The 72,089-nt window shown below is 41.6% G+C and overlaps 2 non-coding genes across 2 annotated transcripts; both read left to right on the top strand.

Annotated features, from left to right (window-relative positions):
- Nucleotides 1-17,725: 17,725 nt before the first annotated feature.
- LOC136769205 (small nucleolar RNA SNORD66) lies at nt 17,726-17,802 on the top strand. Its single transcript, XR_010822163.1, has one exon. It is a non-coding gene; the product is annotated as a small nucleolar RNA SNORD66 (small nucleolar RNA).
- Nucleotides 17,803-39,324: 21,522 nt separating this feature from the next.
- Nucleotides 39,325-39,439, top strand: LOC136769183 (U5 spliceosomal RNA). Its single transcript, XR_010822141.1, has one exon. It is a non-coding gene; the product is annotated as a U5 spliceosomal RNA (small nuclear RNA).
- The last annotated feature ends 32,650 nt before the right edge of the window (nt 39,440-72,089 follow it).

Genomic DNA, 72,089 nt, shown 5'->3' with positions numbered 1-72,089 from the left:
TGCTGAAGTCCACTTTCCAATGTGGGAGGTCTCTGCGGCTCGTATCAGACGCTCCCTCCTCTCCTCTCCCAGGGCAGGGTGATTAAGTGGGGACGCGTGTGAAGAGTGCAGGTGGACCCAGGTGAGTTGTGCGGTGGTGATTGGCTCAAAGAAACACAAATAATAAGGCACGCGTGCAAACAATCAAAATAATACTAAGTGAAGAACAAATTAAACAATAAAGTGAAAGATAATCAACACACAAAATAATGGCAATATAGAACCAAACAAAATACACAAGCCATATTGCATAAAGTGAAGTGAAATATAAATATAATAAGTAATGGTGATTAAGGAGCTAATTAACACCGTCCGTGACATTTACATTGGTTGGGTGTGTGGATACCAGTAATTATTTTTGTTTTATTGAAATACAAAATAATTCTATTTTTCCGAAGTGCTGAACTTTAATACAGTCTAGAAAGATTAATATTTTTTGTCTTGGGCTATGTTATTATTACCATAGTTTTTCTATTGTATAAGTATCTTGGAGTAGAGGCATCTCACCTGTCCTGTAAGATTTGGAAGGGTAGGAATAGTGTAGTTATTTTCTCTGTTTACTTGTTGTGTGCCCCATTACTGTTAGTTCAGGTAGCCACTGTGAATTTAAATCCTGAACCCTACTTTGCCAAATAAGGTCACAGCTTTACTTTGGTATGTAAAAAAAAAAGAAATAAGAAAGAAAAGAAAACGCAGGATAGGCACATACCTCAAATTTGGCACATACCCCCTGTGGCCCCCCTAACTGGCACCGTGGACAAAACACTGTCAGCACCCCCCCCACCACTAACATCATGGACAATACACCCCCCCGATGATGGCCCCGCTACGATTACAACTGGCCCCAGCCATGCCCCCCGAGATGAAAGGGGCTAGAACCACCGCTGAATGGCTTGTTAGTGAGTTTGACTTAGGATCATGTTTTTAGTTGTTTAATATCTGCAATATGAATAGCCTACAATCATTACACATAAGTTTGATTTAAAATAACTAATTAAAGGTTAGATATACTGTATAACTTTGAATACTATTCTATACGGAGACATTATGTATTCTTACCATGGCAACTTCGATATTCTTGTTTCTATTAACTTTTGCATGTAAAGATTACATATTGTGGTTATGGGATACTTCGTTGCATTTTTTGGCATGTTGTCTTCTTTCATGTGTGACTTTTAACTTCATACCCTATAGGATCCAATAACTTTAAACAGTATAACAATAATAATATTATAAGAGAAGAACAGCTAATGTATTGTTTACATGCAAAACCTTGGAAAAACATACTATAGTAAGCAAATGTAAACTATGAGGAAATATAATATTTGCACCCACAGTATAATGGACTGGGGGATAATCAGTATTTAAAAACTTTAAACTTTCAATATTTCCTTAAGTGACATTACGTGTACATCTAGATTGGTGATTGTTTCGTTACTCTGTAGTATTTCCTTCTTTGTGTCATCCTGCCGAGCTCATGAATTCTTGCCAAGGATGTTTTTCCTTGACTCCTTTGTCTCCGCAGTGAGGCTGACTGGGACGAAGTATGGCTGTGGAGATGGGGGTGTGGGGCCTGCACGGTCATGGTCTCGCAATACCAGCCCCAGTCCAAGAGGATACTGTATATTTTCTGTGACATCTTCCGAGGAACAGTGCCTTCATTGAAACTGTGGCGACATAGAAACTAAAGCAATCTTCTGTCCTGTCTCGAAGCAGTACAAGGAGAAGCTGACATGGGAGACGTCAAACAGCAGCTAGATTATTTATTATTATTTGTAAACCTAATAAACTGCCTGGCTTGAAATGTCTCTATGGTGACATAGTGAAAAAAGGTGTTACGAGTTGGACGCCATGGCGTAACAAACTGAAAAAAACAGTTTTCGGCTAGAGAACATTTGACAGTACCTGATATTATGGCAACTGCCCTGTTTTGGAAATTACAACATTTAATATCTTTGGTTTATATTTACAATAGGGCTATTTTGAAACATTAAGGCAGATTGCATGCTTCTCCTGAAACCTCCGAAGTTTGCTTACTAATTACAGACTATAAAACATTTTTCACGACTTCAAAATCAATCAACAACTTTCTTTCAACAAACACAATACATTTTATTTAGCTTCATTGAGAGATTGACTAAAGTTAATCAAAGTAAAAACATTTCTGTGTGAATCTCAATTGTCAGATATAAGAGTAAAGTGGGTTACAGATAATCATATCATTATGTTATCTTTCACGTCGATCATCTGATCATCATCATCAATCAATCATCATCATCAATGATCAGTCTATAATTTTAATGGTAGGTGTATTTTAACAGTGAGAGACAGAATAACAACAAAAAAATCCAGAAAAGCGCATTTCTAAAAAGTTATAAATTGATTTGCATGTTAATGAGGGATATAAGTATTTGATCCCCTATCAATCAGCAAGATTTCTGGCTCCCAGGTGTCTTTTATACAGGTAATGAGCTGAGGTTAGGAGCACTCTCTTAAAGGGAGCACTCTCTTAAATGTACAAAATCAGCAGGGAATCAAATACTTTTTTCCCTCACTGTAACCCATTATCAATACAAATAAGGGGAATGTTTTTTTTTCTTTCTCTCATTGTTCTAACACTCCTCAAACAACAAAAATGCAGTAGAAGAAAAGACATTTGTGCTAGGAAAAAGAACAGAAAAAATTAGGCTACATCTCACCTTCTTTGTGGGTCTGGCCATAAGACTTCATCCACATCACATGCGATGTTGTCTTGAGCCAGGCAGCATGGAAAGTATCACTTGGAGTGCCATATCCAGGCCTGGCATGACCCCTGATCGATGTCTCCACAAGCCTCCTCCATAGCCTGTAGAAGGGGTATGCGTTGGTGGGGCTGGCGATCATACACCTTCCAACGTCATACAGAGAAGAATTCTTCAATAGGATTCAAGAACGCAGATTATGGGGGCGATTGAGTTTGATGAAAAGTGGGTGACCTGTGAACCAATTGCGGACCACAGCAGCCCGGTGGAAACTAACATTGTCCCAGATGATAACGTACCTGGGCTGTTCTGGCACCCAGTCATTAGGGATTAGTCTGTTTGTGGAGGGTGTCCAGAAATGTGATGATGTGTGCAGTGTTGTATGGGCCAAGGATTGCATGATGGTGAGGACCGCACACATTGTTACGTTGCCACCACGTTGTCCTGGGACGTTGATGATTGCACGATTTCTGATGATATTTCTGCCGTGGCCGCTTGTTTTTGCAAGGTTGAAACCTGCCTCGTCCACATATATTAGCTCACGATGCACTGAATCTGCTTCTAGCTCCATGACAAAACAATGTAGCACAGTATGAAAAGACAGGGATCAGTCAATATGATGTAGCACCGTGCACTTCCAGATCCAGTACCAATGATAGGATAGTATAGCTTACGTGCAGATATTCATATCTCAGTTGTTTTACACGGTTTGAGTTTTGTTCGAAAGGAACTCTGTATAGCTGCTTCATCCCAATTCTATTAAGTTTCAGTAGACGAGAGAGTGCCGAGAGACTCACTCTGTTGATGTTGTGGAATGTGTGTTATCTGCCATTATGTGGTCCTGCAGTTCTCTGAGTGTGATGCAGTTATTTTATATTTACAATGTGCGTCTCCTGCTCTGGGGTGAACAGTCGACCAGATACTGGTTTTCTTGCAGTTCTCTAAAAACATTTGAATGGTTTCATAGTTTTTCCCAATTGCATACACACTATTATACCACAATACTCCTAAACTGTTAACACAATGCCCATAATAAAAATTCACATCTGCTAAACACACACAGGGGAAAATTCTGGCCTAAAAACTATATACACAGCCCTCAAAATCAAAGAATTGGGTCAGAATCACACACACATACATCATATCTGTTTCTCACACTGAGCATTAAGAATACACTGTGTTTAGAAAAATAAAACTCTCTCCTCAAAATGGAAGATTCATGTAGGAAAACAAAAAGAATCCATCAACACAGACAGTAAAGAACATTATATTATACAATGTTTGATCCTGGCCAGGCGTGGCACAGTGGTGTGTTGCCTTACAGCTGTAGGGGTCCCAGGTTCAAGACCCAGCTTGGGTTGCCTGTCTGTATGGAGTTTGCATGTTTTCCCCGGGTACATGTGGGTTTCCTCCCACCGTCCAAAGACATGTGGGTTAGCTTAATTGGCCATACTAAATTGCCCTATAGGTATGTGTGTGTGTGTGTTGCCCAGTGCTGGCCTGGCATCCTGCCCTGGGTGTGTTCCTGCCTTGCACCCTATGCCTGCTAGGATCAGCTCCAGCTTCCCTGCGACCCTAAGTGGTTTTGAAAATGGATGGATGCATGGATGATCCTGCCTACCCAAAAATTATCAATGTATTTATATATAACAAGCATCAAAATGCAATGACTGATAGCAGCCCACATGGTTATGTTTCCACCCCTTTGGCCAGGGACCTGCTCGCTGGCCAATGATGTTCCTTCCCCAGCACCGCCTCTTGAATCCTACCTCGTCCACATAGATGAACTCAATGTGGTCATCGCTGGCATCAAGCTTGAGTATTCTCTGACCATGTAGGAACAGTGATTAGAACATGGTGCATTAGTGCACTTCCTGGACCTCTGTCTCTTCCAAGTGCACAATAGTACTGTAAACAGATTCATACTCACTTGCATGTAAAAGTAGCACATCTCTTTCACATGATCAGAGTTCCTCTCAAATGGTACACGATATATTTGCTTCATGCTCATCCTGTGCCTTCTCAGCAAACGATCAATAGTGGATATTGAAACATGGTCTATGTTCTGAAACATCCCATTGTCCTCTATTATACACGTTTGGATTTCTCTGAGTCTAATCGCATTATTTGCCAACACCATGTTGACTATTTCAGCCTCGTTTCTCTCACCAGCAGCTGGTCTTCTCAGCCCTGTATGCAAACAATACAATGTGATATACAGACTTGCAGTACTCTTGTTGATATATGAAATCCAAATATTGTGCATGGTAAATTTATACCCACTCACCGGTTCGTAGTCCTGAATGTCCTGATGATTCCAGCCACAGTAAAGAGGCTCAAATTGGGCTGCACTCACTGCCCAGCTTTTCGCATACTCATCCCATGGTTGATTACACTATCAACCAGTGTGGCTCTTATTTCATTCAATATATTCCGTCGCCTTCATCGTCCTCTGTGTCTTCCCCTCCCTCTTCCCCTTTCTGCTCTTTGTGGCTCCATTTTTCTTGTACAATCATGAGTCCTCGTGTGACCTTTTTATATACTTGAGAGAACAAGGACAACTGAGTGAACAATTTGGTTAATTGGGTTTGCACAGGGTGGTGCGGTGGTTAGTGCTGCTACCTCACAACTCCATGGGTCATGGGTTCTAGTCTGTTTGGAGTTTACATGTTCTCCCCGTGTCCGTGTTGGTTTTCTCCAGGCTCTGCAGTTTCCTCCCACTGTCCAAAGACATGCAGTTTAGGTTAATTGGCCATGTTAAATTGCTGTGTATGTGTTGCCCAGCGATGGCCTGGCATCCTGTCCTGGTTGTATTCCTGCCTTGTGCCCTATCACTGCCGGGATCGGCTCTGGCTGCCCCGCGACCCTCACAGGAATTGTGTGTTTTGAAAATGGATGGATGGGTTTGCAGACGTGAAGTGTGTTGTAGTACATTAGCACTTTGAGTTTTGTCTGATGACTCATGTATTGCACAAAAGGTACAGGTGTTTTCTCAATGACAATTGTGCCAACACATTGAGAGTTGCGTGTAATGTTTTGCAACATGAGTGAACTGGACTCACCAGTTGAGTTGAAGCAAGGTGAAGGTATGCATAGTCCTGCAGAAGTGGTTCTGGGATGATAGCTTGAACCTCGGATCACTCTGTGCATGCTGTCGGTCACAGTGTATAAACGACTGAGAAACTGTAGTGAGAGATCCTTCTCATTATGAAAGTACAGTACATATTACTGTACCAGTAAGACTACAGCACTTACCGGTTTCCATCTCAAAATATCCCAATTATACCTGCAACAGTATAACAGCTCATATTTGATTGAACCCATTGCTCACTTGTTAAATACATTGCCTAAAAGTGTTAATTATTTCAGAGATAGTACTTCAAGAATCACTGTTAGTGTTTAAGCATTCAGAAAAACCTGAAAATTGTCACGAGTGGCAGTGAACAGTGGGTCCAGGGGTGTCGCAAATGGGAAACCCCCCCATGCTCTCCCTGGCTTCACCATCAGGATTTATTTTGCCTGGGGCCCCCACATACCCTAGAATCACCTCTGACTGGGTCGCATGAAGTCTCGCTACGCCATCCCAACTGAGTTACGCGAGGTGGGGACTCGCTCCCACTCACTTATTTCCCCCTGCAGGTAAGATACCAGGACAGACGCCACCAGTAAATAAGAAAGGTCTTATTCTAGTCCATTAAATAAAATTCACCATGTACAATACAACAGGGGCAACTAGCAGGGCACCAAGTCTGACCGTTCCCTCGATGTTTTTTTTACAATTAAAATTGCCTTTAATCACCTGGGCAAAAATAAAAATACAGAAACCTATACAAAAGCTGAAAATATAATAAACTATACTAAATTCCCAAATAAAACTAAGCCCAGACAATACTCCCTATATTCACAATCAAAAAACGTATGTATGAAACGATGGAGAATGGCGAGAGAATGGTCTCAATTACACAGTCCCAACCCGGCTCGGCCTCCGGTTCCGTCCCAGGCTAGAGATCCTCACAAACGAGCAGCTCGTCCGCACAAGCAGCCCCAATCCAGGACAAAGAGCAGTCTCAGGAGGAGGACACGCTCGCTCACTGGCAAGTGCTGCGATCACAAGCTCACAGGGATATTGAGCGCGTCCCTCTCACCCGTCCGCTATGTGCTTCTCCCTCCGGCTGCTGGTCCGGAGCCCCAAAGTGCCGTCTATCGCCGAGAAGCTGGAAACCGCAGAGCCAAGAAGGCAAGTCCAAGAATACAGTCTTGTAGAAGCCAAGTCAATGTCTCTGGCCAGTAATAGTCCCTTAGATCCTCTTGTCGCTGTCGAGTCACTGCGTCCAGTGGCTAATGTTTCTCCAGGCAGCTCCCGATCTGCAGGGACCCGCTCCGACCCTGCGAGGAGTTAGTGCCTACCGGCTGGCACCCTCACAGCCAATATCCTCTCCTCTGTAACCTGTCCCGCAGTCACTGTCCCTGCTGGTGCTCCGCCGTGCCCCTTTGTTCTGGCAGGGCAGCCTTTATCTCCAGCTGAGTGTCCACAGGTGTAGTGGCCGTGAGGGAAGGCGGCCGCTGCTCAGTGATACAGGTGCGCCGCATCGGGGATCAAAGCTTCCGCATGTTTAATAATAGTGAATATCAATAAAAGTCAATCAATCAGTGAATACAATCAATGAAAACAAACAATTTGAGAACACGACTCAATCAGTGAATAATTAAAATTAAATCAAATAAATAATAATAACAGGATAAGTGCAATAAAGAATCACATGGAGCCTTGGTACAGTCTGTGATTAATGCAACACTGTGGAGTAGTGCTTAGGGCTCTGGACTCATATTGTGGGTTTTGGGTTCAAATCCCAGGTGGGGCAGTGCTGTTGTACCCTTGAGCAAGGTACTTCACTTAGATTGCTCCAGTAAAATACCCAGTTGTATAGACCAACTCTGCCTCCTCCAGAACCGCTCCTTCTCATCCCTGGCACCTAAATGGTGGAACGACCTGCCCACCAAAGTCAAAACAGCAGAGTCCTTGACCTCATTCCGGCACTTACTCAAGACGCATCTCTTCCGACAGTACTTGTAATATTAGTCCTCTATCCCTGCTAGATAGCACTTCACAGTTGTATTATGCGTCTCGTGTTCTTGATTGTTTTCCTCCTTGCTCCCTTTCCCGTAGCCCTTGACTGTGACCCTACATCTTGACAGCACTTAGCTTTCACTGTCAAGCATGTAGGATGTCACTTACTGTACTTGTGTAAATTGAAATTTGTAAAATGTATTATTTTGAATTGCTGTTTTAGCTAAATTTAATTTGTAATGATTGATTGCCTTGTAGGAGGAGTAGAATTAGACACACGGAGAGGAACATAGAAACTCGCTGCCTAAATCCCACTGCTATTCATAAATTCACTACCCTGTTGCCAAATGCTAGCTTTATCAAAAGAAGGATCTGCAGATGAATTATTAAATAATTTCAACAATACACTAAGCACTGCTTTAGTAGCCCCATTAAGGACACGACAAATAAAAACCAACAAAACACTCACCGTGGTTTGACGAACACACTCGCTCACTTAAAACAGAATGCCGTAGATGTGAGCGTAAATGGAGAGAAACAAAACTAGAGGTCTTCACATGGCATGGAATGACAGTATAATAAGATACAAGCAGGCCCTGTCCTCTGCTAGGTCTGCCTACTACTCCAATTTAATAGAGACGCATAAGAATAACCCGCGTTTTCTTTTTAATACAATAGCGACACTTACTAACCAGAAGGTAAAGCCTTCAGAGGTCATCCCCCCCAATTTCACCTGTAGTGACTTCGTGGATCATTTCAATAGCAAAGTTAACAGCATTAGAAAACAGATAGAACAGGAAACATACACAGATACTATAGCTGACACATGCAGTCCTTCACAGCCCCTGCCTACCTTGGACTCGTTTAACGTAGTAAATTACCAGGAATTGGTCTCCTTAATTACTAAAATGAAAACAACAACCTGCACACTAGACCCTATACGCACTAAACTGCTAAAACAATCTCTGCCATGAATTATTCACAGAATACACAATATTATCAATGTCTCTTTATTCTCAGGATCTGTTCCTGAATCATTTAAAATAGCTGTAATTAAACCACTTCTTAAGAAACCCAGTGTCGACCCTAACCAACTTAAACACTATCGACCTATCTCAAACCTTCCCTTCCTTTCTAAGGTTCTAGAGAAAGTAGTTGAAAACCAACTGCAAGCTTTTTTAACCGATAATCACCTTTATGAAGAATTTCAATCAGGCTTCCGTTCCGGCCTTAGTACAGAAACGGCCCTGTTAAAAGTATTGAATGACGTGTTTCAGTCCTCCAATGTAGGGCACACCAGTGTTATTATTTTATTAGACTTAAGTGCGGCTTTTGACACAATCGACCACAAAATCTTGATACACCGCATAGAAAACCGTATTGGCCTATCTCGCAATGTGCTTTCATGGTTTAAATCATATCTGTCAAACAGACTCCAATATGCACAGATTAACGAGAACCACTCAAATTTAACTGAGGTTAAGTACGGAGTCCCACAGGGCTCAGTCCTCGGACCTATACTTTTTTCATTGTACATGCTCCCTTTAGGTGATATCATTCGACGACATAATATTAACTTTCACAGTTACGCAGACGACACACAATTATATCTGTCAGTAAATCCTAACAACACCATAGACCTAGAAAAACGAACCTGCTGTCTGTCTGAGATTAAAACATGGATGAGAAAAAAAATTCTTATGCTTAATTCTGACAAAACAGAAGTCATAATTTTAGGAGACAAAAATCGAACTGTTCATCATTCACTAACAAAACTGAGTAATGATAACTTTAATTTCTCCCCTAAGGGGATGGCATGAAACCTGGGTGTCATCTGTGATCATAATCTATCTTTTGAATCACACATTCAGAATGTGTCGAGATCTTCCTTCCTCCAGCTTAGAAACATTGCTAGACTAAGACAATTCCTCTCGTTACAGGACACTGAGAAATTGATACACGCATTTGTTACATCTAGATTGGATTACTGTAATGCCATTCTGTCAGGCAGCACAAACAGAGCTATTTGTGCACTTCAGTCCAAAATGCTGCTGCAAGAATCCTAACAAAAACATAAAAACATGAACACATCACTCCAGTATTGGCTTCTCTTCACTGGCTGCCCGTGCACTACAGGATAGACTTTAAAGTGCTCTTATTAACATTTAAAGCACTAAAGGGACTGGCACCTCCCTACCTGTCTGATGAGGCACAACCCATCCCAGAAGCACCTCACAATGGAGGGTCAACGGGGCATCCACACCCAAGGTTTGATGAGCCATTGCAACCCAAAGCCTGTTGATGGTCCAAACCCTCCACCCCCGATGGCCAGCGAGAGGCCTCCTCCACAGGGAAGACCACAGCCAGCAGCACCGATAAAGAACTTTCTGATCTCCTTGCTGCTGTAATAAGTATACTGCCTGGAGGGGAGGCAACCATTAGGCCTAGACCCTAAGCTGTGGACCCCCAGAGATTCATTTTCTCCTACATGCCATCCTTAGGAGTTTTCTTGTTTTTCTCTCCTCCGTTCCTAAATGCTTTAATTACTTAAATGTTCACTCACTTTATTCTAGATCATGTAAAATGTTTACAGGTCTATTTTCGATTTTATTGTATTTATGTTTTTTATTTTGCTGTACGTTTGTTGTATGTTTACCAGTCTGTAAAGCACTCTGTGGCTACCCTGCGAAGGGCGCTATACAAATAAAAATGGATTGATTGATTGATTGTACTTCACTGTATTTTTGCAGTTATGTTGTAAGTCGCCCTGGATAAGGGCATCTGCCAAGAAATAAAAATATTAATAATAATAATAATAATAATAATAATAATAATAATAATAATAATAATAATAATAAATGGGTACAAATGTAAGTCGCCCTGGATAAGAGCGTCTGCTAAATGACAAATAATGTAATGTAAACTCTGCCACCTACTGTTTGACATGTTAAATAGATAAATTCTGTGATCAAATTGCATTTCAACGATACAAACCAAGACCAGTTAGGGGAATTAAGAATTAAATATTTGAGACCCAAAGAAAGTAGAGATTAACTTTAAAGCTTTCCTTTTATACAAGTTAAAATGGTATTTCCACAACACAGTCCTAAATTCCTGTCATTTCTTTGGGGATTGTGTGCTGGAAATAAATCACATTTACCATTTATAATGTGCTCTTTTTAGGGGTTTTAACAACTGATACAGAAAACATTGTCAATAATGTATAATATCCTTACAAAAATGAATTATCTATAGCTGTACTTAAGATTTACTTGCTTATTTATTTGGTGATCCTATTTTTGAACCCAGAAACATTGTGGAAATATCTCAGGTTCATGTTTAACTTACAGTTTCTCTGCTGTTCCTATGGATGTTTTACACCATCCCCCTTAAAGTATTCTTTATTTATTAATATGCTGTAAATGCATTGTTTGCTAGGGCTGTTAAGAGGGACATGAAGTCTTTGAAAATTGATATGTTTCACTGACTATTCAAAATGTATCAACACTATTTTCCTGGAAATTACACAAAATTAAAGGTGAAAAATGCACGTTACTGAGACTAATGTGTTAATATATTTCTATATTGGATAATAATAATCATAGTAATGCAGTAAACTAGGTATTTTGAATAGATGAGTAATGCATTACATGCATTTGCTGGCAGTTTGTAATAGCAGGACTTTCTTTATGTTTGTACACTTATGTCCTCATTACTGGCATATTCCACTGAGGAGCTGTTTCCAATTGTCAACGGTGACTCTTGGGGTAAAATTGCCTCCTATGTATTGTATATACCCACTGTATAACTGTTAGAAAATATAGGAAACTTTCCAGTAAGTTACTAGTTAGGAACTGTGAGTTATTCATAACTTTACTTATTATCTATGTCTTATGCACACTGCTGAAATAGCTTGCAGAACTGCTTGTAATCCAAGCAGCTGTGGCAGACACAAAACATGTTGTTCGTACAGTATGTGCTACATTTTCCCCTTCCCGAAACACAAATATATTATGGGTTACACACATCCTCGGACAATAACATTCCCACGAGGCATGACATGTGCACTTGCTTGTGGGAACACTGCAAAATCAGTACTATTATGGTGTGTAACTACGTATCGGGACTGCCCCGTAACTATCACTGAAGATGTTTGTTAGACTGTATAAAGGCTGTGTGAAACTTTCAATAAACTGAAGATAAACGAACAGACTACTTCTGTGTCTGTGCATTTTTCTTCCCGAGCGCTCGTCTCCTGCTGAAAAGTCTCCCCTGTAGCTGAAACGCTGACTGACCTGACTGCCCGATTCACTGGGATCCGAAGGGCTGCTTCAACTGAAGCGTTGTACCTTAACAGTGACCTTGACAGATTTCCCTTCAAATAACCGAGATGTTAGATAGAGTCAGAGGGACATTAGTTATAGAATCAATAGCAAACTGTGATCACAATATGGTCATCTTTGAGGCATTCTTTCTAGAAACAAGGCCCAAGTCTAAAGCAATGGTCTACAATTTTGGTCTACCTTGAAGGTATGAGGTGACACTTGGAAGAGGTAGACTGGAGCACACTGGATCAGATTCAGTTGAAAATGGATGGGTATATTTAAGAATATACTACTTGAGGCTCAGGAGAAATTTATACCAAATTGAGCAAATTGAGGACCAAAAAACATTGGCCAAAATGGTTTAATGGAAGTATGCAAAAAAATATGAAGAGAGAGAAAATGTGGTATAGCGCATACAAAAGGGATAGAGACTAAACAAAATACATAGAATATGTTGAACTGCAAATAGACCTTAAGAAAGGGATCAGGAAAGCAAAGAGGGAAATAGAAAGAAACATAGCTCTATAACTAATGCAAAGAGCTTTTTTCAATACTACAACAGCAAGAGGTCAATAAAGGATGAAGTGAAACAGATAGAGGGCAAAAATTGATGTATTTTGGAAAATGAACAAGATATGGTAAATGTTCTAAATGAGTATTTTAGAGGTTTTTACAAAAGAAAAAACAGATAACATGCCACAGGATAATAACCAGTCCAGTCAAACCCTAAGAGAGATCAGGATAAATGAAGTGGAGGTACTACAGGGACTAGCAGAATTAAAAACAAACAAATCACCTGGGCCAGATGGTATATTTCCAACAGTACTTAAAGAAATGTGGGAAATTATTTACAGGCCGCTAACTCAAATATTCCATAAGACACTTAGAACAGGGGATGTGCCAACTGACTGGAAGACAGCAAATGGCATACCAATCCACAAGAAAGGGGACAAAACTGAGCCAGGGAATTACAGACCAATCAGTCTCACCTGCATTACTTGTAAAATGTTGGAAAAAATTATTAGACAGAAATAGAGGAGCATTTTAATGAAAACCATATTCTTGGAGATAGTCAACATGGGTTTAGACGAGGCAGATCATGTCTTACAAATGTATTAGAGTTTTTTGAACATGCAACTGCAGCTGTAGATCATGTGAAAACATATGATATGATATACGTACATTTTCAAAAAGCTTCTGATCAGGTTCCACACCAAAGACTGATCCTCAAACTGGAAGCTGTAGGCATTCAGGGTCATGTAAGTAGTAGATTATGAACTGGTTGATGTAGAGGAAACAGAGGGTGTCGATTAGAGGAGTTGCTTCTATCTGGAGTGAGGTTGTTAGTGGAGATCCACAGGGATCAGTGTTAGGGCCATTGCTTTTAAATCAAGGGCAGTGATGTTCAGACTGTACGATGCACTAGTTAGAGCTGATGTCCTACTGAGATGTCCTACTGAGAGACTGAGGAACTGAACCTTTTCACCCTGGAACAGAGGAGACAACATGGGGACTTGATTCAAGTCTTCAAAATCATGAAAGGCATCGACCACATCAAACCAGAGGAGCTTTTCCAGATCAGGAGAGACACATATGGAAATTGGGCTTCAAAGCATTCAAGACGGAAAACAGGAGACACTTCTTCACACAGAGAGTTGTCACAATCTGGAACAAACTCCCCAGTAGGGTTTCCAAAATCGGGAGAAAATTCCAGGCCAGGGTTTTTGGAGTTTAAAATTCATAAACCCTGGGTCCCCGGGGCATCTGTGATTGAAGCCAGATTATCTCATAGGCATATAAATTGAATAAATAATCAAAATGGAAACAAAATTAAATAAATAAAAAACACACTGTTAGACACATCAAACGTATGCTTGAACTCCTCGGATCTTAGTTTTCCCTCTTATTTTATTCATTAAACTACAACCTGGCCATATCATCAATGTTAATATAAATAAGTAAAATAATACATGTCATTTTTGTGTCTGTATTTTATGTGAAGCTGAAATTAAACACGAACTCAGTTCATTCACAGAGTTATTATGTATTGATCATTTGTATGAACTGAAGTGACCTTGTAGAGCCCCCAGCTGTTTGCAATACGTTGTTTGCATACTTTTTGCATTTGTAGGAAGTAGAACCAAACCGAGCTTGGATCGGAACATTTTTCTTGAACTCCTCGTATTTTGCAACAGTGCTCAATTATATTGTAGGTTACGGAATGAACATCAATCTTCTCACCGAATGAAAAAACACAAGAGCTCACTGAGGCGCTGTGCACGCAAGTATGATTTTTGTTGGTTTGTTTCTCAGCCCCGGTTTTATACCCATGCCAAACCCGGGCTTGTGGGGTTGACAAATCGTCCGGGTTGCCCAGGTTTTCGGTGCCATGGGTCCCCGGGCTGGAAACACTACTCCCCAGTGATGTGGTTGAAGCTGAAAATTTGGGAACATTTAAAATCAGACTGGATAGGATCCTTGGATCACTTAGTTATTAATGGACACCAAACGAGCACGATGGGGCAAATGACCTCCTCTCGATTGTAAACTTTCTTATGTTGTTATGTTAAATATTTGAAAAAGATTGGGAAATGCTTGTGCTCTGTGCAACGGAAATGATAACAGTGCTACTCTTGGGACAAGAAAAGGTTCACATATATGTCGCTTATGCTCACAATGTATTTAATTTACCAGCAATTCAATGAATTGTGCACTGTGCGGTGGATATACCAGATCACAGAGTGTGGAGGGGGTGATGTGGGGAAGTGTGGGCCCCTGCTTTGGACCCTGGGGCCCTGCAGAGGTCTGCGGCCCGGTGTGGGTGCCTAGGCTGGTGTTGGTGCCTGCTGACCACTGTCCACCCTTGACCAGGAGACGGCGCTACAATCAGGCCCTATTTAATGCATGTGATTACCGGCGCAGTTCTGTCCTATCAGAGTTGGTTTCTCTGCTTGAAGGCGGGACTAAGCAGACTGACAATCCAGAGAGCCTTTCACGGGTTCAATTACTGTAAAGACAAACCGGGGGAAAGTAATAGCGAAGTTTGGAAACAGGACGGACATCAGCTCTCATCTCAAGAACCCCGATCCTGTGCTGTTGCTTCAGAGGAAACACTGCGCTGATCTAAGAGGATTTCACAGACGCAATGTCTCATTTCAAGGGATATATCAAAACTGCAAGCGCCTTGCTTCAGTCACTGCGTGATAGAAGCTGCAATCTGTGGCCCGAAGGTGGACATTGCATTGCGCATATATGTCACTTTCCCAGTTGCGTGGCTGTGCAGGTCGCTCTGTGTGTAACCCGGCCTGTGCAGAACAGGGCGCCTCTACAGTGGGGCTGACAGACTGAGCGCTCACTCTGAAGCCCTTAAAGCACCACCTGGGTTTTGGTGACATCATCAAAGACTTGGCTTCCCGAAAATCCAGAGGAAAACACATGTAAGGTAGGCCCTCTCTCTAGACTTACAGCCTTGTATTGGGTGTTGATGAATAGGGTTGTTCCGCTCATTTTACAGGAGGGGGTGCCAGCCTACTAGCTCTGCTGTTGATTGGGAGTTACAGGCCACTCGTGTGTGTTGTGGACTTGGACTGAGGGACACTTGTGCTGCTCGTTGCTTGTTGTGTTGGCGCTGATGTGATAAGCCATGCAGATCAAATGTTGATCCTTAATGATCAGTAGTGCGACTCTTCACCAGCAAAAGACAGCATCCAGGGAAAGCCGCGCTGCCCGCCTCTCAGACTCGGGTCGGGCTGTAAAAGTGTGCAGTGTGAGCCTGGCTGAGAGGCTGATTCGTTTGTGGGGCGATGCGAACCGATTGAGTGACTCGATTCAGTGTGTTTGGACACAAATGGAAATTGGGCTTCAAGCCATTCAAGACAGAAAACAGGAGACACTTGTTCACACAGAGAGTTATTACAATCTGGAACAGACTCCCCAGCGATGTGGTTGAAGCCACAATTTGGGAACATTCAGAAATAGACTGGATGTGATCCTTGGATCATTTAGTTATTAATGGACACCAAACGAGCTGATGGGTCGAGTGGCCTCTCGTTTCTGAACTGTATTATGTTGTTCTGATATGTGTTGGGTATGACGTCAGTTGTTGTCAGTTGCATACGTAACAGTTGCTGGAATTCGATTCTGTTTGCTCTGTGGATATTGCCTGATTAGAGCTGATAGTGTGTTAGGAGACGGAGTCGTACGGTTGATTGATTTTACCTCCGAGTAATTTCAGTGTTCCCGAGAGCCTTTTGGTTGTATTGAATTCAAAAGCATGGCAGCGATTGCAAACTTCAAGTTTTGTCTTGAAGACTCCGCAAGATTCAGGTATGCCGTTTCATTAATCTAACTTTTTCTTTTCATTGCAGCAGGGTATGTATAGCCTACATTTTTTTAAATGACATATTGTGAATAATAATGTTCTTCACCAGTACAAGATCGTGTGAATTGCTCCTAAGCATAGGTGTGTAGCTACAAATTGAACCATTATTCTCGTTTATTGATTACTGTATGAGAGGATGTGAATATGGTGAACTGGATATGGTATATGCTGAAATGTTAGTGTTTTACTCCCTGAGACAAATTATTTAATATAATAAATACAAAATAAACCTGGGTCATTTCAACGCCGAATGGTAGGGATTTTGAGCCGACGTCTAAAATGTTTTGCTTTCATTATTTCGTAATCCTCGGCACAACCAAGACTCCTGTGGAAATGTTGTTGCTTTCAAATTATGTTGCAGGTGAAATTATGTCCCTGACGAGAAGGAGAAAAATGAGCGTCAGTTCCTGCTGGACTTAGAGTTCATCTGTGACAGGCTGCAGAAACTCCGCATTAGCGATGTGGTCCTGGCTAAGGTATGCAGCCCCCTGCTTGTCTAGGAGACCCTAGAGTTTTATTTTCATGTTTTTATATATAAATCCTTCTGATTGAGTTGGTTACCTGCATTGTTCTGATGGATCTGTTTAATGCTGATCTTGGGCATTTGTCTCATTTGTACTTTTTGTCAACTGCTGTCTAATTGCGATTGTTATTTAGATGACTGTATGTGTGTTACCTGTCCACCACAGCAAGTTACCAGAAGACTGTTTTATGGCTTGAAGGAATAGCAGCTTTGGTCTGACCCTTTCTCTCTCCCTCCCCTCTCTCCAGGCCATAAATACCCCTGCGCATTGCCTGGACCCCAGTCAGCTGACAGGGATGAACTCTGTCCCTGATCTTACCCCCTCTCTTGCCAACCTTGGCATACAGCCCATGGGGGGATATGGCCTACACTTTTTTCCCCCCCAGCCCTCAGCAGAGGGTCCCCGGTGCTCCCGGCAGGGTGAGAGGAAGGAGCCGCGAATCATCAACGTGTCATTCACGGATGAGATTCAGCTCAACAAGGCCGAGAAGGCCTGGAAGCCTACAATTAAGCAGGCTCCCACAGTGGGTGATGACCCCGAGGTCATTAAGACCCAGGTATGTAGGAGCAGAGGACACGGTTCATGTTTGGGGGGGTGGGAATAATAATTTGCTAGTCTAGTAAAGGGGATTGTGGGTAAAATCGGAGCCCCAGTGATGATCTATTTGTAGTGCCATGGTGTCTGGGCCACTGACCTCTACTGATGGAGAAGATGAACTGAGGGGCTGAGTACGCTCACATGCACCCACCTCTCCAGAACAAATAAAAAAAAACGGACTTGGCCGAGGTTTGCAGAACTAACTCTTTTTCCTTCCTTCCCTCCTCCCCCCTTTCCCCTTCAACAGGAGCTGTTCCGCAGGGTGAGTGGTATTCTGAACAAGCTGACCCCACAGATGTTCCAGCCGTGGATGCGTCAAGTGAACGAGCTGACCATCGACACGGAGCAGCGACTCCAGGGTGTCATGGAGCTCATCTTCGAGAAGGCCGTCTCCGAACCCAACTTCTCCGCCTCATATGCCAATATGTGCCAGTGCCTTCTGAGGGTGAGAGAAGGAGGGTGACAGGGAGAGTGAAGCGAAAGAAGGAGGGAGGGAATGGTAGAGGATTGTGAAGATGCTATTTGTGTAAATTTGAACTTGTAAAATGTATTACGCCTTGAACTGCTCTGTATTATTGCACTTTGTATTGCTCTTATATTGGACAAGGACATCTGCTAGGAAATATAATAATAATAATAATAATAATAATAATAATAATAATAATAATAATAATAATAATACATGGATCAGATTCGTTTAGCTCTGGAATTGTAATTTGTGGGAGTTCAGTTTTGAATGGACTAGCAGATGCCTGTCTTGTGATGCGCATATCAAGAGTTTTCACTCCGATACCTATTAAAGCTGGAAGCCAGCCTAGCACACTTAGCTTAGCATGCTTAGCTAGTTCAAGTTTCCATCTTGCTTAGGGTTTATGTTGTTCCTGCTCCCCTTTCTGTAGCTCAAAGTCCCAGCCGTTGACAAGCCGGGAGAGATGGTGCCTTTCCGCTCTCTGCTTTTGAACCACTGCCAGAAGGAGTTCGAGACGGAGGAGGATGGAGACGAGGTCTTGGAGAAGAAGCAGAAGTTGCTGGATGCATCCTTGGTGGTAGGAACATTTGAACGTATTTTTAGGGCTGCCCTCGATTAATCAATTAATCGGGTCTATGAATCAACTAATTGAATTGACGATCAACATTTTTTCTATTTAATCGAGCTGATTTAAAAAACAAAAATGTCATAATAGTGATATACGGTTAACAGTAGAATCACAGAGTTTTTGAACCACCTACAACAGCCGATAGCTCTTTAAATGCTGTGGTATAATGAAAGGCAAACAATCAAATAAAACTAGCATAAGTAGTATTTACATTTAAATATCAACATAAAACATTCAAATGATTGGTATAAATAAGATCAAAGCGCTTTGTTTTCTGAAGGCATCCACAGCACAATCAAAACTAAAGAAACAAGTGTTTAATCACTCAATCTGACTACACCTGTAATGCTATACAATGCGTGTGTTTTTCAAGCACATGAAAGACTGTAGACTGTAGGTGAGGTAGAGATCGTGACAGCTAAAACGCTTCTTAGGCATATTTGATACATATATTTAGTAAAAGTAAAGAACGGGTCTGCACAGAGTATTCAGGAACCCAGAGGAACCCACATTAAATCGGTCAAACTGAGCAGCCCTGCGCTTGTATAGTGTTAATTATAATGATTTAGTGTTTTTTATTTAATATTCATTTATATATTTTTCTCCTTTCCCATTCAGCATTGTTCTACTGTATTATCAATGCCTAGTATTTATTAAAGTATAACTGTGTGGCACAACCACTTAAAGACTGTAACACTTATTGTAATCAGTGCCTGATTAATCTGCCGATCAATCAACTAACTAACTGATTAACCAATCAAATATTTGAATCGACTGACAACCCAAGTATTTATTTTAAATATAAACAGGGTTTGTACGCTAGTCTGGATGTCTGGAAAAAGTCTGGAAAATACAAAACTGATTTCCAGTGCTTGAATATGCTTGTAGAATCATGCCTCTGTTATGATAGTATGTAATTAAGTGCCGTGTGTGCGCAGGGTGAGGAGCGGCAGCGTCTACGTGACGAGCTGCAGGAGGCCAAGTGCAAGGCCCAGCAGCGCTCACTAGGCAACATCAGGTTCATTGGGGAGCTGTTCAAGGTGAAGATGCTGATAAAGACCACCATGCACAATTGCATCGTCAAGCTGTTGAAGAACCACGAAGAGTCCCTGGAGTGCCTGTGCCGACTCCTCTCCACTATCGGCAAAGACCTGGACTTGGAGACCGCCAAGGTAAGGCAGTTCCGGCCGTCGTGCCAGACTGAGCCCTGGCTAAACATCCAGCAACGTGATGAGGCCTATTGACAGTGGTCTGAATAAGTGTTTCTGAGCATCTGCAGACGCCTTCTTGAAGGAATGCTGCTTCACTTGGTGGTATAAAGTTACTTTTGTACCTGCTGTCTGCACAGTTTTCTAATCGACCTTTTCACCAGCCCCGCATGGACCAGTACTTCAGCCAGATGGAGCAGATCATCAAAGACAGGAAGACCTCCTCTCGAATCCGCTTCATGCTGCAGGACGTCTTGGACCTGAGAAGAGTCATGAGTGTTGGGAGAATAGAAACCTTCCTTGCTTTCAGCTTCCCAGCCCCCCAATCCCTGTCTGCCTCTCGTTCTCTCTCTCTACCATGGTCACTGACTCTTTCTCCCCTTCTTCAGGATAACTGGGTGCCCAGGAGGGGTGACCAGGGTCCTAAGACAATCGACCAGGTTCACAAGGATGCAGAGCAGGAGGTGCACCGTGAGCAGATCAAGGTGCAGCAGAAGCTCATGATCAAGATGTACAACCGACGTGAAGCGAACTCCAGCGAAAGTGTCCTGTCACGCATCGGTCAGGCCTGAGCAGAGCAGGCCAGGAAGAGAGGGCCTTTTGTGAAAGCACTAGAAATAGAAGCACCAGTCCTTCTCTGGCGAAGATGAAAGCATCAACATACAATCATTACATTTCTTTCCCTTCTCTGTCTAATCTACAAAATAAAATGAAAATGGATATCTATATCTATACTATATTGAATGGTGGTGCACTGTAGATCAGAGTGTGGAGGGAGGACTGTCTTCACAGCACCAGCCGCTGGTGGATCAATCCTTTTTAAAATAATCTCGGTACAAAGAAGTACGTGGGGAGTGAAATATGTGTTATAATGTGGAGTTATTTCAAGTACAACAACGTTTCAGATACAAGCAGGCTACATATGTAGTTCAGACTACAGGACTTGCAGAAATAGTGTGATGATCACTGGCCAGAGATGTAAACTCAGTTTCACCGACCTCGGTTAGCACTAGTCTCGGAGTTCTCTACCTCATATAAAATTTGATAGTCAGAGACAAGTACTAAACTGTGTTTGTGAAGCCACCGGTAAGAAATTGTGAGCAGAACCTCAATAGATGTACAGGGGGACAGGAACTGCTACAAATTAGAAAAAGGATGTTTTAAGACCAATTCAAATAGTATCTAATGAATGTAAGCAGTTCAGCATGTTAAATGCCTTTTAAATAATTGTAGCTTCAAAGCAGCTTTATAGCTTTTTTCTGGAATGATTTATGAGAGGACTTTGAATTTGAGCTGACAGGAAGGTCAAAGGTCATCAGAAAGGGCATTTTCAGGTACATACATGGGTTCCTATATGTGTTCCATTGTAAGTATGAGCCTAAGTGCACTATGAAAGGAGTTATGAGTTAGTTCTCACTTTGATCTTAAGTAGAGGTCAACGGTCACAGTGGAGGACATTTGTGAACAGACCTCATATGAGTTACTATCTGAGTTCTGTAGCAATCATCAGCCTAAAGGAAGGGACAAAGTTCAAGCATTTATTCAGAAGAACATATTTGGCACTTTATGACATGTATGATGACTGTGATGACTTTTGAAAGCTGTAAGCCAAAAATCAAAAAATCACCTTTGACCTGAAAGGAGGTGAAGTTGAAGGTTGAAGAGCCGTTATTAATGTTTTATATAAACTGTATTGTTTTATATTAATAATAATATGCAGACCAAGCAAAGTAAATGTATTATGGTAGCAACAACCATTTTGTAAGTTGTTCAGGGCATACCCTCTAGACATTCCTGTCAATAACTGTTTTTGTTAATGAACGATTGACAGTTGTTAAATAAGATCCGTGGGATCGGACCTTTCCTAGTATATCAAAGGAAGACATCTGTTCTTTGAATCCCACACCTCTTCCAAGGAAGACTACCATGAACATTACAAGGGTCAGAAATCTGACCTCAAGATAACACTCTGGCAAACCCCCAGTGACAGACCCCGGCCACAGACCCACATGTCCTGCAATGTATATAAGGCTGACCACTTGTGCTGTTCAATAAGTCTCTGCTGAGGTAGAGTGCTTCCATGCTGGGCCCCTTTCAGGCCTGGCATTTTAAATAAATAAATTTACCATCTATGCATCCAGACTGGGTTCTTCAAAGGTCATGCTTGGAAAGAGCCCATCTGGTTACATATATGTGTTCTATAGTGACAAACATTATATCTGCCACCTGTAAAGCGTTATAGGATGTCAAATGTCAAAAAAATGTTTTGGCAGTATCCCATGATCCTTAGCTCCGATAGCAAGCTAGATAGCATTTTTGGAAGCTTCATACACACTTTCCTATCTATGTTCCATTCATATTACTCTTAAATGCATGCTGGAAGGAGAAATGAGATGTTCAACATCTGAAAACAAGTTCTAACATAAACAGCATGCAGTACTTGGCTCTCAGAGGGTCAAAGGATAGATATATATTCAGAAAGATAATCTATGGTTTACTATTAATGTTAAATTGTAAGTATGGTGCTAAAAGTAAGCTATCAGCAGTTATTAGATGTAAAAAATGTTAGGGTCCTTGGGGGCCTCAAGAGGATCTGGACCTGGAGCAATAGCATACATTCTCAGATATTGTACAAAAAGTGTTTATCGTGATGGCTGAAAAACTGAAGGAGGAGACGCGTTTAAAAAAGTGGTCAGAAACGAGAAGATGGAAAAATTATTAAGAAACCAAGAAAGAACGAGATAACTAACTTAAATCCAATAACTATAACTAAATACAACTAGGATCAAAAATCGTTAACTATTAGTGTAACTATCCGAAAACCCATAACTAAACAACACTGCCCCTTACCAGATGAAGTGGGGATTGAGAATGAATGGATGAAACCCAAGACAGCCTCCCAGGACTAGGATTGTGTGACAGCTGTTTCCTCCGAATCTGTCAGCGTGACACATGTTAAAAAAAGAGACTCATCCTGAGTTTTTGCATTCCCTCACAGGAAAAGCACTGTAACTTCGAAGGTCACCTGGGATGGACATCCTGGTATCACTCAACTTGAAGAGTGTAATTTTAGGACAGAATTGACCCATGTCTAAGGAGGTGTTCAGGCTGGCTTGTCCCCCACTAGGATCTCCAGAGTAAGGGATCCTGGCTCCTGCAGATGAGGAGGAGAGAATCAGGACAGTCAGGACATCACACAGATGTCCAGAGGCCCAGAGTGGCCAACATGCTCTGTTGTGCACATCTGCCTTAAGCACAGAGAGCAGTCTTACACATCGCAGCTGTCTGGAATCAAGATACGGACCTGCCCTCCGCAAATCACCAAACCTCTTTGCTGGAATTTTTGTTTGGTGATGTTCCAATCCTGCAAAATATAAAAACATAGAAGCACTGAATGTCATTGCCAGAAATGATGGGACAGATGGGACTTCTCATTCCTGACGTTTAAAGTACTAGACTAGATGGGGCGCTGTTGAGCATGGTTTCGGTGTAGATGTGTGAAGAGAGCTCCTGCGATATTTAGATTTTTTTTTCCAGCAAACAGGTTATTTTCTTTTATTTATTTTAAGCAATAAGCTGCAGTATATTATAAGTGTATTATTGTTTTAAAAACATGTCTAAACAAAAGAGCAAGAAGGGGCCAGCGACAGAGGCAACTCAACCCGAGTTAGATTCAGGCCTGACAGGGGGTGGCAATCCCTCACCAGAGAGTGGCGGAGACCTGGCCTTTCTTGTCGCAGCGGTGAGCAAAATACAGAGCTCCATTGAATCGTTTCAATCTGAGACGCGAGAGTCTATTGCTACTCTTCAGGGCACCGTCGATTCGTATGGCAGCCGACTGCAGGAGGTAGAGAGATCTCTGAGCAACTGAAGACTGTATAGGAAGTTGAAGAAAGTGTGTTGTGATTATTATATAATGTTTTATATTAATACTAGCATTAGAAGTAGTTTTGTATACAGACTGAGCAGATTCGATTTAGCAGGACAAGTAAAGGGTCAACAAGGTCGATTTGTTAGAAACTCCTGTCAGTAATGAAAGATCACACAGTGCCGAAATAGCCTACAGATGTCTGCTGAGAATTTGTTTATGACTTAATCGTTTCTCCAGATAGGCAGGAATTGTTTCTGTTAACGAGCGATTGACATTAGGTAAATGACGACCGTGGGATCGCATCTTCCTAGTGCACATCAAAGACGGACATCTGCTTTGGATCCATCACCTCTTCACGGGAGGACAGATCATAAATCGGACCCGGACATGTATCTTCTGATTGGATGAACGGCCATAAGACAACATAGTAATGACTTTCTAGCATGTATGAATGTATGTATGTATATACATACATTCATACATGCTAGAAAGTCATTACTATGTTATCTTAAAGGCTAACTAAGCAGAACATATATCTTTATAGAACAGAGTTCATAGGTCTACACATGGTTTTAGGGAACAGGCACGTAGGTCATACCGTTTGACATTGTCTCCAAGGTTCTCATCGTAAATAACAAACAGAAATCAAACTACCTTCTGGCCTGACCTTCTAGCTTGACTTTATCTTTCTTAACAAAACCTAACTCACACTGGAGTTGTAACTAATCTTACATAATCATTCTATTTTAAACAAAGTCTGGAATAAATATGTCTTGGCTTTCTCCTCATGAGCTACCTCTGTTTTCCAGATAACTCACCCTATTGTCTCTCTCTTCTCTCTCTCTCAGGCCCGCCTTATATACCCGGTGAATAATTGAGGAAGTAGCACCAAGTGACCACATTAGGCTGCCTGAGGGTTTCTGGGGAGTGTAGTTGTCTAGGGTCGGTTTTCTACCCTAGAGTACAGACCTTGCAGCAGACCTGGCCTGACATATCTGCCATGTATGACCCTGCCCCTTGGTTTGTCCCATGTCCTCCCCCCCAGCTGCGACCCCATAGGTCGAGCGACAGCCGCAAAAAAGCATGCACCCGGGACAGCCCATCAACATTCCCCATGGCCTTCTCTGGCCTGTGCTCCAGGGTGAAATGAAAAGGTCGGAGACTCAAAAACCACCTCATCACACGGGCATTCCTGTCTTTCGAACGATGCATCCAAGTGAGGGGGGCATGGTCAGTGATCAGGGTGAAGTGCCTGCCCAACAAATAGTATCGAAGACTGTCCAAAGCCCACATCAACTACCAAATAATTTATTTCATTGGATTCCAACTTTCTGCTAAGGAACAACACCGGGTGTTCGTGATCATCCATTCTTTGGGACAAAACTGCTCCGATCCCCACCTCAGAGGCATCCGTCTGGACTATAAATTCTTTCTGGAAGTCAGGTACCATTAAAACGGGGTTGCGGCAGAGCGCCTCCTGTAGGCTCCGGAAAGCCCGGTCTGCTGTATCACCCCATCTAACCATATTGGGTTCTGTAGCCTTAGTCATATCAGTCAGAGGGGCCGCTAAGGTAGCATAGTTGGGAATAAACCTCCGGTAATACCCAGTTAACCCTAAAAATGCCCTAACCTGCTTTTTATTGACAGGCCTAGGCCAAGAGTTTATGGCTTCAACCTTGGATATTTGGGGTTTCACCATACCATTCACCAAGTATTTGGCCTCTTCCAACCCCAAATTGCATTTGGTTGGATTAGCCGTCAAGCCTGCTGCATGTATTGAATCCAATACCGCTTGGAGCTGAGACAAATGTGATTCCCAATCTGAACTGTGAATGACCACATCATCTAAATATGCTGCCGCATACGTCCTGTGTGGTCTAAGTATGTGGTCCATCAACCTTTGAAAGGTGGCAGGAGCACCATGCAGGCCAAAGGGCATCACTGTGTAGTGAAACAGACCATCTGGGGTTGCAAAGGCTGTTTTTTCTTTGGCACCCGGGGTCAAGGGAATCTGCCAATAGCGAAAAGCCCAGGGAAGCCTGTGGGACTTCCCTAATGGCAGACATCAAGTAGGACAGCATGAAGTCCCAATTTGTCCCATCCTTATTGATTACCTTTCTTAGCATGGACTTCAGGGTCCTATTAAATCTCTCAACCAACCCATCTGTTTGTGGGTGGTAGACTGATGTTCTCAACTTAGACATAAAGGGTGTGCCCTGATCTGTTAATATCTCCCTCGTTATCCCCACCCTACTACAGATCAACATTAGCTCTTTTGCAATACCTTTTGAAGCCATGGTCCGCAGTGGAATGGCTTCTGGGTACCTGGTGGCATAATCCAAAATAACCAGTATATACTGATGCCCTCTGGCTGATTTCGGGAGAGGTCCCACCACATCCATAGCTATCCTAGCAAAGGGGGTCTCTATGATGGGCAAAGGGACCATTGGGCTTCTGAAGGCTGGTTTAGGAGCATGTAGTTGACATTCAGGACATGAGCTACAATGTTCTGTCACGTCTGCATGTACGCCTGGCCAGTAAAACCTCCTCAGGAGTCTATCCTTGGTTTTGTCCATCCCCAGATGTCCCCCCAGGATATGCCCATGTGCCAGATTGAGAACTGTTCGTCTGAATGGGGTGGGAACTAGCAATTGCTCCAATATGTCCACCCCTATCTTATTTACACGGTACAATAGGTCATTTTTTACCATAAAATAAGGATAAGCTGTTGGCGGGTCTGTAGTAGTCATAGGGGTCCCAATTACTACCTTCACATTTTCTTTAGCATAGTGTAGAGTGAGATCTCGCACCTGTGCGCTGCCATAATCAGTGGGGAGTCCCTCTAACACTGACACTTCTACATTGTCAGCTTCAGGGGTCTCTATGAATGGATTCTCACCCACCCTGCTAGTGCTGGGTTCCTCACCCTCCATAGGGTCATCTACGTCACTACATTCCACCCCTATGTTTTCAGTTTCATTTTCCCTATCCAAAACCGTCACTGTTGACTCGACTGGAACCAGGTCTACTTTTAGCTCTAGTTGTGGGATCGAGGTAACTTCTGGCTTACAGTTTTCAGTGTGCATTTCCAATTTACTCTGTTTTCTACCTAGTTTTCCAAAATTAGGAAAATATCGTCCCAGTATCACATCATATGGCATGTTGGGTACCACACCGACTTCGTAATCTAGTTTCCCGGCCTCTGTCTGTATGTTTACAAGGGCTGTGGGATAGGGGCGTGTGTCACCATGTGTGTATGTGATACTGAGCTCCTGATGTCTATCCAGCTTATTGGTCGCTACCAATTTTTCTGTGACCAGTGTAACCATACTGCCAGAGTCGAGTAGTGCAGCCACTTCTTTCCCATCGACTATCACTGTACACATGTGTTTTGGATTAGGTACTCCGCCTATGAAAACATCCGTCCCAACAGGGCAGGCATAAAATACCGGTTTCTCTTTCCCCATATCACACACATTACATTGCATTGGTTCCTCTCTACCTGGGCAGTGGGCCGCAATATGTCCTACTTTGTCACAATTGTAGCAGACAATTGGTTGTGATGGTGACCCCCTATAACCCTTAGTCTCGGCTTTAGGCCCCACCTTTGCCCCACCCAGTCTTGCTCTTTTCTTCCATCTCCCAGCGCGTCATGTTTCCCAGAGTACCATCTTACCCGGTCCGCTGGTTCGCCATGGCCAGGGGAACGAGTTTTTAACCTCCGGTACATGCTCTGCTGCTCCGGCTGTATAGAACTGCTCTACAATGGCCGCCAAGGTGTCAGCGGACAGCACCTCATTCTGGCCAACCCAGCGACGAACCCCCTTGGCAAACAGCGTTGGTAGTGGTCAAGGACTATGGCCTCCACCACCTCAGCTGATGAATGGACCTCTGGCTGTAGCCATTTCCAGGCCAGATGGATCAGATCAAACATCTGCGTTCGGGGTGGTTGTCCTGGTTGGTAGGCCCACTGCTGAAACCGATGTGCCCTCACTGCGGTGGTCACGCCCAATCGGGTCATTAACTCCGCTTTCAATTTATCATAGTCCTGGGCGTCCTTCAGCTCCAGATCAAAGTATGCTTTCTATGCATCCCCTGCCAGATAAGGTGCCACAAGCCCTGCCCAGGATTCTTTTGGCCATCCCTCTCTCTCTGCTGTCCTCTCAAAGGTCATAAGGAAGGCCTCAACATCGTCCTGTTTTGTCATTTTCTGCAGAAAGTGATTGGTGCGGGGAGTGGAATGGGTTGCAGCCCCCTGTGGCCCAATCCTGGTTGCAAGTGCTTCAACACTCTCTTTCAGCTCTTTAGTCACCTTTTCCTGCTCTTCTCTAAACATTTTATTTGTATCATGCTGGACCTGCAGTGCTTCCTGATGCATCCGCATAGCATCCTGGTGAGCCACCTGCTGCACCCTGGTCACTTCCTGTTGGGCTATTACAGCCTGTAGTTTTTTGTTTTTTTGATAAAAAAATTCACTCAGCCAGTCTGGGTTTCATAAGGTGCTGCCCGCATTCTACACCAAATGTGACAAAACGCCTTGGCTGTACACGTGTGCGGGTCTTCTCTGTGATCTTCTTAGGAGTAAAAACCAGTCATGACCCTGGGAGGAGGTTGCAAAAACAGGGCTGTGCCTGTATGTTTACTTCAAACAAAACAAATCTGAAAACAAAACCTAACTCACACTGGAGTTGTAACTAATCTTACATAATCATTCTATTTTAAACAAAGTCTGGAATAAATATGTCTTGGCTTTCTCCTTATGAGCTACCTCTGTTTTCCAGATAACTCACCCTATTGTCTCTCTCTTCTCTCTCTCTCAGGCCCGCCTTATATACCTGGTGAATAATTGAGGAAGTAGCACCAAGTGACCACATTAGGTGCTAGAATGGCTGCCTGAGGGTTTCTGGGGAGTGTAGTTGCCTAGGGTCGGTATTCTACCCTAGAGTACAGACCTTGCAGCAGACCTGGCCTGACATATCTGCCATGTATGACCCTGCCCCTTGGTTTGTCACAATACATACATACATACATACATACATACATACATACATACATACATACGGAAAATAAATAATAGAATTATGAATCAAAATAAGATGTAATGAAGTACAGAAAAATAAAATGTAATAAAATGTGATCTTTAATACATACAAATAAAGAAAATGGGTTTACTATTTCCAGATTCCTTTTTTGAAATACAATGACATGCATTACAAACGAGTATTTACATTATATTAACAGCCGGTACTCGTGTGTCACTGTGTCCCTCAGGCTGTGGTAGGCGCTGACATATTGGGCAGCCAGGGTGGCTGTGTGTCCCTCCCCCAGGAGGACTGAGCGTTTTTCTTTTTTTTCAGTTTTGTCACAGGTTGGGTTGGCATCCATTGTGTTGTTACAGAATGTGTCCGTTATTTTGGGCTAAAGCTTTCCATGGAGGGGAACGTGGATCAGTTTGTACCATTTTTGGGAGGATCTGCCTTGTTGGGGCGGAGCTGTGATCCAGGTGAACAGGAGATCGGGCATAGGTGGGCATGTGGGCAGAGGAGTAGGAAGGCCGGTCAAACAAATAAGCTTGCTAAGGTACGCAGCAGCAGCAAGCAGCCCCCCCATCCAGCCAGCCAGCCAGTCTGGCTGGCAGTGACTGAGTGGTTGACAGACGGCAAGCAACGGAATGTACGTGCTCTGTGATGTCATAGCAGTCAGCTGAGAGAGACTCGTGATGTCATCGCTGAGCTGGCTGGCTGGCTGGCTCTGTGTGTGTGTGTGTGTGTCTGTCTGTCTGTCTGTCTGTCTGTCTGTCTGTCTCTCTCTCTCTTCCTCTCAATTTAATTCATTTGTATTGTCAAAGCAATTGGACATACATACATACATATATATATACACTCACCTAAAGGATTATTAGGAACACCATACTAATACTGTGTTTGACCCCCTTTCGCCTTCAGAACTGCCTTAATTCTACGTGGCATTGATTCAACAAGGTGCTGAAAGCATTCTTTAGAAATGTTGGCCCATATTGATAGGATAGCATCTTGCAGTTGATGGAGATTTGTGGGATGCACATCCAGGGCACGAAGCTCCCGTTCCACCACATCCCAAAGATGCTCTATTGGGTTGAGATCTGGTGACTGTGGGGGCCTGTTTAGTACAGTGAACTCATTGTCATGTTCAAGAAACCAGTTTGAAATTATTCGACCATTGTGACATGGTGCATTATCCTGCTGGAAGTAGGATGGGTACATGGTGGTCATAAAGGGATGGACATGGTCAGAAACAATGCTCAGGTAGGCCGTGGCATTTAAACGATGCCCAATTGGCACTAAGGGGCCTAAAGTGTGCCAAGAAAACATCCCCCACACCATTACACCACCACCACCAGCCTGCACAGTGGTAACAAGGCATGATGGATCCATGTTCTCATTCTGTTTACGCCAAATTCTGACTCTACCATCTGAATGTCTCAACAGAAATCGAGACTCATCAGACCAGGCAACATTTTTCCAGTCTTCAACTGTCCAATTTTGGTGAGCTTGTGCAAATTGTAGCCTCTTTTTCCTATTTGTAGTGGAGATGAGTGGTACCCGGTGGGGTCTTCTGCTGTTGTAGCCCATCCGCCTCAAGGTTGTACGTGTTGTGGCTTCACAAATGCTTTGCTGCATACCTCGGTTGTAACGAGTGGTTATTTCAGTCAAAGTTGCTCTTCTATCAGCTTGAATCAGTCGGCCCATTCTCCTTTGACCTCTAGCATCAACAAGGCATTTTCGCCCACAGGACTGGCGCATACTGGATGTTTTTCCCTTTTCACACCATTCTTTGTAAACCCTAGAAATGGTTGTGCGTGAAAATCCCAGTAACTGAGCAGATTGTGAAATACTCAGACCGGCCCGTCTGGCACCAACAACCATGCCACGCTCAAAATTGCTTAAATCACCTTTCTTTCCCATTCAGACATTCAGTTTGGAGTTCAGGAGATTGTGTTGACCAGGACCACACCCCTAAATGCATTGAAGCAACTGCCATGTGATTGGTTGGTTAGATAATTGCATTAATGAGAAATTGAACAGGTGTTCCTAATAATCCTTTAGGTGAGTGTATATATATATATATATACATACATACATACATACATACATACATGCTAGAAAGTCATTACTATGTTATCTTAAAGGCTAACTAAGCAAACATATATCATTATAGAACAGAGTTCATAGGTCTACACATGGTTTTAGGGAACAGGCTCGTAGGTCATACCGTTTGATATTGTCTCCAAGGTTCTCATCGTAAATAACAAACAGAAATCAAACTACCTTCTGGGCTGACCTTCTAGCTTGACCTTATCTTTCTTAAGTATACAAGAGAGAAAAACAGGTGTAAGAAAAGAATTTCTAACTTTCCTTCCACACATACATACATAATTACAAACCAGAGGTATGCCAAAAAATATAAAGAGGAAGAAAATGTGGTATAGCACATACAAAAGGGATGGTGATGAAACAAAATACATAGAATATGTTGAGCTGCAAAGAGATCTTAAGAAAGGGATCAGGAAAGCAAAGAGGGAAATAGAAAGAAACATAGCTCTTGGAGCTACAACCAATGCAATGAGCTTTTTTCAAAATTACAACAGCAAGCGGTCAATTAAGGAGGAGGTGAAACAGATAAAGGGCAATAATGGAGGTATCTTGGAAAACGAACAAGATGTGGCAAATATTCTAAATGAGTATTTCACAGAGGTTTTTACAAAAGAAAAAACAGATGACATGCCACAGGTTGACATTCAGTCCAGTCAAACCCTAAGAGAGATCAGGATAAATAAGGAGGAGGTACTAAAGGGACTAGCAGAATTAAAATCAAACAAATCACCTGGGCCAGATGGGATATTTCCAACATTACTTAAAGAAATGAGGGAAATTATGTATAGGCCGCTAACTCGATTATTCCAAATGACACTTAGAACAGGGGATGTTCCCACTGACTGGAAGACAGCAAATTTCATACCAATCCACAAGAAAGGGGACAAAACTGAGCCAGGAAATTACAGACCAATCAGTCTCACCTGCATCACCTGTAAAATGTTGGAAAAAATGATTAGACAGAAAATAGAGGAGCATCTCAATGAAAACCATATTCTTGGAGATAGTCAACATGGGTTTAGACGAGGCAGATCATGTCTTACTAACTTAATAAATTTGTTTGAACATGCAACTGCAGCTGTAGATCACATGAAAGCATATGATATGATATACTTAGATTTCCAAAAAGCTTTTGATAAGGTTCCACACCAAAGACTGATCCTCAAATTGGAAGCTGTAGGCATTCAGGGTCATGTAAGTAGATGGATGATGAACTGGTTGATGTATAGGAAACAGATTAGAGGAGTCACTTCTAACTAGAGTGAGGTTGTTAGTGGAGTTCCACAGGGATCAGTACTAGGGCCTTTGCTTTTTCTAATCTATATTAATGATCTGGTCTCTGGGATACTTAGCAACCTTGTCAAATTTGCAGATGATACTAAAATAGGTGGCTCAGCAGATACAATCTTGGCAGCACATGCTATTCAGAGGAACGTAGATAAATTCAGTTGTGGGCTGACACCTGGCAAATGAAATTCAATGTGGACAAGTACAAGGTAATACATGCAGGAAACAAAAATGTCCACTATAATTACACTATGGGAGGTACAGATCTAGATGAAGTAATGCATGAGAAAGACCTAGGAATCTATGTGGATTCACTTTCTCCATCCAAACAATGTGGGGAAGCAATACAAAAGGCATACAGAATGCTAGGGTATATTGTCAAAAGTGTAGAATTTAAAACAAGGGAAGTAATGTTAAGACTGTACAATGCGCTAGTTAGACCTCATCTGGATACTGTGTACAGTTCTGGGCACCACACTTCAAGAAGGATATTGCTGCTTTAGAGGCAGTTCAGAGGAGAGCAACCAGAGTTATTCCAGGTCTGAAGGGAAAGTCCTACTCGGAGAGACTGAGGGAACTGAACCTTTTCACCCTGGAACAGAGGAGATTACGTGGGGACTTGATCCAAGTCTTCAAAATCATGAAAGGCATCGACCACATCAAACCAGAGGAGCTTTTCCAGATCAGCAGGGACACACGCACCCGGAGACACAAATGGAAATTGGGCTTCAAGGCATTCAAAACGGAAAACAGGAGACACTTCTTTACACAGAGAGTAGTCACAATCTGGAATAAACTACCCAGCGATGTGGTTGAAGCTGGAAGTTTGGGAACATTTTAAAATAGTCTGGATAGGATATTGGATCACTTAGATATTAATGAACACCAAACGAGCACGATGGGTCGAATGGCCCCCTCTCTGACTGAGTGGTTGACAGACGGCAAGCAACGAAATGTATGTGCTCTGTGATGTCATAGCAGTAAGCTGAGAGAGGCTCGAGATGTCATCGCTGAGCTGGCTGGCTGGCTGGCTCTGTGTGTGTGTGTGTGTGTGTGTGTCTTTCTCTGTCTGTCTGTCTCTCTCTCTCTCTCTCTTACTCTCTCTCTCTCAATTCAATTAATTTGTATTGGCAAAGCAATTGGACATACATACATACATACATACATACATATATATGGAAAATAAACAATATGTGTACATCTCTTTCTGCATTAATGGTGCCCTCACAGATGTGTAAGTTACATGACAGACAGACAGACAGACACTCACACACACTTTCACACACACACACACACACACTTTCAAAGACAGACAGACAGACACACACACACACACACACACACTTTCAGAGACAGACACACACACACACACACACACACACACACACACACACTTTCAGACAAAGACACACACAGACACACACTCACTTTCACACAGAGACAGGCACACTTTCACACAGAGACAGACATACAAACACACACACATACTTTGACAGACAGACAGACAGACACACGCATATTATGGGTCTTTGTTGGGTAGTGAAATGGGTAGCATCAGTCGCAGTGTGGGTAATGTCAGGGAGACAATCATAGTCCCCGTTATTTGCATATCGTGGCGCAAAAGTTTCTGGGAAAAGCAACTAAACACGTTTAGTCATGTATTGGTCCATAGTTTACACATGAGATGAAAGAGACAGTATGACGTATTGAGCACCTGGGATTCCTCATGTGAATGTGAGGGGCAGAGGAACCGGATCCCAAGTGTGCGTCCCAGGTGCTATAGGTTTCAAAGCATGCAGGGGAATAGACACCCCACCCTGACATTTAAAGAAGACTGGATAGGGAGATATAAATAGCAATGGGGAGACTCTTATACTTGGTGTGGCTCTATCCATATAGTGGGGCCAGCAGCCACTTAGCAGGTGCAGCAATAGAAGCTCAGCCTGGGGAGACTGGATTTAGCATTTCCTCTCCATTTTGATAACTATCCATAATCATTTCTGCAAAATACTTCTATGATACCTATGTATGTTTTTTACTTGTACTATATTATACTATCAAGTATCAGTGTACACATACAATGTGACCTGTTACATTAATACAGAGGCCACGGAAGGCCAGATCACTAATAGCCACTGTCCCCTGATATTACACTTTTTTACAATCACTTTGGCACTCATTTCAGAACCTTGATGTCATTTTTCAAAACTCTAGACACTAAACTCACACCCGATGATCAAAATGCACATTTTTCAATTGCTTGGATACAATACACATCAACCTCAGATCATTTGTTCATTGAACTAAAATGACACAACTTAACATCAAAGTATTACCATTTCAAAATGCAATTCACACATTACATCTGAGATCACTGTCTATTCATTTCATTACAAAGATCTAACTATCAATTGATACAGCTGCTCAAAATGATAAGTGACTGTTGCATTACTCTTAATGCATAATTTTATGGAAACTGACAAACAATATTCCATGTTTCGATCATGAAAGTTTCAGGATAATGAGATCCATTGACACCAATAAACGAGGAGCATGAACCAGTTGGACTACATTATCTATGGATGTAATATTTCATCATCATTCATCATCATGTAGCACTTTTCCACACCACACATTCAGTGTGGAAGGAAAGTTAGAAATTCTTTCTCTAATACCTGTTTTTCTCTCTTGTATACTTAAGAAAGATAAGGTCAAGCTAGAAGGTCAGGCCAGAAGTTAGTTTGATTTCTGTTTGTTATTTACGATGAGAATCTTGGAGACAATGTCAAACAGTATGATTGAAGTGCCTGCTCCCTAATCCATGTGTTGATCTATGAACTCTGTCCTATAATGATATAAATTCTGCTTAGCTAACTTTTAAGATAACATAGTAATGACTTTCTGATTATAACCAGCTCTTTGATTTTTGTGTATAAAAGCTCTGACTGTTAAAATGAAGGCAGAGCGACTTTGGGATCTACTTGAGTCACTGTTCCTCTCCACGCTGCGTGTATTAAAGGCATTGCAACTAACGCTCCAACCTGGTTGAAGATGATTGTTCTTCCACATCAGATTTGACATCACTGTATGTATGCAGGCCCTTGTAATTGCTTTTCCAATACTGCCAACTGGTTATTGATGATTGATTTCACATTGTGGTACGAGTATCGAGTGAAATGAGTGCTATCCACCCCAGCAACACAGTGATAACATAGATCCGGCAGGTCATCCAGGTCACAATAGAGGTCAAGCAGTGGGAGGAGGAAGACGTGGTGGTCAAAGGAATGGAAGGGGACATGCACCCCTTCTGAGAGGTGGTCGTGGGCCTCGTCATAGAGGAGGGCTTAGGCCTCACCAGAGAGGCAGCCATGGGCCTCATTTGAGAGGTGTTGGTGGAACGTGGTAGAGGACAAGGCCACGGACCAGACAGCGGCAGCAACAGCAAATAGTGTCCAGTGAAATCCGAGAAATAGTTGTAGAGCATGTTGTAAATCATGGCATGACCATGACTGAGGCAACTACAATGATTCAATCAAACCTCAGAATCAACTCAGGATCAACTGTGGCCTCAATCATCAGAAATGTCCGTACTGAGAAGCGGCAAGTCTTCAGCATGCACTAAACATTAGGCTACTCTCAATTGTCAAATGACTGTATACTGCATACCAATGTGTAGCACAGAGTATAGTGTGCCTTTTGAAAGAAATGCAGACAGAGTGAAGCAGCTGATGACTGAGTATGTTCAGGTATGTTCAGTTTCAAGATGCCTCTTGTGAAAAATGGTTGTGAGAACCTGAACCTGAACACAGGGCTGATGGAAATTTAGAAGTACAGTAATCAATCCTTTGTTTTGCTTTTTACACTAAGCCAGGTGAGGAACACTGCAGTTGACATTTTACTGTAGTTTTGTTCTTTTTTGTAGCTAATTATTGTTGCATGGATTCAAAGAAACCTATGGTGTGATTTGATTGTATTGCATCAATACATTTCAGATTTTGTTCAATGATTCCACTGTGTCTGTAGTATTCTCTCTACTAGTCCTTTTACAGTGATGTATTTATGTGTAGTACCATAATGTAACATGTATCACATATTTTGTACTACAATATTTAATGATTGTACGAACAACTACACAGTGAAACTATCGGTATCTTCTGTGTGGGTGATCTAAATAAATGTTACTATGGTATTTCATGATAAATGAGTTATTTGAACCAACAAGTCTGCAAGTGCAAGGTTTCTTTAAAGATATGAATGCACAATGCAATGTTTTGAACATTGGACAGCCTGTGTTACAAGTGATGACCGTTTTGAGTTTTGTGTCTAGAGTTTTGAAAAATGACATCAAGGTTCTGAAATTAGTGACAAAGTGATTGTAAAAAACTGTATATTCATCCTATTTAATGTGCTCTTTTAAAATGTACTTTTCTTTTTTATGTTGCCATTTCTGTTCTACCAATGTTTCAGTTGTTAGCCAAAGATTGACAGAGTACATCTCATACACACAGGCCAGACAGCAAGGATTTCTTTTTGAAATTCAATTACAAATGCTGCATGAATTCATAAATACGATTAGAGCTCCTGAAAGCAATATAACTAACTCACTCTACAGCATCTCATTAGCAGTGAAAAGAAACCAAGAAAGTTGGGACAGTCGACTGTTTACCACTATGTAACATCACCTTTTCTTTTAATAACACTTATTAAGCACTTGGGCACTGAAGACACCACTTGGTTAAGTTTAGCAAGCGGGATTTTCCCCCATTCATCCATTATGCATTTCCTCAGCTGAGCAACTGCACAGGGCCTTCGTTGTCTTAATTTGCACTTCATAGTGCGCCACACATTCTCAATTCGGAGACAGGTCAGGACTGCAGGCAGGCCATGCTAGCACCCGCACTCTCTGCCTACGCAACCATGCGCTTGTAATCTGGGCAGAATGTGGTTTGGCGTTATCCTGCTGAAAAATGCAGGTACGTCCCTGGAAAAGACGATGTCTGGATGGCAGCATATGTTGCTCCAAAATGTGTACATCTCTTTCTGCAAAAATGGTGCCCTCACAGATGTGCGAGTTACATGACAGACAGACACTTATACACACTGTCACACCCACACACACACACACACACACACTTTCACAGACAGACACACGCACACACACACACACACACACACACACACACACACTTTCACAGACAGACAGACAGACACACACACTTTCACACACAGACAATCACTTTCACAGACAGACACACACACACACTTACAGACACACACACACACTTTCACACAGAGACAGACACACACACACTTACATACATACATACATACATACATACATACATACATACATACAGTGAGGGAAAAAAGTATTTGATCCCCTGATGATTTTGTGCGTTTGCCCACTCACAAAGAAATGATCAGTCTATAATTTTAATGGTAGGTGTATTTTAACAGTGAGAGACAGAATAACAGCCAAAAAATCCAGAAAAACAGTTATAAATTGATTTGCATGTTAATGAGGGAAATAAGTATTTGATCCCCTATCAATCAGCAAGATTTCTGGCTCCCAGGTGTCTTTCATACTCTCTTAAAGGGAGTGCTCCTAATCTCAGCTCGTTACCTGTATAAAAGACACCTGTCCACAGAAGCAATCAATCAATCAGATTCCAAACTCTCCACCATGGCCAAGACCAAAGAGCTGTCCAAGGATGTCAGGGACAAGATTGTTGACCTACACAAGGCTGGAATGGGCTACAAGACCATCACCAAGCAGCTTGGTGAGAAGGTGACAACAGTTGGTGCGATTATTCGCAAATGGAAGAAACACAAAATAACTGTCAGTCTCCCTCAGTCTGGGGCTCCATGCAAGATCTCACCTCGTGGAGTTTCAATGATCATGAGAACGGTGAGGAATCAGCCCAGAACTACATGGGAGGATCTTGTTAATGATCTCAAGGTAGCTGGGACCATAGTCACCAAGAAAACAATTGGTAACACACTACGCCATGAAGGAATGAAATCCTGCAGCGCCCGCAAGGTCCCCCTGCTCAAGAAAGCACATGTACAGGCCCGTCTGTAGTTTGCCAATGAACATCTGAATGATTCAGAGGAGAACTGGGTGAAAGTGGTCTCAGATGAGACCAAAATCAAGCTCTTTGCCATCAACTCAACTCGCCGTGTTTGGAGGAGGAGGAATGACCCCAAGAACATCATTCCCACCATCAAACATGGAGGTGGAAACATTATGCTTTGGGGCTGTTTTTCTGCTAAGGGGACAGGACAACTGCACCGCATCAAAGGGACGATGGACGGGGCCATGTACCGTCAAATCATGGGTGAGAACCTCCTTCCCTAAGCCAGGGCATTGAAAATGGGTCAAATACTTATTTCCCTCATTAACATGCAAATCAATTTATAACTTTTTTGAAATACATTTTTCTGGATTTTTTTGTTGTTATTCTGTCTCTCACTGCTAAAATACACCTACCATTAAAATTATAGACTGATCATTTCTTTGTGAGTGTGCAAACGCACAAAATCAGCAGGGGATCAAATACTTTTCTCCCCCACTGTACATACATATATATGGAAAAGAAACATTACAAGTATATATCACAATAAGATGTAATAAAGTACAGATAAACAAAATGTAATAAAATGTGATCTTTTTGAAAATGCAGGGACGTCCCTGGAAAAGATGATGTCTGGATGGCAGCATATGTTGCTCCAAAATGTGTACATCTCTTCTGCAAAAATGGTGCCCTCACAGATATGCGAGTTACATGACAGACAGACAGACAGACAGACAGACACACACACACACACACTCACTTTCACACAGAGACAGGCACACACACGTACAGACACACACACTCACTTTCACACAGAGACAGACACACACACACACACACACACATACATACATACATATGGAAAAGAAACAATACATTTATAAATCACAATAAGATGTAATAAAGTACAGAAAAACTAAATGTAAGAAAATGTGATCTTTAATACACACAAATATGTATGGCTGGTCGGATGCGTCTTGGACTCGGGTTCCTCTTCATTACGTATAGCGCTTTTGCCTTTTGCTAAAGCTTTCCGTGGAGGGGATCGTGGGTGAGTTTGTACCATTTTTGGCAGGATCTGCCTTGTTGGGGCGGAGCTGTGATCCAGGTGAACAGCAGATCGGGCATAGGTGGGCATGTGGGCAGAGGAGTAGGAAGGCCGGTCAAGCAAATAAGCTTGCTAAGGTACGCAGCAGCAGCAAGCAGCCCCCCCATCCAGCCAGCCAGCCAGTCTGGCTGGCAGTGACTGAGTGGTTGACAGACGGCAAGCAACGGAATGTACGTGCTCTGTGATGTCATAGCAGTCAGCTGAGAGAGGCTCGTGATGTCATCGCTGAGCTGGCTGGCTGGCTGGCTCTGTGTGTGTGTGTGTCTGTGTCTGTCTGTTTTTCTGTTTGTCAGTCTGTCTGTCTGTCTGTCTCTCTCTCTCTCTCTCTCTCTCTCTCTCTCCCTCTCAATTCAATTCATTTGTATTGTCAAAGCAATTGGACATACATACATACATACATACATATATGTAGCGTAAGGTACACTTATACATTTCAATTAAAGAAGTGAATTCATAGTATCACCTTATCACGAATCCTGGAGTCTTGTAGAACTCAATTTCTGTAATAATTGGACGCAGACACCAATTCCAAAGATATAAATTGTCAAATTTATTTAAAAACAAAGACTAAATGTAGCACTACACTAATTATACAAAAGGGAAAAACTAATTAAAATTCAACTCTAGATCAACAAATCAAAGACAAATCACTTCCGTGACCAAATCAAAGACCATGGGATCCCATAGGATAACACACAAATCGTTAAACAAAAAAGGTTATAAACACATTGACTACAATACCGGTTAGTAATTCTAGGAATCACTAAGAAACAGTTGAAAGTGCTAAATTGCAGTTTCAGAAGATGAAAAAAAACTGTAACTGATGGGATATGTAGTACTTTATACTCGAGTGGTCTATGCGATTACACCCTGTTGGTGTTATTAAGAACGCCAAGTACCAGAATGCAGAGCGGGACTGTTTTTTGTGCCGTGACTTGTCGGGGGAAAAAGGCGCAGAAAAAACGGACGAGAAGGTGAAGGTAGTATGGCGGTGATGCACGCGTTGGTGAAGTGGGAAAGCGGGGTCGACAAAGACTCTTACAGCGTGATTCCCACTGCTTGCTTTCGCAATTTTGATTTATTCAGCATTGCTGATGATGACGAAGAGACGACTCGAAACTTCAGAGCAGAGTGGAGAGACACGAACAAACCTCCAAAAGGTGGATGGCCTGTCCATGAAGCGCAGATCATTATGACTGGTAACAATGTTTATTTAAAAAAAAAACATTAAAGTCTTTACATGCTATTTGATATATACAATCACAGTATATTTGAAATGAATGTTTAAGTTATTAATGTGTTGTACTTCTAACATACTCTTATAACATGGTAGGTGGTGGTGAGGGCGCTAAAAACTCGTCATACTTGACTGGCATTTGTAAGAACGATTTATTGTGTGTTGTGCTTTACAATAAAATCCCCCAAATCACAAAATAAATTAAACCAGATATAATTTAACTTCAGTTTTGATTCAGTGTTGGCTGTTCATCTTAATTTGTATGGTCAAAGCACAGTATTTTTATGACAAATAAATATAATCCCCAAATATCTGTGGACATAATGCAGGGTTTTATTTATTTTATTTTTATTTTAGGAAAAGAAGGCGAACTAAGAAGAAAACTTAATGACCTAACAAGAATGCCCTGTCCTAAAATGAAGAGAGTACCTAAACCAAACAAAAAACTTCAAATTTCAGATGATAGTGACCTTGATGAACCACAGTTACCGGTGAGATAATTACTGCAAATATTAAATAAATGTATTGCAGGATTGGTTTTTTTTAATCATATTCATATATATATATATTTTCATTTTAAACTCTTTTTCTCTCTGAATACAGCACAAAATAAGAAAGAAAACCGATGGAGCTTCAAGAATTAGATCCCGTCATATTCTACAGACATTTAAAGAGTCCAGTGAAGTTGAGCTACAGCAAAAAGTTAAGCAGCTCGAAAAGGAAAACACAAGACTTAAAAATGAAAACCAATGTCTTCGAAACCGTATGGTTGATGGTAAGTTTTTTTATTTATAGCAAATAATTCCTTACCTTGATAAATGTTATTCTTCAGTAATTTAAATTCCAGAGTAATGTATTATAGTTGATCATACTGAAGTAATCTAGAACCACAATACAGACTCTTAATGTGCACTGTCTAATAGTTTAATAATACTGATTATTAAATAAAGTTTTTCAACATAACTTCATAATCCTACATTAATGACTATATGCATTACATTAGACCTGGTAATTCTTGTATTTTATCTCTTTTATTTTTTTCGTAGCTAATGTTAATGACCCACAAAAAGGTCAGTTTGCCAATAACATAGAGCAAGTCTCTCAAGTATAATTGCAGGCATTGATGGTTTTGTTTTCACTTTGTATTAAATATATTACTAGAAATGATTATCATTTAATACTAAGGTTTTTTTCTCCAGAGATTCCAGACCTTTTGGACAATCTGAAAAAAATTGTAACAAAAGCCACATTTATCAGCGATGAAGACAAAAGTGTGTCACCATCAAGTGGTTCTGACAGCCCCACAGCAAATTGTTCTGAATCTGACAAAGAATCACCAAAACAGGTATAACACTCTTGGTCTACAATATTACAAAGACAAGGTAAAAATATATATATTGAAAACAAATATTGGTTGTAAACAATCTAATGATGCTACATTATCAGTTATATTCATAGTTATAGTTGATAATAAGAATGTAATTGAATTATGGGTGTCACAGATTCACTGACTTTATTATGTCTGTAAATTAATAAACTTAGAATTGAGACATACTGTGGTCTTTAATAACACATTTCTGTAACAAAATCACAGCCTTACTGATAATGTATTCCACTTAACATAATATAAGAATAGTTTGGGGATAAACTTGTTTTTTATTTACCATTGTCTTTTAGGTGGAAATATTCCCAGGCACTGGAGTTTACATTGACAAACTGTCCTGGATCCTTGCAGAGAGGTGCAGCACGAATACGTCATATGCAAGAACCCTGACGGTTGCTGTCTTTGACTTTCCAACATTACTAAAGAGCAATCTTCGTGGTGGTGGCAGCAAGAGAGATCCAACTTCGGAGACATTAAGATCCTCATTGATGTTATTGAGGATCATATACAGCTGCCTTCGGAAGGACACGACGTGTTTCAGTTGCGGGGCTTTGCAGCCCAGCGGGACCCTCTTAATGCCGGACATCAGCTGCCCGAGCCGGTGCGGATGAACGGAGGGACGTTAGACAGCGTTACCTTCCGGGCAGGAGCAGCGAGCGGCAACACCGGGGTGAAAGTGTCGTCTAACACTGTGCCATTAGCCACTAGCTGATTGAGCAGATCAGTGGTTTTTAAGAAGATAACAATGGCAGCAGACTTGATATTTTCACACCCTGCTACCTCTCCAACCGCTAACACACACTGCTCTAGGGGGCAGAACTGCACCGGAGCGATCTTGACTCCATGGCGTCGGGTCAGTTTTTCAAAAGACGCATTCAGGGGGTCCGACCCCCCGACCCGGGAAGAACTACCGGTACTCCCCCCTCCCCTCCCCTGTTCCCCCACAATAAGAAAAGCACTGAAAACAGAAGACAAAATAAACAAACTGAAAAAAGTAAAGCAACAAAAAAACGCAGCCAAAGGACAGAGCTCTCAGCAGCACTCCCGCTCACTGCAGACCCCTCCCACACACTCCCAGCTGAGAGAGAGAGAGAGAGAGAGAGAGAGAGAGAGAGAGAGAGAGAGAGAGAGTGTTAGTGTCTGTCTGTCTCTCTCTCTCTGTAGATGCATCATAGGGAACATATGTAACAATCTCTCTTTTTGTTTACCAAAAATGAGAATGAATGTATTTCAAGTGGGTGTTGCCTTGGTTGGAAACGTTTTAAGATTATTTATGAAGTGTAAAGTGGATTTGTCTCAGTTCTCCGTAGTTTTCAATGTATGTGCCATTCAGTAGCGTTCATGTTACAGATGTGCCCTATGCAGTGGTAGGGTCAATAAAATGTCAGTAAAACTTTATTTTAGCAATTATGGAGGGGAAGAACTGCAAATAGCGGGTCCCCACTAATTATCTAATTTACCAACAACGTTTAAAATTAGGTCTTGCGAAGCTGCCAAATAATGCTGTATAATCGTATGTGTCTTCATACACCGGCTGCTATAGTCTGATAGCTTTGATTATATATACATATTTTCTCGTGAACCACAAATGCTATTTGCTTGATTTTTACAGAGTATGTTATAAATACCATTCTTATGAAGCCTGACAAATTGTATGCTGTAATTATGAATATTTTCAAATCATTTGTTTGTTTTTCCTAACATGTTACAAATGTTCCCTATGTGAAAGATGCATTATATCTTAATAACGTCTAAACAATTAAAGATATACAGATTATTATTTTTGGTGAAGTTATAATACATTGCTATTAACTATGTGTGTCAGTAAAAGTTTAAATTTCCTAAAGGATTTTTATTGATCTTGCAAAATAAGTGTTTAGGGAACATTTGTAACATAGAGGTGGGTTAGCCACCGGCTAAGGGCAGCGGCTCCGGCTCCAGCACCGTCACCATGTCGCTGGAAAAGCGCTAAGTGAGCTCACAGTGAGCTCAGTGTAATGTCTGCTCTGGTGAGCTCACAGTGTGACCTAGTCGTGAGTTCACGTCTTCACTGGGTAGTCCTTGACAACTTAATTGACTCAAATCTTGGGCTTAATTGGTCAAAATGACCATTGGTTGAAGGTACTCAGGGACTGATGTGTAGAGAGACTTATTAAACCTGCAGGATTGTGGTTTTCCCAGATCAGAATTAACCAGATCACCACAAAGGAACATGGTAGGTGCTATTGCAACACAGATTACACAAATACATTGAAATCCAAGTTTGCAGTGGTCCTTGGGCCATTGTGTGGTGATCCAGATCACTTCAGCAGGAATTTTGCAGTGGTCTGGACTACAACTCTCTCTCTCTCTCTCTCTCAATTCAGTGCATTTGAATTGTCAAAGCAATTGGACATGCATGCATACATACATACATACATATACACTCACCTAAAGGATTATTAGGAACACCTGTTCAATTTCTCATTAATGCAATTATCTAACCAACCAATCACATGGCAGTTGCTTCAATGCATTTAGGGGTGTGGTCCTGGTCAAGACAATCTCCTGAACTCCAAACTGAATGTCTGAATGAGAATGAAAGGTGATTTAAGCAATTTTGAGCGTGGCATGGTTGTTGGTGCCAGACGGGCCGGTCTGAGTATTTCACAATCTGCTCAGTTACTGGGATTTTCACGCACAACCATTTCTAGGGTTTACAAAGAATGGTGTGAAAAGGGAAAAACATCCAGTATGCGGCAGTCCTGTGGGCGAAAATGCCTTGTTGATGCTAGAGGTCAGAGGAGAATGGGCCGACTGATTCAAGCTGATAGAAGAGCAACTTTGACTGAAATAACCACTCGTTACAACCGAGGTATGCAGCAAAGCATTTGTGAAGCCACAACACTTACTACTTTGAGGCGGATGGACTACAACAGCAGAAGACCCCACCGGGTACCACTCATCTCCACTACAAATAGGAAAAAGAGGCTACAATTTGCACAAGCTCACCAAAATTGGACAGTTGAAGACTGGAAAAATGTTGCCTGGTCTGATGAGTCTCGATTTCTGTTGAGACATTCAGATGGTAGAGTCAGAATTTGGCGTAAACAGAATGAGAACATGGATCCATCATGCCTTGTTACTACTGTGCAGGCTGGTGGTGGTGGTGTAATGGTGTGGGGGATGTTTTCTTGGCACACTTTAGGCCCCTTAGTGCCAATTGGGCATCGTTTAAATGCCACGGCCTACCTGAGCATTGTTTCTGACCAGGTCCATCCCTTTATGACCACCATGTACCCATCCTCTGATGGCTACTTCCAGCAGGATAATGCACCATGTCACAAAGGTCGAATCATTTCAAATTGGTTTCTTGAACATGACAATGAGTTCACTGTACTAAACTGGCCCCCACAGTCACCAGATCTCAACCCAATAGAGCATCTTTGGGATGTGGTGGAACGGGAGCTTCGTGCCCTGGGTGTGCATCCCACAAATCTCCATCAACTGCAAGATGCTATCCTATCAATATGGGCCAACATTACTAAAGAATGCTTTCAGCACCTTGTTGAATCAATGCCACGTAGAATTAAGGCAGTTCTGAAGGCGAAAGGCGGTCAAACACAGTATTAGTATGGTGTTCCTAATAATCCTTTAGGTGAGTGTATATATATATATATATGTATGTATGTATGTCCAATTGCTTTGACAATACAAATGAATTGAATTGAGAGGGAGAGAGAGAGAGAGAGAGAGAGAGAGAGAGAGAGAGAGAGACAGACAGACAGACAGACAGACTGACAAACACAAACAGACACACACACAGCCAGCCAGCCAGCCAGCCAGCCTGCCAGCCAGCTCAGCGATGACATCACAAGCCTCTCTCAGCTGACTGCTATGACATCACAGAGCACATACATTCCGTTGCTTGCCGTCTGTCAACCACTCAGTCACTGCCAGCCAGACTGGCTGGCTGGCTGGATGGGGGGGCTGCTTGCTGCTGCTGCGTACCTTAGCAAGCTTACTTGCTTGACCGGCCTTCCTACTCCTCTGCCCACATGCCCACCTATGCCCGATCTGCTGTTCACCTGGATCACAGCTCCACCCCAAACAGGCAGATCCTCCCAAAAATGGTACAAACTGATCCACGTTCCCCTCCATAGAAAGCTTTAGCCCAAAAAAAGGGACACATTCTGTAACAACATAATGGATGCCCACCCAACCTGTGACAAAACTGAGAAAAAAGAAAAACGCTCAGTCCTCCTGGGGGAGGGACACACAGCCACCCTGGCTGCCCAATATGTCAGCGCCTACCACAACCTGAGGGACACAGTGACACACGAGCACCGGCTGTAAATATAATGTAAATACTAGTTTGTAATGAATGTGATTGTATTTCAAAAAAGGAATCTGGAAATAGTAAACCTATTTTCTTTATTTGTATGTATTAAAGATCACATTTTATTACTATTTCTTTTTCTATACTTGTGATTCATAATTCTATTATTTATTTCCCGTATGTATGTATGTATGTATGTATGTATGTATGTATGTATGTATTGTGACAAACCAAGGGGCAGGGTCATACATGGCAGATATGTCAGGCCAGGTCTGCTGCAAGGTCTGTACTCTAGGGTAGAAAACCGACCGTATACAACTACACTCCCCAGAAACCCTCAGGCAGCCTAATGTGGTCACTTGGTGCTACTTCCTCAATTATTCACCAGGTATATAAGGCGGGCCTGAGAGAGAGAGAAGAGATAGACAATAGGGTGAGTTATCTGGAAAACGGAGGTAGCTCATAAGGAGAAAGCCAAGATTTATTTATTCCAGTTTAAAATAGAATGATTATGTAAGATTAGTTACAACTCCAGTGTGAGTGACCCTCCCTTGTCAGCCACCTTGGATGATATCGGCCGTATTGGATGTCAGCCATTTGTAAGGTCATAGGTCATATGGTAAGATGGTAGCCATTTTGTTACCATTTGTAAGGTCATAGGTCATCTGGTAAGATGGTAGCCATTTTGCTATGGTGACATCCATCATGGTGAGGGTCCGAGGGTACCTCACTCTGCTTGTGTGGAGGTGTAATGTTTTATAGCATAAACTGTGTTTTTAAGGTTATATTGTTTTATCATACTGTTTTAGTAAATTAAAAAATACAAGTTTTAAATACACACATATATATTGGACTTGGTCATGATAGGGATGGTGTTTCCAAAAGAACTCTGGAGAACTTTTTGAACAGCTGCAAAAGCAGGTACACCAGGACGTGGATCTTTATACAGCATTCTCTTGAGCATGTTGGGGAGGGCATCCACTGTTTTCACAATATCCTCAACCAGCAATGTCACATTAGGATTACCAGTATCATACAAATCACCAAACTTATGAGCTATTAGAGTGAGGATGGCATCTTCAAGCAGAGATTCCTCAAACATACGTATACATAAACCCACGGCAGCAGGAGTTTTCTTTCTCTGAAAAAAAAAATATATAATGTCTTATTGCACAACAAATTTGTAAACCCCAACATACCGCCCCAACTGAATTCTGTAATGAGAACAACATTTTTGGCGGTTTCCTGGTATGTTATGTGGAATACAATTTTGTGTGATTCTTAGAAAAATTATGAAATACCATTTTGCCCCCCCATAAATAAGCCGCTCCAAGCAGTTCATTTTACACATCCGATATAATATATGAAGGGACACACTCTTCATAATGGCATCTGACTGGGGTCCATTTGATGAGGAAGAGCTAGTAAATGCGTTATCATGTATTGATGGTAAGAATGTTTTTTATAGTAATAGAGTTGGGTTTAAAAGTGTTAGTATATCATGCATAGTTCATGGTTTGTATAATTTAAGGTGAGAGAGAACCGAGATATTACAGCACAGAATAACAGAGCCGAGACTGTCGGGCCGAGCACCCCGCAGGGGACCACGGAGAGTGGAACTCACAACCCCCAACGCCTACGTCCCGAACAGCGCCTTCCAAACCGCAGGAGACACGTGTTCTGAAGGTGGGCCAAAGCAATGTGTTTAATGGCCAGTTTTATTCAGATTTCATGGTATGCCATAGAACAAGTTGTTACATATTATGAATTAATTACATCTTCTAAAACATAATATCGTGTACATTTATGTGACCAATGTTTGTTTTTTGATTTGACAGTTGTTTAACCCACATAACTACACACTCCCCCACCCACCCCAAGTCACAGAGCAAACTTTGAATGGAGGTGTGTAACATTCACCGTTTTTACCAATGTTATTAATAATAATAATAATAATAATATTATATTTTGTATTTGTTCGAAATGTAGTGAAAAGTCACTGTATAAAGTGTAATTGACATGTTTGTTTTATTATAGCTAAAAATGCGGCACAGCCTGCATTGCCCTGCTTGAGAGGCGTGTCAAGTGGAAAACAGCTGAAGAGATCCGATCGTGCTGATAAAGGGAGGTCCGTTCTACAGCGTGGGAGACAGCCACCAGTCACACAAAGGGGAAACACAGCGCCCAGAAAAGCCCTGAGTAAGACAAACCGGGTGGCACACGACACCACCGATGTGGGGGTGCAATGTGTGAAAGTGAACCGACCGAGCTCCGCTACTGTAAAAAGAGGTAAACGGGGTAAAAGCACGGTTAAAGCCACCACTAGTGGGGATACTGAGATGAAATGTCATCAATCACCTTGTGTTGACATACAGACCCCTGGTGATTGTAGGGCCCTGGTGTTTAGCAAGATATGCAGTCAGCTTGTGGAGGCGTTAAACACCGCTCAGTGCAAAATACATGTTTTGACAAATTTGTTAAAACAAATAGGGAATTGCCCCGTTTCTGATGAGAGTTTGATGAATCTGTAATTCACACTGTGAATCAATCAGTCTCTCTGCAAGATCGAGAAGGGTTGTTACAAAAAACAACCAATTCTGAAAACAACAATTGACAAACAATGAAAAAGGAGAAGCACAAAAACTGTCAGTCTGCTTGTGTAATTAGGGGGGTAATGCGAAATAAAATTAATGCTGCGAAAAGAATGCTGCGTAGGCTTAAATTTAGAACAAATGTGTCACAATTAGCACGGTCACAGACACTGTTGCACACTCTCCAGACGGGAGGCCATCCGGTAAACTTGGAAATTCAGGAATATATAGATCAGGATGTATCTAAGGAACTAGCACTAGGAGCTAATAATAATGATCAACCAGACTTGGAAATTCAGGAATATATAGATCAGGATGTATCTAAGGAACTAGCATCGGTAGCTAATAACAATGATAATCAGTTTGGGGGTGGTGATGCTGCAATGTTAGAGATGAATAATGAAAATGATGAACAAATGGCTGAGGGTGGCGTTGGCGGGGACCCTCCTCGGGGGTTTTTGGAGATTATTCGTCGCTATGACTGAGAAATTAATAGGTTTCGGGGTAGGGAGTTTTATGAAGAATTCAGGTTTGTGAACCTGGATCTGGTACAATCTTATATGGATGCTGTCCGTATTGTGCATGGAGCTGTGCAAGGATTGCTAAATGAAATATCACACAATGTGGGTCCTAATGATTTTGTAAAGCTTAGACCGAGCTCGGGGTCATTAAATAATCCTTTCTAATCGAGGAGGCGAAATGTGGGGGAGCTGGACGCTGCAGATTTCTTAGAGAGCATAGCTAATTTACTACAAAGTCACAACAAAATTCTATCACATGGGAGTTTGCGAATAACGGTCACTGTGATTAGAAATATGCAAGGTGGTGGTGGTGCGCGGAGGCGCTTAAAAGGTATATTATTTAGTAAAATAATAGACATAAACCAAGGTAACAATTTATGTTTTGCTGCCAGTGTGTACTGCCTGTGGAAGGGTAAAGAATGCACAGATTCCGAAATGTTATATGGTGCCAAACGAATGCATAGCCAGCTAGGGTTTTCAATTCAGAAAAAAAAATGTTTTTCAAATATTCAGGCATTTGAAAGACTATTGGGGGTCATTATCAAAGTATTGTACCATGAAAACGGATGGGAATATTTTACTACGGGGCCTACACCTATAAATGCTCAAGTCCTGTTTGTGTTACTTCACGAGCAGCATTACTATGGATTTTAAACATCAGAACATGTATAGGTGCTAGCTATTTCTGTGATTATTGCCATGCGGTATATGGGCATACAAATAGACACAGCTGCCGGAGCCGGTGCAGAGCGTGTTTAGACCCCCACTGTTTTGAGGTTAAAGAGACCATCACCAGATGCAGTGTATGTAAAATATTGTACAGGGGCAGTACATGCCTCAGGAGACACAAGGCTAAGGCAGCGACCAAAGAGATCACTTGTGTTCAACACTTTTACTGTACAGAGTGCCGGACTTTTCTCCCAATAACACATACTTGTGAAGAAAAACTGTCTCCGCGCTGTAAAACTGTTATCCAGACACGGGACATTCATTTATGCTATATGAATGTAATAAACATCCCCAAACAATCAAAAAAATACATTTTCTTTGATTTTGAATGCATGCAAGAAACAGGGACACACATCCCAAATTATGTTTATGCCTCACACATAAACAACGAGCGCACATGGGAGTTTTATGGGGATTCTTGCTTATCTGACTTTGTGAAATGTTTCATCGACACGCGTTTTAAAAACGACACTTTTATTTCACACAATGGTAAAGGCTATGATATCTACTTGGTCGTTAGAGAGCTCATACGTGAAAAGATAGATATAAACTTAATCACACAAGGTGGTAAAATGATGTGTATGACAGTGACCGCTCTGAACATTAGGTTCATCGATTCATTACATTTCCTGCCTATGAAACTGAGCAATATGCCAAAAGCAATGGGATTTGAGGGTGCGAAAGGACATTTCCCACACAAACCAAAATGATGTAGGCCCCTTACCTGCTGAACAATTTTACGGGGTAGACTACATGATGGGTGCTGATAAAGCAGAGTTTCAGGAATGGTATGACGGGCACAAACACTCTGAATTTAATTTCCAAGATGAATTGAAACGCTACTGTAGACAGGATGTGGACATACTGAGACAAGCTTGCACGATATTTAGGGAGGAGATCTTAAGTATGACTGAACAGATACGTCCGAAGTGTCCAGCAGACCCCGATTCAGCCCTGATTAAAGTTAGTCTTGACCCGTTTCAGTACATCACCATCGCTTCAGTGTGTATGACGATGTACCCGCAGACCATAGCATTAGTCCCGCACAAGAATGATCAGCGCCAGAAAAAGCGCTTCTCGACCCCCGCTATTCAGTGGCTCATGTATTCAGAGCACAAGGACAACATCAGTGTACAACACGCACTAAAGCCGGCTGGTGACTGTAAATATGGCCCGTACTATCTAGAGGGTTTCGCAGTAATAAATGGAGTGAACACGGTTGTTTTTTCATGGCTGTGATAGATGTTATAGTGAAAATGACTTTAACAGCATCACACACACAACATTTGGTTGGTTATATCAAAAGACAATGTGTAAAACCGAATTCTTAAAATTACACGGGTTTGATGTCAAAGTGATGTGGGAACACGATTGGTTGGCAATGCAGAATTAAAATCTGGATGTTAGCGCTTTTATTTCTCAAGTCCGGTTACCGGCACCTTTAGACCCCAGAGAGTCTCTGTTCGGTGGTAGGACTAATGCCGTAACCCTGTATTATCAACCAAAGCCTGGTGAGGAGGTCCGATACTACGATTTTACCAGTCTCTACCCTTTCGTGAATAAAACCAAATTGTACCCTGTTGGTCACCCAGATATAATATGCGAGGGCTTTGAAGATTTACAAAATCACTTTGGGCTCGCAAAAGTCAAAGTTTACCCTCCTAGAAGGTTGTTTTTCCCGGTGTTACCGACCAGAGTTGGTAAAAAACGGTTCTTTACACTCTGTGGGACGTGTGCGGACACCCAGCAGGGCTCCCTCTGCACACACAGCGAGGAGGAGAGAGCGCTTACCGGTGTCTGGTGCGCGCCCGAGCTGCTGGCTGCTGTACATAAGGGCTACAGAATAGCAGAAATATACGAGATCTGGCACTTTAAGCACTCATCCAACACGTTGTTTTGTGACTATATTAAAACGCATTTAAAAGGCAAACAAGAGGCCTCAGGCTATCCAGAGTGGTGCACAAATGACACAGACCGTGAACGTTGCGTCAGAGAGTATTATGACAGAGAGGGGGTACACTTAGATTATTTCAACATCACTAAGAATCCGGCCAAAAGACAGATTTCAAAACTGTTTTTGAATTCTTTACGGGGAAAATGTGGACAACGAACCGATTTACAAAACACCAGTATTGTGCGAGACCCCAACGAATTATTTCAATACGTGTTGGCCCCATACCCCGAGGTCTCGTCTTGTGATTTTATTGACGATGACTGCGCCTGTGTCACCTGGAAACGGGCAAGAGAGCACTACACACAGCTTTCAAATGTAAATATTTGTATCGCCAGTTTCACCACCGCCTATGCTAGGTTAGAACTGTACTCTCTTCTGCATGCATTACAAGATCGCTGTTTGTATTATGACACTGATTCAATCATTTATGTAAGCAGGCCAGGACAGTGGGACCCCGAGTTAGGAGATTATCTGGGTCAATTGACAAGTGAGCTGCCTCCAGACCAGCACATTACAGAGTGTGTTGCTACAGGACCTAAATCCTATGGATATAAGCTCTCAGGAGGGAAAGCCTGTATCAAGGTAAAGGGTATCACATTAAACGCGGCTAATAGTGAGAAAATTAATTTCGATAGCCTAAAAGATTTGATACTCGACCATACGTTTAAGCAGGCTGGTGCAAATGGCGAAATAAAAGACATTACACCGGGGATAGTACGTGTTAAGCGAGACTGGCACTTAGAGACGAGAACACTGCAAAAGACCCTGAAGGTCGTGTATGATAAGCGTGTCCTGGGACCAGACCTTACATCCTTGCCCTACGGGTATTGAACAATGGATTTTAGACTGCAGCACCCGTTTTCATGTATTCTGTCAGGGCCCTCAAACTGCGGCAAGAGGTTTTTTATAAGACAGTTATTAGACAATGCTAGCCATGTATTATCATGCATGCCTGATAATATTGTTTGGTGTTATAGTTGCATGCAGCCGCTCTATAAAGAACTGAAGTTAAAATACCCTTTTATTAACTTTATAGAGGGCTTGCCTGAAACATTTAATGACGATGAATTACTGCCCTGTGATAAAGTAAACATGTTGATCATTGATGATCTTATGGAAAAGGCATGTGAAAGCGATGAGCTTGAAAAAGCCTTCACTAAATACGTGCACCACAGAAACCTCAGTATTTTATATATTGTACAGAATGTGTTTTGTCAGGGACGTAAAAGTAGAACTATTACTTTAAACACCAAGTATAACCATATAACTTTTCAAAAACCCGAGAGATAAATTACAGATCACCACATTAGCACGACGGATGTATCCAGGCAAATCTCAATATTTTGTGGAAGCTTTTGAAGATGCCACCAAGAAGTCTTTCGGATACTTATTTGTCGATCTCATGTCAAAGACCCCTGATGAATACCGTTTAAGGACGGGTCTTTTCCCCCCTGTGGTTTATGTGTATAAAAAACAAAGAAAGTAAAAGACTGTGGTTTTCCAGCTTTGAGCGCATTTGCGGTCTGTGACTCTGGCTGTCAGGCTGTCACCGCGCATGAAGAGAAACCTGGTTGTCCTGCAGCTGCTGCTTAAAGCCGCCCGCAACACAGGAAGGCCATTCTGTGCGCCGCGGGGAGCGACCTGGTGCCGCCGCGTCAGAAATCGCGCTAAATACACTGAAAGGAAACAGTCGCCTGAGCGCTAAACAATTTCGGAAACTCAAGAAAAGTGGGGACATTATGAAAACTCTTAGTAAAAAGACCGTGTCTGTTAAGAGAAAGAGACATCTATTGAACCAGTCTGGGGGGTTTATCGGTAATTTGCTAAGTATCGCCCTCCCCCTCATCACCAGCTTACTGGCCAAGTAAAAAAAAAAAATGCAGTTCACAGAAAAAATGTATTTAGTTCCGCAGAAACAGATGGACAGAATTAAAGAGGACTTTCCAGTTGAGCACGACATCCGAAAAATAGCCACGTATAAATTGGATGGGGAAATGAAAGATATTGTGCAAAGCTGTCATTTGGGAGAATAAGAAAAAGCTTAACGCTATGCACAAGTGTTGCAGAGGTACTTGACCCTGACGCGTCAAGCGGAATCAGAAAAGGCCGTGTTAACTTTGCAGATGCCTGATACGGACACCCCGGGTGAAATAACACCTACAGAGCCTGTTTTTGATGATATTTTAGAGGCTATACCACAGAGGCAAAAGACAAATGCCGAAATATGACTTAAGAGAATGGTATCCAACAATGCTGTAACTTCATGGAACGAGAATGGGGAATTTGTGTACAAGGGGCTCCTATCCGCGGGTCTCATGTGATAGATCTGGTCAGGGCTGTCACACAGCAGCACACACTGGCCTCAGGCAGGACACCGAAAGGTTGGGGGAGTTTTATGACCGCTATGGCCGAGATTAATATCCCCGGTTCTGTTTTGTCCAACAGAGTTAACCGGGAGTTATTGGAGAAACTCAAAATGGCCCCTACTAGGGATAGTACAGTGTCTATACAGAGAGACCCTATTTCTCCTGATCCAGAGTTTATCTCACTGGAGGGGGCCGTTGCCCCACCCGAAACTCCACAGAGAGACCACCCCGCAAAAAGACGCAGACTATTTAGGAAATTACCATGGTTATCTCTGTAAAAAATAATAAGTTTTTTAATTATTATTTTGGTGGGGTGTTTGCTTATATATAGGTTATAGAAATACATAAGTTGTTGTTATCCATAAAATGTTTAATTCTTGTGTGATTCTGATAATAAAAAAAGTGTTATTATTATTATTATTATTATTATTATTATTGTTATTATTGTTGTTGTTGTTGTGTTTGTATACCAAATAACAATTGTCAGTGGTGTTTAATTGTTGTTTTTTATATTTTTTTGTGATAATAGAGATTAATTAAAAAGTAAGGTGTGATAAACAATGGTGTTTGTATGTGTGAATTTATTAACTAGGTAAAACCGTACTTATTGTGCATATAATATTTTATTATCTGGTTAACAGGCATTACATATATGAGAATTACAAATTTAATTAACAGGCACTAATCTATCGTGTCTATACATATATAGCGTTATTCATACATGGCTCTAACATTGCTAATTTCTGTTCATGACTGGTTTAGCAATTATGACAGATCCTAAAATCATGCATTCGGTTACACATCTGACAATTCTCATTTACATGAAGCTTAAACAAATACATAGGTCTCCTTCTCCTGTTTTAACAAACTGCATTACCATGTTGTCATTACTAATGAAATCTTCAGAATACAAATCCAATATCTGATTATAAGCTAAACCTTTACAACGCTGTTGTAAAAAATACACACAATGGTTTCCACATGTTGTGGACAACGCATCTTGCAACTGGTTACTGTTATAAATGGTTAACAAGGCATTTGTGTTTAAAAAACGCATGATTGATTTAGGGAAAAAGGGAGCATTGGGAGGGAATCCATAAGAATCAAATAATTCAGCCTTCCCATCTCCTCCTAGATAGATAGCGAGCCAGTGCTCCCCGGGTCGGTCGTGGGGGTGGTTGTTAATGATGAGACAGACTGGCCTCCTATTCGGGACTCGTGATCGTTTGGGGAGCTTATCAGATGGAAACACACCCAGAAAATAGTCTCTTGTGTAAATGTCCTTAGTCATGATGGCAAAAAGTTGTTTGGTATCCATGGCCAGTTTAGTGAAAGGTACAAATCAATAGTTTCTTCCTTTTCAGCTGTAGTCATAAAGCACTTGGCGACTCATGTTAATTTCAACAATGTTGTCAAAAACAGCATACACTATCATGTTCACGGTGGTTGGTAATGGCTGGGCAAAACGAATTTCTGCTCTCAGGTTCCCTGTTTTTATGAGTGAATAGTGCCCGGTGCATTCTTGATCCGGGCTCAGGTTGAATGCAAACAGTGTGTTTCCTCTGGCAAACTCCTTACGGTCCACTACCAGAGGCTTGTCTTTGAGGCGCTTTCCGGCTGTTTCCACCAGGTTAAAGTACTCCCGGACACAGTTATCATTTGCGAAATCCGGTTGTAGCGGTTTAGTAGGGATCTGCTCCCCATCAGCATACAGGGCCAGGAAATTAATATCACAATGTTTAAAGTTGAAGGGGTTTTGTGAAACATCACCGCTGAATGCTGCGTTATCCACAAAAACAATTACTATTATTTTAGGCAATTGGCCCAGAAACAAATGTTCCTGGTTGCAGACCCGGCTTCCTCTGGCCAGACTGAACACTTTCATCTGAACCCGATCTACAGGGTATTTTGCATTAGCCACCTGCAGCGCATCGGCGTGGCCCAGCCTGACAGCGGGGGCCACCCGGACCCTCTTGACAAACAGAGCTGCTGAGAGAACCGTGAGTTTAAATCTCCAGCGGTGCTCATGAGGCAGAACGCTTTTCTGTTACGGGTGAGTTTAATTTTTATATCAACGCCGTTCAGCATTAATTTGTCTTGAAAAAACATGTCTGCATGAATACAACCCACCAATTCTAGTTTTCGGCTTCCTGCTGTATAGGCAGCTCTATTGTTGAACCCCAGGTTTGCCCTGTTCAGCGTGGTTACTTCATGCTGGCCAGCTGTGTCCTTGACAAAAAGGCTTGCAGAGTATTGTGTGTTCAGAGTGCGTTCACTGTAGTTGAGAATGGATTCTATTATAGCCCTGTACGGATAACAGTTGTTGCTCTGGCTAATAAGTCTGTCCCCGATTGTGATGTCGACCTGGCTGAAAAGGGAGGCCACGGGGTAATTGACCAGGCCCACCCGATCATCCAGGGCCAGATCGGTGCCATCGTGCCTAGTTATTTTACAAGTCAGGTAGATGACAGTGTTGTTCAGGTCTAGATAGTCTTCACCGTTTCCCGTGATGTAGAATTCCAGGGGGGCGTTGTCAGAGAGCGCTGTGAGGGGGGGCACCTCCACATAGAAGCTCTTTTCGATGCTAGTCTGTGTGGGGGCCAGCTGAAAAAGGTCCAGTTCAGATTTGGTGCACTCCCCAGAACTGCAGTGAACGAAAGCCATGTTTAAAATATATCCCTGCGATGTTGTTGCCTGGAGCTCCTCTTCTTACCGGCCCCGTTTCTCTTATGATTGTGTTTCTTCCGTATAGCCCTTCTTTTAACAGGGGCCGGGGGTCCTGTGAGCCCCAGCGGTGTCGTTCTTTTCCTTTTAATGCCTCTCCTGATATACATTAGTCGCGAGCCCTCCTGTTTCGGAGCATTTATTCTACTAGCCACCGCACTTGTAACCTGCCCGACCACATCTTTAGCTATGTTTGTGGCAGCCGATCTAACATGTAGTTTGACAATTTCTAATCCGCGTCTCAGAAATGGCATAGCTTTTCTGAATAATGCTCTAAATATACCCGCTACCCCCGCACCGTATTGTACCGGCATCCCGGCGAAACCGGGTAGGCCGTTACCCGCCTGATACTTGTAGTAGTTCCTATACATGTGCGGGTCTCCATAGTTTTTAACAATCACCATGATTTCAAAGTGGTTGTATCTAATAGGTCGGAAATGCAACTTCACTATCACCTTGCCGTATGCGAATGTGACATGTTCGTTCTGGTCAGTCTTTATTTCAATGCTGATGGTGTCGAATTGATCCATGCTCAGGGGGACATAGTGAGGCTTATCATATAACAGCATAACAAACTTTTAACAAACAGTTTCATAAAACATTATAACCTAATATATATGTGTGTATTTTTTTATTTTTACTAAAACAGTATCATAAAACAATATAACCTTAAAAAAACACAGTTTATGCTATTAAACAGTACACCTCCACACCAGCAGGGTGAGGTACCCTCAGATCCTAACCATGATGGATGTCACCCTAGCAAAATGGCTACCATCTTACCAGATGACCTATGACCTTACAAATGGCTGACATCCAATATGGCCGATATTATCCAAGATGGCTGACAAGGGAGGGTCAAAGGGTAACCCTGGGGGTGATGGGAAGGAGAGAGAAGTTCCGGTTCAAAGGTGGGGGTAACCGGAAGGTGAGGTGGGCCTTCCGGTCTATGGTACGTAGGGAGGGTGGGACTTCTGGCTGTCAAAATAGTAAGTGATGCCACCATCTAGACTACTGACAATGTCAAACGGTATGACCTACGTGCCTGTTCCCTAAAACCATGTGTAGACCTATGAACTCTGTTCAATAACGATATATGTTCTGCTTAGTTAGCCTTTAAGGTAACATAGTAATGACTTTCTAGCATTTCTCTGTTATATATATATATATATATATATATATATATATATACATATATCCAATTGCTTTGACAATCCAAATGAATTGAATTGAGAGGGGGAGAGAGAGAGAGAGAGAGAGAGAGAGAGAGAGAGACTGACAAACAGACAATCAGGCACACACACACACACACACACACACACAGACACACACACACACAGAGCCAGCCAGCCAGCCAGCCGGCCAGCCAGGCAGCTTAGAGGTGACATCACGAGCCTCTCTCAGCTCACTGCTATGACATCACAGAGCACGTACATTCCGTTGCTTGCCTCTGTCAACCACTCAGTCACTGCCAGCCAGACTGGCTGGCTGGCTGGATGGGGAGGCTGCTTGCTGCTGCTGCGTACCTTAGCAAGCTTATTTGCTTGACCGGCCTTCCTACTCCTCTGCCCACATGCCCACCTATGCCCGATCTGCTGTTCACCTGGATCACAGCTCCACCCCAACAAGGCAGATCCTCCCAAAAATGGTACAAACTGATCCACGTTCCCCTCCATGGAAAGCTTTAGCCCAAAATAAGGGACACATTCTGTAACAACATAATGGATGCCCACCCAACCTGTGACAAAACTGAGAAAAAAGAAAAATGGTCAGTCCTCCTGGGGGAGGGACACACAGCCACCCTGGCTGCCCAATATGTCAGCGCCTACCACAGCCTGAGGGACACAGTGACACATGAGCACCGGCTGTAAATATAATGTAAATACTCGTTTGTAATGCATGTCATTGTATTTCAAAAAAGGAATCTGGAAATAGTAAACCTATTTTCTTTATTTGTATGTATTAAAGATCACTTTTTATTACATTTTCTTTTTCTGTACTTCATTACATCTTATTGTGATTCATAATTCTATTATTTATTTTCCGTATGTATGTATGTATGTATGTATGTATGTATGTATGTATGCATGTATGTATGTATGTACAGTGAGGGAAAAAAGTATTTGATAGAAAGAAATGACCAGTCTATAATTTTATTGGTAGGTGTATTTTAACAGTGAGAGACAGAATAACAACAAAAAAATCCAGATAAATGCATTTCAAAAAAGTTATGAATTGATTTGCATGTTGTAGCACTAAATGTAGCACTACACTAATTATACAAAAGGGAAAAACTAATTAAAATTCAACTCTAGATCAACAAATCAAAGACAAATCACTTCCGTGACCAAATCAAAGACCATGGGATCGCCTATGATAACACACAAATCGTTAAACAAAAATAGTTATAAACACATTGACTACAATACCGGTTAGTTAGACGAAGGTGAGTCTCTCATAACTACACAGGTTAGTATTTATGTCAGGTAACTTCTCATTATACACTCACCTAAAGGATTATTAGGAACACCTGTTCAATTTCTCATTAATGCAATTATCTAACCAACCAATCACATGGCAGTTGCTTCAATGCATTTAGGGGTGTGGTCCTGGTCAACACAATCTCCTGAACTCCAAACTGAATGTCTGAATGGGAAAGAAAGGTGATTTAAGCAATTTTGAGCGTGGCATGGTTGTTGGTGCCAGACGGGCCGGTCTGAGTATTTCACAATCTGCTCAGTTACTGGGATTTTCACGCACAACCATTTCTAGGGTTTACAAAGAATGGTGTGAAAAGGGAAAAACATCCAGTATGCGGCAGTCCTGTGGGCGAAAATGCCTTGTTGATGCTAGAGGTCAGAGGAGAATGGGCCGACTGATTCAAGCTGATAGAAGAGCAACTTTGACTGAAATAACCACTCGTTACAACCGAGGTATGCAGCAAAGCATTTGTGAAGCCACAACACGTACAACCTTGAGGCGGATGGGCTACAACAGCAGAAGACCCCACCGGGTACCACTCATCTCCACTACAAATAGGAAAAAGAGGCTACAATTTGCACAAGCTCACCAAAATTGGACAGTTGAAGACTGGAAAAATGTTGCCTGGTCTGATGAGTCTCGATTTCTGTTGAGACATTCAGATGGTAGAGTCAGAATTTGGCGTAAACAGAATGAGAACATGGATCCATCATGCCTTGTTACCACTGTGCAGGCTGGTGGTGGTGGTGTAATGGTGTGGGGGATGTTTTCTTGGCACAATTTAGGCCCCTTAGTGCCAATTGGGCATCGTTTAAATGCCACGGCCTACCTGAGCATTGTTTCTGACCATGTCCATCCCTTTATGACCACCATGTACCCATCCTCTGATGACTACTTCCAGCAGGATAATGCACCATGTCACAATGGTCGAATAATTTCAAACTGGTTTCTTGAACATGACAATGAGTTCACTGTACTAAACAGGCCCCCACAGTCACCAGATCTCAACCCAATAGAGCATCTTTGGGATGTGGTGGAACGGGAGCTTCGTGCCCTGGATGTGCATCCCACAAATCTCCATCAACTGCAAGATGCTATCCTATCAATATGGGCCAACATTTCTAAAGAATGCTTTCAGCACCTTGTTGAATCAATGCCACGTAGAATTAAGGCAGTTCTGAAGGCGAAAGGGGGTCAAACACAGTATTAGTATGGTGTTCCTAATAATCCTTTAGGTGAGTGTATATATATAGATCCTATCATTACTTGTTACCACAATTTCCTTTAACTGATTATTATTCAATGATTAAGGATAGGCAGGGCCACCTATAATCTGGTGTCTATTAACTTGTGTCAATTTCAGACTAAACAGTTAAACAGGAATGAGAAAATATTTCTCGGCGTTGACAGATTTTATTTCTAAAATTATCAACAAAACAGTTTAATGCAACACACATTTATTTTTAAGAAAACTAAATGATATTACACATTCTAGAGTTATGAATCACAGATTAACATTTCTAATTGAGTTCTCAAATGTCATTAATCATGAACTCCAAACTGTTAAACTTATCTGAACTTCGTCGCAGAGAGGCCTCTGAAACCATCGTTTTCCACAATGCTATATGGGCGCATGTCTTTGCAAATGAAATATACTACAGACTTTTTCTTTGCATGCTCTGATCCCGGAGGTAATTTTGCGGTGTGCATTGTGTCTAATCGTTGTTGCATAAGGTCAACACGTGTTGTTGCCTCTGTTTGCCATACCTCAGGATGGTGTCTTTATAAATGTGCGCGCAAATTGGTTGTGTTTCCAGAATATTTGATTCTGATCTTTCAAATGGTATGGCTCGTGTCCAAATCATGGCTGTCTGTTTTTTTTGATGAATCCAAAATGCGCCTATACATTCGATTTAAATGTCGCAGGTGCTGGTCGAATTATCTCTGCCATAATGGTGTTTGTGATGTTGGCTGATTTCTAGAAATGAGTGTTCCTGGGTAAGGATGGTAAGGGGAACCAGAACTTCAAGCGGCTCCCCTGTTTACTGCCATCTATAGGATTGTGCTTAATACTACATTCGTGTTACTGCAAACCTTATTTCTTGCATATTACCGGCATAAAAAAATAAATAAACATCAATTCTAGAGATCAGAGTATCGATAAAAGAGTGACAATAAAACGCGATTCTACATTAAATCGTATCGGCACAGCGCTAAGCAGGACACAGGAACATGTAACACATACACTAAATCAAACACATTTACTTTCCTTCCAGTATCAGGCAGTTGCACCTTTGGGTTCTCAATCAGTTATTCAAGTTTATAATTTAATTTATAACCATGACAAGTCTGCTTGCATTTGAAAATGTCATATCTACTGCAATACATTGTCTTATGTATGTTCAATTTTATTTTCACAGGTACAAATGCAGACACTTTTCTCTTGGACTATTGGAGTTCGTCTGAGACTAAGGTAAAATTTGACTGTGAAATAAGCATTTACTTTCTAAAAAAAATATATAGTCGGTTTACATTTTTAATGGTTGGAACCTACGTAAAGTTACTAAATAATTACCTTACACATTGGAGATCAGCCACAAAGACTCTGCAAAACTTGCACTAATCTGTAAGTATTGATGACAGAATTGATTTAATTGAAGAAGCCTGTACTTGCTCTGACACAGACACTGGTACTGAAAGTGTGGTCTGTGAAACAGACTTGGTAAATACTTTCAGCAATACTTTGGGCAGAAATAATCAATGACCTAAATGAGTAATGAGTGAATAAATTAGGTACAGTACTGGTTTCATCAGCTATTAAGAGTGTACATTTTGCATCTAATACACATTACACACTATTTGCTATGTATAACAATTTGTACATAAAGGTTTTGTGTTATTTTTAGGTGCAATTCAGCTACTGGCCCAGTGGCCCCCCAGCACCACCACAAAGAGGGTAAATTGCCTGATATAGAATACGTGATAAGTGGGTGAAGACTCTGTATTGGAATGATGAAGAAAGTATTTTATATTAACTATGTAATGTTTTATATTGATATTAGAAATAATGACATTTTGTGCAGACTTGGCAAATTGGATTTATTAGTGGGAGGTCAAATAAAGCAGTTAACGATACACCCTTTCTTAAATTCTCTTACCATTTCTGTTTTTGTATGATAAGATAAATGGGTTTGTCTGAATGTATCGCCCATGGGTTTTCCCGAATGTATCCACCCTTGGGTTTGTCTGTGTGTGGATTTCCTGTTTCTCCTCTCAAAGTCAAAGATGTTACCTCGTTGTTAAGAAAACCACAAGATTGTACCATTTGTATGCTGTAACAAGACCAGACATCTGCCTCTATGATGACCTCCTCCCTTGGGAAGGGCAGCCTACAAACTTTCCAGAGCTTGCATCTTTTGAAGCCTTTGATTGGATGAACGGCCACAAAATTCTACATAATTTTTCCTAAAAAGCTTCACTCATGTTTGTAAACAATAAGTTCTCACTGAAGGAATTTCCTGATGTGGGGATTCCGAGCCGGCTTGATTAAAGTTCTATTTGCTTTATCTTGACGACTCCACTTATTTCCGAAACAGGTTCTACAGTGGGTTAAATCTAGGAAATAATATTTGTTGTGGGGGAGAGAGTTTAGCTACTGGAGAGGAGGGGAGTTGTATATCAAGAATATATTAATAATGATGAACTATACTATAATACGGTCTATACATTATTTTAGACCATAATTATGTTTTTTATTTTATGTACACTTACATTAATAACCAATACATCATTTGAGTAAAACTAACCCATAATAGTGTTAATTTGTCTCTATATGTATATTTCAGGCAGTTCGTCCAGCTGAGTGTAGCCTCTGGAGCCACAGCTGACTCTCACTGTCCGTACCTGGCAGTGCAGTCTCAGGCAGACACTGCGCACACCTGACTCTACATGCTAGTGCCTTTTGCCATTTCATCTCATCAGTCTATATGTAAAATACATTAATTCTGTCTCTCTCTCACTATCACCTTCTAGTATATTGTCTCTGGGGCTCTAAGTATTGTGGGGGAGAAGAGGAAGAAAAATAACATCTGTCTGGTGAGTACAGACCGGCCTGAGATTCTGCTCAGCCTTCAGCTGTGGCCAGTGGATGGATCAGGTCAGGCAGCAGAGCCGAGTGGAGATCCAGCCAGGACCCTGGAAGACCACTGGAGTGGGTCTGTTCACTAGAGCCCACAGTCAGCACTGAGCTCTCGACATGTCAGCTGTGGAAGTGCTGATAGGGAGACAAGAAGTTACCCTGCCCCACAAAACGTACTAAAAAAACCAAATAACTAATTCAAATATAGTATTCCTATTTCACTCCAAATATATAGAAGGAGCATCACCAGTCAAAACAAGCTGGATCCGTCATTCTCCGCCTGGAGGTATCTACACAGGCACATACACCCAAGTTCTGACCCAAGATCTATGAGAAATAAGAAGAGCATCAAATGCTACAGTTTCATGGTGTCCCACTGCATTGTGGTTTATTTTCCTTTGCAGATCAAGGCAGCCCTGTCCGTGAATATTGTGAGTGCGGTGGCCACAGGCATAGCGACATTCTTCAACTTTATTGCACTTATAAATGTAAGGTGAAATAAATTCATAGGGGATCAGACCCATGGGGGGGTTGCCACACTGATCGTAACACATTTTTAAGAACATATCCAATAGATTACAATGACAAAAATCTTCAAAAAATAAAACAATTAAAACTACATAAAGATACAGTGTTCATTGTTAGAGTGTTCTTGAAATCACAATATTGTTTATGGCCATTATTTCATTACTGTTAATTGATTATTTTTAACTTTATTGTACATATTTACCAGTACCTTACATACATTAGCATAACAATACATTTATAAATAGACGTAACAGAGCACTTTATGAATCATGTCTCCATGGTGCTACACATACTTAAACATTGTCTTAATATATAAATATTATTCTTACCATAATGCAATGTAAATCCTGCATTAAATAATTTGCCAGTGTATAGTAACTTTAACAAAAATATACTCTCATTTATTACAATCAAACTTGAAAAATACGGATCCAAAACCGGAATGTTGCATAATGTTGTATCACTATGCTATACGAAAATACAGTGAAACCTGTTGGGACGGAGGGGCAGAAGTGCAGATGGGCTCTGGTTTGCTTTGCCCCTCACATTAGGAATTGTGGGTGCACAAAATGAAAGTGTATGTTTAATGATTGTAATTACATCCAGTTAGGATTTAGATGATCTTTGGTATTGTTTGCTCTCGCTTTAATATGCTTTTCTACATGTATATATTTTATGAGCACTGTTAGTCATACGTCCCCCTGAGTAGGGTTGTCTACTAATGAATAAGTAATAACAGGTGTGTTTGTGTGTATTGTCGCCTCCCTTGTGAGGCAATGCGGATGTTGTATTGAGCCAAATTCAGTAACTGGTTAATCCAAATCCCAAAAAGAGTTTGTATTTGTGTATGTGTGTGGGGTGGGGTGTGGGGGGATGATTTGGTGATAATTACATTAGGGGAAAATAGCTTCTCATTCTCTTTTTCTTTCTCTAGTTCGGTTCATTCACTTTGGCGTGTGTAAAGCTGATTTTCTCGGCCCTGGAGTTCTGCGTGGCCATCTCTGTGTCTTTGGGTGCAAAGCTGTGTGCATTGCCAGCACTGAGGTGATAAACGAGTCACACAGACTCTTACTGTCCTGTACTGGTGTCTGGACTCCAACTGCTTATTACAAATGCAGGAGCACAAGTTGTACAATTGTCCAAGCATTGCTGACACTTATTGCCAATCACTGACTTTTTACCTAGACATTCCCATGTAACTGAATGTTTGTAAGTTATTTTTCTTGATTGATAGGTTTTTAATATTTATTTAAATTAGAATTACAATTCTAATTACAATTTGTTATGTGCAGAATTTGACAAAGTTAATTAAAACCAGGATTAAAAAAAAAAACTTCCATAAATTCCAATTCAAATCTATTTTTAATATCAGTGTACTTTTTCTACATTACATATCTTTCAATGAGTTATTTCTCCAGTTCCAAAAATGTTTACAGTGAGCTGTATTTTTCACTTCTTGACACATAGCAGGCACATTTGCACAGCCATTTCTAATCCGAATTATGAATCATTCTAACAAGTACAACCAATGCACTTGGATATGTTTTCACAACCGAAGCATTTAAAATAGAAATACAATTATATAGTTTTGCTAACATAAAATAACGAGCCATGTACTGTTAATATTAACAATATTGTATTCATAATAAGGGAAGTAGGGAAGTGTTCTCTTATCTGCTCCACTGATGTGAAGGGTGCCTCTAAAACAAATGCAGCGGCAGTGTTTGCAGGAACAACTGAAGCACAATTTAAAAAGGCAGGTCATACAAATCACAGTAACCTCCTAGTGAGCTGTATTTTCACTTCTCAACACACAGTGATTCTCTCTCCCTCACTATTCCTCAGCCTGTGATTGTCATCCAGTGTGGGGCCAACCCTCAGCCAGCAACACAGCCCAGCAGTGCCCCAGGCTACCAGCTGGCACCGGACACAGAGCAGGACGCTTTTCCCAAGACCCCCCCTCCGCAGTATACATAGTGACGGAGAGAGCCTGGCTGGACCTGCACAGGGGGAGAGAGGGGAACACCGAGTGACCTGCACAGCCACCGCAGGGGGAGTGGGGGTTTCTAGAGGAAGAGCCGTGGAGTGTGTGTGTGAATGTCTGCAGGACCTCTTCAGCCATCTTCAGAGCTGCCTTTCACACACTGCTGTTTACAACTCGCCCTCGATGCTGTCAGAGTCCTGCTGGTTGGATGGGTTTAGCTCCACCGATCGCTTCCTCTCCGCTTCAGTGAGACGAGACGGACAGCTCCATCAATGTTGCAAATGTATGACTATACATACAGTTGATACTTTAAAATGCTTTTATGTTAAGCCTTTATTAAGAAATAAACCAAATTTACCTATGCTGACAGGTTCCTCTGACAGGTTACCAGGGTACAACATCTCTTCTTGGCTCTAGTAAAAACTGCACTTTAAATTCAATGCAAAGTTTCAAATGGACCAGATGCACGGTGGTCCCTGCATACTTTCATGGGTATGTTACATGAAACTACCTTGTAGAGGCAGAGGACCCCTAATGCAATTTAAGACACACATTTGTGGCATAGGGGACAACAAATTGGGTGAGAAGCAGTAGTTTCACAAATAGTTCCCCAGGTTAACACTATTTTACTTTAGAAGGGGACCCCTTTCTGCTATCAATTGGACCTAAAATGGTTCTGGGGACTTTATTTTAAAAAGCAACCCTTGGAAAGCTAACAACTTAATCTAAGACACAAACTCCCACAGACAGTGCCCCAGTATAACACTACTGTAGGTTTAAAGGGGACCCTTAATTCTATCAATTAGACCAGAAAATATTTTGGACCCATTCTTTTAAATGAGAGAAAGCCAGCCTCGGAACGCTCACAGTGCACTTCAAAATATGACATTGTGGGATGGAGGTCACCAGTTTGGGTGTCTATTCCCATTTCCAGAAATAGTTCCCAGCATTAAACTATTGTAGCACTATTGTACCTTAATGCCATCATTACTTGTACAAATTCTGTTTAGTTTAACAAATTGTAGAACATGTGTATACATTATTATAGTTGTTATTAGTATTAAAGTCCATTATTATTATTATTTACACTATGTAATACAATGTTTTCCATTAAAACACATGTTTCTGAAAGCCCAGAATAAGTATTTTTCTGTTTTGGACACCTTTGTAAATCTTTCCACTGTCCCAGCGTTCCAGGTTTTACCCAGTCCCACGATTGTACTTCGGGAAACCCTGTCCTAGCTGTGAAAATGTATTAAGGTAATTGATGTACAACATATAATAATGTAGACAATGCAAATTAAATACATATTAAGTGGTCATCATCGTCATCATCATGCTTGCTGTTTTTCTTTTGCAGCTGCTTAACTTTCTAAGTGGTAATGTTCAAGATGACTGAATAAGTGTTTCCAGTTTTCGATTACATTTTATTTTTATGAGCCAGACAAATCAATTGGTTCTCCTTTTTCATATATATATGCTTTTTGTTTTAAATCAAAATAATCTCAAACTCTTTTTCATTTAGGTGCTAGTTGCAATTTGTCTGTTACTTGTGCTGCTGCAGGCGTTGAGGATTCTGAACACCTGAGGAAATCTGCACAACACGAACATGACCGCTGTGACTCTCCTTCAGGCTGTTCCTCCATGCTGTATTATGAAAAGCTGGTCAGGGGCATGACCTACATATCTCTTTCTTTGTTTACATTTGAAATATCAAAAGGTCAATTCAAATCTCACCAGATATAAAATACAATCCCACATTTGTAGGAGAAGTTCCCTAGATTTTTTTTTTTTTTACAGAAACATACCATAAGCTGTATCATAGCAATTTAATATAATTTACATTAGTGCTGTCCAAGACTGGTGGCTTTTACAGAACATACAAATAAATGTGTTTGTGTGAAGGGGTAAATTTCACACCACTACACCACCTAGTGTTTTAATTGAGCACTAGGACTCAAACCTCCAATACTTATACAAAGATGAATCACAGGTTCTTTTACCTGTGGTCCACAGCATGAGTCTACAACACGGAGACTGACATGGGGGCACAATTATTTTATTTAAAGAGTTCCTATTGGCTAAAAACTCTAAAACAAGTTTTAAAACAAATATTAAAAACTTAGTTAAGAAAAGTTAAGAACATAGGAACATATGAAGAAGAACATAAGAAAGTTTACAAATGAGAGGAGGCTATTTGACCCATCATGCTCATTTGATTTCGTTTGAGTGATCCAAGGATCCTATCCAGTCTATTTTTAAATGTTCCCAAACTTTCAGCTTCTACCACATCACTGGGGAGTTTGTTCCTGATTGTGACAACTCTCTGTGAAGATGTGATTTTGAAGACTTGGATCAAGTCCCCACATAGTCTCCTCTGTTCCAAGGTGAAAAGGTTCAGTTCCTCAGTCTCTCAGTAGGACATTCCCTTCAGACCTGGAATAAGTCTGGTTGCTCTCCTCTGAACTGCCTCTAGAGCAGCGATATCTTTCTTGAAGTGTGGAGCCCAGAACTGTGCACAGTATCCAGATGAGCTCTAACTAGTGCATTGTACAGTCTGAACATTACTGCCCTTGTTCTCAATTCTACACTTTTGACAATATACCCTAACATTCTGTTTGCCTTTTTTATTGCTTCCCCACACTGTTTGGATGTAGAAAGTGAGGAGTCCACGTAGACTCCTAGGTCTTTCGCATCCATTACTTCCTCTAGTTATATTCCTACCATAGTGTAATTATAGTGGACCTTTTTGTTACCTGCATGTATTACCTTGCACTTGTCCACATTGAATTTCATCTGCCAGGTGTCGGCCCACAACTGAATATTATCTAAGTCAATCAATCAATCAATCAATTTTTATTTGTATAGCGCCCTTCGCAGGGTAGCCACAGAGTGCTTTACAGACTGGTAAACATACAACAAACGTATAGCAAAATAAAAAACATAAATACAATAAAATCAAATATAGACCTGTAAACATTTTACATGATCTAGAATAAAGTGAGTGAACATTTAAGTAAATTAACCATTTAGGCACAGAGGAGAGAAAAACAAAAAACTCCTATGGATGGCATGTAGGAGAAAATGAATCTCTGGGGGTCCACGGCTTAGGGCCTAGGCCTAATGGTTGCCTCTCCTCCAGGCAGTATAGTTATTACAGCAGCAAGGAGATCAGAAAGTTCTTTATCGGTGCTGCTGGCTGTGGTCTTCCTGTGGAGGAGGCCTCTCGCTGGCCATCGGGGGTGGAGGGTTTGGACCATCAACAGGCTTTGGGTTGCGATGGCTCATCAAACCTTGGGTGTGGATGCCCCGTTGACCCTCCGTGGTGAGGTGCTTCTGGGATGGGTTGTGCCTCATCAGACTTCCATGGTGGGGGACGAGGTGCCTCGTTGGACCCTCAGAGGAGGCTGTTGCTGGAAGACAAGAGGGCAGTCGTGCTCAGATACTGGTCATGCAGTGCAGGACATTTCCAAAGACAGTTGTGCAATTGCATGTCCATGGCACACCTGCAGCGCTATGGGCTAGAAAAACAGAGACTAAACAGATGAGTCTTCAGATGTGATTTAAAGGCTAAGTCCATTTGAATAGCCTGTGCTGCCGAGATTGTATCTGCTGAGCCACCTATTTTAGTATCATCTGCAAATTTTACAAGTTTGCTAACTATCCCAGAGTCCAGATCATTAATATAGATTAAAAAAGCAAAGGTCCTAGTACTGATCCCTGTGGAAATCCACTAACAACCTCACTCCAGTTAGAAGCAACTCCTCTAATCGACACCCTCTGTTTCCTATACATCAACCAATTCATAATCCATCTACTTACATTACCCTGAATGCCTACAGCTTCCAATTTGAGGATCAGTCTTTGGTGTGGAACCTTATCAAAGCTTCCTGAAAATCTAAGTATATCATATCATATGCTTTCACATGATCTACAGCTGCAGTTGCATGTTCAAAAAATTTGAATAAATTAGTAAGACACGATCTGCCTCATCTAAACCCATGTTGACTATCTCCAAGAATATGGTTTTCATTAAGATGCTCCTCTATTTTCTGTCTAATAATTTTTTACAACATTTTATAAGTGATGCAGGTGAGACTGATTGATCTGTAATTTCCTGTCTCAAAAAGCCAAGGCAATCCAAAAAAAGTTAAAATCCAAAACCTTGTCCGAAAGAAACTCAGTCTGCAGCAAAACATAAAAGGTTGTCCAATCCACTGTTAGAGCGATGTCTGTAGAGTTGACTGGTATCCAGGTATAGATGCAGTCTTTAAAACTAGTAGTCCAAAAGTGCATCCAGTGTTCATGGAGAGCTTAAAAAGTTCTTAAAAGAGAACAAAGTTAAAATCCAGTTTCTAATAAATACAGCAGCAGCCGGGAGATATAAAAAACACATACAAAAGATACAAATTAAAGTACACAAATGAGCATTCTTGCAGGGATAAAGTCCCTTTATATGTCTTGTTTTCAGTATCTCTTTCTTTCTTTTGTTCTTCCTTTCTCTCTTCTCTTCCCCTCTCATTTCTCTGTTTTTCCCTTTCCTGCTCTCTGCTACTCACTCCTTCAGTTCTGATCCCCGTCCTCTCGTTTCAGTTATACAAGCCTTATTTTTTTGTCAGTAATTACAATCTATCATTAAAAGACTTGAGAATGCTTGGAATAGAATGCGGTGCTCAATGCTCATTAGCTAGATAATCAGTGTAAAAAAAAAACAATACATTTGAGCAAAACCCAAAAATCATAAGTGTATAAATCACAAAATCAGGTGTCAAAAATAAATAAATCAAACAAGCAAGTGTATGTATTTAAATGTATATATGTATATAAACAAATATGTGTAATAAGTATAAAGCCAATAAAAAAGGCAATCAGTAAAACCAAGCAAATTAAGAATCAATGTCCCATGGGTGGCAGCCAAATAAATTGTCATATCCAACAATATCACTTTTACTCACGAAACCTCAAAGGGGGTATTCCTCTATTCTCTCGAGTTGAGCGCCTCAAACCATCCTCTTGATCAAGTTCGGGAACTACGGCTAGCTGTGGGGCTAGAGCGGGTTCAGGGGCTGGTTCTAGGGCAAGAGCGGGGTTAGGTGCTGGCTGTGGGGCCAGTACTGGTCTCCACACAAGGGATCACCAAATCTCAGTTTCAGCAATTCTCTCTGGAGGGGCTTCCACCTGTACAGATTGAGGGAGAGAAAACCTACATAATTTCAGGTTATTTCGGTGTATGGTCCGAATAGGACCATCTTTCCCTTTTGGCCTGATCTTGTAAACAGGGTGATTGGGCAAAGGGGCAACAACATGTAGCCTACTATCCCAGTAGGGGGGCAACTTTGTTGCTTCTCTGAAAGTTATGGACAAGGTCTCGTGCAACTGGTAATAAGGGGGCCTCTTTACTCTGATGGTCATACAGTCACTTTCCTTTTTCTTGACTGTCTAGAAGCCTTCTCAACTTGTTCGTAGGCCCAAGCTAATCTCTTATAGTGAGTATGTACCCAATTCTGCACTCCCCAACCACCAGCACCATTCTACTGGGAGGTGTGAACGTCTACCAACTTGACAAAAAATTGAGCATAACCTCCTCTTCCCCCCGTCTTCCTCACCTTCCGCTGATCTCTCCATCTCAATCCCCTTGGAATCCACCACACTTTCTCCTTCTTCATCTGCTAAAAATCTAG

Source organism: Amia ocellicauda, chromosome 14 (assembly GCF_036373705.1).
Source record: "Amia ocellicauda isolate fAmiCal2 chromosome 14, fAmiCal2.hap1, whole genome shotgun sequence".
NCBI lineage: Eukaryota > Metazoa > Chordata > Actinopteri > Amiiformes > Amiidae > Amia > Amia ocellicauda.
This window is presented reverse-complemented; position numbering and strand designations above follow the sequence as displayed.